The following is a 72,089-nucleotide window of genomic DNA, read 5'->3' as shown; positions in this document are numbered from 1 at the left end:
ACCTAGTGGTTCATTTATCTGCAGATTCTTAATGCATGAAGAATGACTGCTGATAATCAAATCAAGAGTATTCCTCCCTCTAGTTGCCTCCCGAACATGCCGATGTAGAAAACAATCATCCAATAAATCCACAAAAACCTTGCTAGTGTGTGGGTGACCAGCCCCCAAATTCCAGTCAATATCTGGGAAATTAAAATCTCCCATTATAACACTCTCTGATTTACTGGCCCACTCTATTTCCCTGTACAGTTTCTTATTGTACTCATCAGAGTCATTAGGCCTATAGCACATTCCTACTCTCAATTTTGATCTCCCAATGCTTATGTCACACCAAACTGACTCGACACTGCACTGTCCAGTGATGTCCACTGGCTTCACTTCCTTGGATTTTATGTATTTCTTAACTAATACAATAACCACTCCTCCCTTCCTTTCCAGTCTATCCTTTCTGTAGACGTTGTACTCCCCAAATTCCAGTTCTGCATTCCTTATATCTGTGTGACACCACGTCTCTGATATCCCAACAATATCTGCCTTTGATGTTTTGAGCAATACCTCAAATTCATCAAAGTTATTTACTAAATTCCTAGCATTGCTGTGCACGCAAGTGTACATGCACCTATTTCTATTCTTAGCTACCCTAACACAACCCATGTGTTTACTTGTACCGCAATGACTCCCAGCAGTCTCTGAAATATCCTGCATCTTGTTTTTCAGGCTTCTGCTCATTCCAATAGAAGCAGTGGAAGAATCTCTTTCACCTCTGTCAGTGACTACTGTTAATCTATTCGTCTTTGTCTCCCCCCAAGCTAGCAGTTTTCCGGCCCACCTAACACTGCCTCGATAGCATCAGCAAATATTCTTGCACCCTTTCTATTTAAGTGTATCCCATCCCTCTAGAAGCAATCTCTCCTGTTAACAAGTACAATCCAGGCTGAAAAAAATTCTACCCCTTGAGCCTTGCACAATCTTTCAAGGGCCGAATTGATCGACAAGGCTCTCATCATATACTCCCTCCTATCGTGGGTGGGCAGAATTGCAGGCACTTTCAAATTCAACCCTATTTCACGGCTTTTTTTTAACAGTGACCTGTACTTGTTAAGCAATTCTGCCCGTCTCCTACTCTTGATATTATTAGTGCCAAAGTGTACAACTATATCACCTTTTGTGCCCTTAAAAGATGATATCTGCTCTACAACGTCATCAACCTTTGCCCCTGGCAGACATACCCTGGTCCTGTTCCACCTATCCTTTTTAGCAGGTTTCCCGTTTCCCTGACAATAGAGTCACCAACAACTACTAGTTCCTTTGGGACCAGCGCATTCTGCCTCCGGGGTTGCCGCTGTTTTGCGCGATGACCAAGTGCAAGCTCTGGCGTTGATGTGGGCAGCTGAGAGCTTGATGGGCCCCTCAATTTAGTTCCTTTAAGGGCATCCACCCTGACCTTCAAGCTCTCATATAGGCCCATAAGAACGCTGAGTTGTTGCCTGATTTCGATACACTCCTTGCATCGCGCACACACAAAGACATCCCCCATGGCAATATCATGTCCCGTACCTGAATGCTCCACAAACATCATGCAAGCTGTGCATTTTAGAAGGCTGTGATTCAAAAGGCAACTGCCCCCCTCAGTTCTCCTCAGAGCCACAGCAATTCCATTAGCTTGAGCCTTTTGTTTTGCTGCTCTGGTCTGAGTCATGATTTCTTTTAATTTAAATAAAATTTCAATTTCAGTTTATAACCCTAACTTATCTCCCAACACAGTTATAACGGGATATATATTTTTTAGTATCAAGTATTAATTATCTCCGAGTTCCCTTTATATAACTTCCGTATCAGCTATGTATTAATTAATTATGCTACGTTTGTAATCTAAGTCGGTATATGTATTTAGTTAAAAGTACAGTTTAAATGCCAACGAAGTTCAACAAGTTTAATGTATTTTACCGATCACCGAAAATATTATAACCTATACTATACTAACGCTATCTAGGGTCGATATATAACGATCGTATGACAAGGACAAAGCCGGGAAGTTACGAACGGTAAACTATGGACACTTAAGTATTAATTAACTTTCAAATCTCGCTGTCTCAATTCAGAATAAACTAACGATCCTTACTAGGTCTATAAGCTACTTACAAAAATAATTTGATGTAAAAAATATTCAATAAGCCGCTAAATATGGCTAAAAAACTTCTCGTTCAGCGGAGTTGCGACTTGTAACACGTGGATACCCTTACCGATACTTTTATGCAATTGCAAGGCCGAGTAAAGAATAAATACACCAAATTAATCAGAAAATCACAAAATAATGCTATACTACTAAATTTAAATCAAAAGTTTTAGAAAAACAATAATTTCAAATCAATAAATAAGAAAAATCCACTTTGTTGCTTTGAACACGTCTGGCCCCTCCAATGAAAGGGTTACCACAGAATGTGCCAATGAAAAGATAAATGTAAAGGTATTTAGGGTCAAACGGCACCAGGGGTTCCCCCCATCTCCACGTAGTTTACATTGTGGGTGAACCAGTTGACTGGAAAAGCCAGAGATTTAAAGGTTTTCGGACTTTGTATATGTGTGATGCCTTGTGCCGTTGTTCATCCGGTCATTTAGCCGCTGGGCCCCTACTGAGGCCCAACGTTGCCCCACTTACGCCCCGTGGAGGCAGAACAGGAACCCAGTAGTCTGTTTCACTCTGCCATGTCCTGCCACTTAATTTCCTTAGATTTAGGCGGCTAGGACCTAAAAAAAAAAAAAAAAAAAGAAAAGAAAAGAAAGAAACGCGTCGACGTAGGGGTAGAATCGCTTAGTTTTGTTAGGCCTAGTTATGGGCATAAGGTAATTTAGACATGTTAAGTTTTTGGTATGTATGGCTTTTGCTAGCGTATAGATAGAGAGGGGGAGGCAGAAGGCTGGTGGGAGAAAGACAGAAATATGGGGCCAATAGAGTAGGTATCCCCAGTTTTCAGTAAGACATGCATATGTCCCACCAGAGTAGAAGATAGAGGGTGGAGAGGAGGGGAGGACGAAAATGTCCCCCCCCCAAGTAAGTAGGTATAAAGGTGAATGGGGCTAGAGTGCCCTCTTCAGATCGCCATATTGGCAGCTATTGCTGCATTTCTGTTTTCAAGTTTCTTTACTCATGGGGCAAGCTCCGTCCTTGTGCTTTTGTCCTTCATATTTAGTTGCAGCCTTTACATTGTGCTGGCTGGTGTCTCAATAGTGGTACTTGATGTCAGTCATTGTAGATGGTGATTAATGTCCTTTTCCTGACGAAGAGGTCTTGTGCGAACTGGGATAATGCTCTATATTCTTCCTCAGTATAAGATACCTACCAAAAGGATTCCAATCCTTTTGGTAGGTATCTTATTTTTGTTATAAGTACCCCTCTGAGGTCTTCATATTGTGGACACTCGTACAAGATGAGATTCCTGCTTTCTGTCTCCCCGCACGTAGAGTTGGGGTCCTCAGTGAGTCCGAATCCGTGCAGCTTCTCATTGTAGGGTCCGTGTCCTGTTATTAGAAATGCCAAATGTTACCCTGGGAAGTACCAGGTCGGCTGTTTTGGGTAGATTTTCTGGAGGTCTGGTAGATATCTCTGGTTATCTCGCCCTTGGTGGTCTCCATCCATCTTATCTGCCATAATTTTAACAGGTGGTACTGTAATCTAGTTTTTTCGGTTTTTAGGTTGTTCGCAGGGTTGTATAGTCCAGATGTGTGGCCGCCACTCCCCTGGATAGCAAGTATAGCAGACCTGTGCGAGCGACCTCCAGGTCCAAAGGAAGCGCTCCAGCGAATACCTGTAGTGCTGGAGTACTCACCGTACTGCACGCACGCGTCGTAGTTAAGAGTATGGTCCTTTGGATCATGTCCAGAATTCTTCTATTCACTGCCAATTCAGTTTTTGGGAACCAAATTGCTGAGGCGTAAGTAACTGCTGGGAGAAACGTTGTCTTGTAATATAGCGTCAAAGTTCTTTTTTTGAGTCCCCAATCTTTCCTAGTAACTCTGGCTACCAGTGCAGAACAGCTCCTGATTTTTTTTTCTTATGTACTTTAGGTGCAGCTGGAACAAGAGGTTGTTGTCCAGTTCCACGCCTAGGTACTTAAGTTGGTTTACAAACTTAATGGTGACATTGTCAATTTTTATTTGCGGCGGCCGTCGCAATTGCAGGGTTCCTTTATGCAGGATTGAAGAGGTCTTTATGGGTGAAATTGTGAGCTGGTGTTTTGCGGCCCATTGCTGGAGTTGCTGCAGCGCCCGGTCTGCTTGGGTTTCCAACTCGGCCCGGGAATCCGATTCCACGGTCAATATCAGGTCATCAGCGAATGCTTGTGTCCTGACGGGTCCCAGATCCATCACCAAGAACTCATCTAACACCATATTCCACAGGAGTGGTCCCAGCACCGACCCCTGCGAACAGCTTCTGTGCACTTCTCTTGTGACCTTCTGGTATTCTACATTGATCTCCACTCTTCTATGTGATAAATAGTTTGGCATGACCTTGAATAGGTTTGTTGGCACCCGTGCCTCCCTCACCTCGCCAAAACGCTTGGCCACCAAAGCGAGTCAAGCGCCCCAGCAAAGTCAACCGAGATGAGAAGCAGGTACCTGTTTCTACATTCTTGCACCGTCCTGAGTAGGTTTCCCAGTGCGTCCATTGTCGAGGTCCCTGGCTTGAAGTCATACTGATTCGCGGCATGGAGTCCAGCTTTTCCGTAGTGAGCAATTATTCTTCTGTTAAGTAGTCTTTCGAATACTTTACTTACCACTGAGAGCAGTGCGATGGGTCGATATGCATCTGGGCTTTCTGGGTGTTTTTTTTTTTGGGTTTTTTTGGAATTAGTTTTAAGTTGGCCGTTTTCCATGCCTTTGGAAAGTGGCCAGCTTCCTTGCATCTGTTGTATAGGGTGAGCAATAGGTACGGTGCGTATTCAACAGTTTTCTTTAAGATTTCAGGCTCAATCATGTCGAGAACTGGGCATTTCTTGCTTCCTACTCGACTAGCTGCCAGGCTGAGCTCGTCATTGTTAAAGGGGGCTCCATTGCTTGATTGGTGTAACTGGCATTGTTCTCGCATATTTCGCTCTTTGCTGGTAGTATTGGCATCGTTGGTTTCTGGTAGACTGTGTCCAGTATATTGTCCATCGACTGCTCCCAGGTCGTGGTAAGGTTTCCCTTCCGTGTCCTGGTGGTGGCATTCACCTCCCCTCTGGGCATTTTGTTGGTGGTTACCTTGTAGACTAGGCCCCAGGGGTCAGTGATTCCTTCTGTGGATACTAAGAGCACCCAAGAGCGTCTTTTGCTCTTCTTAATGACATCAGTATAGCGGTTTCTTATCTCCCTATATTGTTGTCTCAGGACTTCGACTTCGTTTGCAGGCCATGATTTGCGGGCCCTCTGAAAGTCCTTCCTTGATTTTATCGTTTGCCGTCGGAGCGTGGCAATTTCTCCAGTCCACCAGGGTACTGCCCCCAGTTGGGGGTGTTTTTTTCTTATTGCTTGGTTACTGATAGTTGTCATCAGTTCCGTAGTACCTTTCTGCAGGTCGTCCGGGCTGTTCAATGGGTTTAGGGTTAGTGGGTTACTGTTGATTGCTGTGGTCAGTAGTTCTTTGAATAGCGGCCAGTCCGCTTTGGCAACTGCATATCTATGGCATTGTTGGTTGATTGTTGTTGCTCTTGTCATTGTTCTTGTTATTGTGCAAGTTATAACTCGGTAATCCGAGGTGGTCCAGGCTTCCTCCACCTTCCAGTCGGCCACGTGGTTCGCCAGGTTCATGGTGGCTAAGGATATGTCGATTGTGGCCTCCCAGAGGGTGTTACAGAATGTCGGTAACTAGTGTGGCTGGTTTAGGACCGCTAACTGTGATCCTGTCAGGTAATTCACAAGCTGCTGTCCCTTTTCTATCATCTGTAGCGCTATACCATAGCGGCGAGCGGCAGTTTACATCCGCGCCTATTATGATTCTTTCGTTTGGCAGGATGCTCTGTAGGTAGCGTAGGTAGTTGATGGCGATCTCTATTTCTTGTCCCGGTCTACTGTATAGAGCCACCACATAGAGGGAGCCCAGTGCTGTGATGAGTTGGGCACAGGCTGCCCAAGCCGTGCATAGTTGCGTTATTCTTGTTGCGGTAATATTCTTGTTTCTGACCAATACCGCCCACGGGGTGTCTTCCTCTGTGTGGATCACTTTATATTGTAATGGGTAGCCCGCCACCCGCCTTGCCTGGACGTACGACTCCTGTAATATAATGACGTCTATTTTCTCTTCATCGGCCTTGACCCGAATCTGGTCAGCCACCGCTTTGGCTCGCTGGGCATTTGTTTGTATTATTTTGATCATGGTTGTGTTATATGTCTTAATTTTTGTACCCATAATCGATTCTGTTTTGGTAGGTGCTTTTGACTTTTATATAGATTGGGCAGTTAGGATCCCTGATTGAGTGTGCATATTCGAGTTTCATTGTTTTACAATTTGCGCATGTGGCTTCCTTGTGTGGGCATTCTTTATATTCGTGGCCCTTTTCCGTGCAAGGTCCGCATGTTGGGACTGTCTGGGAACACACGTGGCTGGAGTGGCCGAACGTGCAGCATCTAAAGCATTGCGACTCCCCCACCCCTCTACGATCCTGGCTAGAGGAACAGAGCATCTGGTAACCTGCCTGAAGAGCGCCAGCAAGGGAGTTTCGCCCATTCCCAAGTCACGTTTCGGCAATGCAGAGAATATCAAAGGTTTTAGACAGGAGAACTGTTTGACAGTGTCCAGCTTGTTACAAATACCCCCTGCATTTTGGTAGACAATTCGAATAGTAACTAGAGTTCGTACAGGTGGTAAGTCTCATTTTAAGGTTCGCAGTGGTCTACTGTGCAATTGTGATGTGTACAGGGATATCCTTCTGAAGCCCTGTGGACTGTCATTATAATCTGCTGAGAGTTGGATTGAATGATATGTGGACAGTTTGTTTCCTATGGTAAGTTTGTTCTCAGTGAAGTTATTTGATTTCTCATGCGTTTTGTTAGCTTGGGACCTTGGTAGCTTTAATTTCTATTGCGTTTGATGTTGATGTCGGATGTTTAATGCGGTTCTTGGCTTCTGATCTAGGAAGGGTTTGACGAGGGTTTCAGGGGGCCATAGACTTGGATCCAGTATGAAGCTCATCTTCTCTGGGTAAGGATGAAGGAGGTGTAGGTTGGGTAATTGGTTCTTCTTTATCTCACATCAGTATTCATCCCCTGTACTTCTGCAAACATGGCCTTAATTCTGTCTGCTTTAGTAGTCGGCTCCAGTCGAGATATAAAGATTTGACCAGGAGTCTGAACTGCTGTAATGTTGTACGAACTAGAACGAGTGCCCTTCGAGGAAAGTTCTGTGGCATCTCTATTGCCATGTTGTCTTCCATGTTCCATTTTCTGACATGTTGAGTATGTCATCCGGGTTTCATTTGAGTGAACATGTGAGAGATGCAGGGAATAGAGCCTGCCTATAAGCCCTGCTGGTGAGATCTTTTGGTTATTCTCACCATCTTTTTTGCCACATTTGCAGCATCTTCTGCAAATGTGGGTCTTGATTTATCCTTTCCAGTATGGATTGTCTCGTTTAACCTTTTAGGTTTAGTAATATTTTGGGTCGGTATTGTGGGGAAGGCCACCTGAGAGGTCTTTGAGTGGCTACCCCTGGTAAGAATTTACTGTAAACATATAATCAAATTTCTTTAATTACTTTAATATACATTAACTTTAGCAAAAAAACTGGAAGAATAACCGCTAGCCCGACAGACAGCAGTGAAAATTAATAATAGAAATAATGGAAATGAATCATGAATAATATACGTGAGTACCAACTCTTTATTCATGTGTTAAAAGGAAAGGCTTATGCCTAAAATTAAGGCGAATAGGAAGAGGAATAAGGAGTTTCTATTTTGCTTTTTTCTATTTCTCATATTCTTCTACATAACTTCATATATATATATATATATATATATATATATATATACTGTATATACTGCCACATTATTAGGTACACCTACCTATTAGGATTTTCAGCCTCCTTTAGTCTTCAAAACATTCAAAACAGCCGGAATTCGTCTAGGAATGGATTGCACAAAATGCTGAAAACGTTGTGTAGGAAGGGAGTACTATGCAAAAATGGGTGTGTCACGCAGTTCCTTGAGATTCGACGGAGATATAGGCCTGCAGCGAACAGCCCTTTCTAGCTTTATTGTACAAAGATGTACAATAGGATTGAGATCCGCAGACTGAGCGGGCCACTGCAGCAAAGAAAACTGATTTTCATGTTCCTGGAACCAATCCATAATGATTCGGGCTTCGTGCACCGGCGCATTATTCTGTTGGGACTACCATCTGACTGAGGATAAACTGTCAACGTGAACGGATGCACTTGGTCAGCAACGATATTTAGGCACGATGTGAATCTATGGATATCAATGGACCCAACGTGTGCCAAGAAAACATTACCCACACCATAACAATGTCCCCACCACCTTGCAGAGTAGTCGTCAGACATGACGGGTCCATGGATTCCTGTTGTTCTCGCTAAATTCTGAGCCCTCCATCAATATGATGTACCAGGAATTTCGACTCGTCAGACCAAGCAACTGTTTTCCAATTCTCGATAATCCAGTGCTGGTGTTGCTGTGCCCACAGGAGGCGTGCTCTTTTGTTCTTCATTGATAACAAAGGTACGCGATGTGGCCGTCGGCTGTTGTAGCCCATTCGCGACAAAGTGCGACTAGCGGTCCGTTGTGATATTTTGTTCCGCGCACCAAGGTTGTATTCTACCGTGATGTGCGTCATTGTGGCCCGTCTGCTTGCTTGAACAATTCTAGCCATCCTCCTCTGACCTCTCTCATCAACAAGCGACTTTCTTCCACAGGAGTGTCGGTGAGAGGATTTTTTCTGTTCGGTTCACCATTGTCGATACACCCTTGAAACTGGGTGCGTCAAAATTCCAGGAGAACCGTCGTTTCAGAGATGCTTTGTCCAACACGACTTGCACTACTACCATGTCTTGTTCGCAGTCCGTTAGATTATTTCTTTCCTCCATTCTTTCTGCGGTTTGTACGCTTAACTGATACCAGAAAGTTTGTTCTGCCGCATTTATATCCACAGCTGTGGTCATTTGACTTGTAACGTTGTGGCACAAACCATTTGTGTGCACAGCTGGGGTGTATATATTACACACAGTATGGGCTTTAAGCATCTTATTAAAGAATTAGGAGAGAGTAATTTTTCTTTATCCCGGAAATTCATGTGGTGTTTCGAAGAAATGAGTCATCCACACTTTCACTAAATTTCACCTGTTTCTGTTCACATATTAGGTAAAAGTGGTGCCTGAAGCAGTTTTTTTTTTTTTTTTTTTTTTGCTGTGCAATTAACCTTACAGTGTCTCTGAGTGTAGTGTGAAAAAGTGTAAGTTCTTAGTTCGGGGCGTAAAAAAAAAAAAAAAAAAAGGAAGAAATCGCTTTAAAATTTGATGTTCCTGCCAGTAGTGTGTTAACTGAAAAACGAGGTTTCGATTATGAAACTGTTTGAGGAAACTGAACCCATTGGAAACGTGCGAAATTATGCCTGTGTGAAGGTGTAGGTGAAACAGATTTTAAGTGTTGAAGTTGATTCCAGATCAAAACGTGCTGATATCAGCGCTATTAATGAAAGGAAAGGCTATGGGTTAGGCATCTTTTCTGGTCACAAAACGTTCCAAGCCAATTCTAGTTGGCTGGATAAATTTAAAGCACGCGATGAAAACCTTATTTCTGATAAAAGTGGAGTAGCTATCGAAGAAGACAATACCCATTGGAAAGAAACAGTTTTTAAAAAATTATGACATATTCAACGTTGATGAAACAGGTCTACTTTTTAAATGTTTGCCGAACAAGACATTGACTTTTAATGTTTAGGGGGTAAATGAAAAACTAAAGATTTTGGTAATAGGAAAAAGAAAACAACCTCGATGTTTCAACGAAGTAAAGTCATTATCATCGGACTACAACTATAACAAAAAAGCTTGGATGACAAGCGAAATTTTTGAACAATGGATGTTAAATTTCGATAGAAAGATGGCGAAGGAAAACAGAAAATTCGCGTTGATTGTCGACAACTACCCCTTCAACTTTCATTCAATAATTTCGAGATTTACAAGAGTGAAGCTTGTTTTCCTTCCCCGAATACATCGTCTAAGCTGCAGTAGCCAATGGACCAAGGCATTATCAAGAATTTCAAAATGCACTACCGAAGGCGCTTTACTGAAAAAAATTATACTGAGGATAGAAACCAGCCAACCAATAGATTCTGTTATAGAATCTATGGCAAAAGCTAAAACGATAATTAACAGCGATGAGAGGGATGAACTATTACAAAACATTGAGCAATCTTGGGAAAAATTCCAAGCGAGGTTTGATCAGTGGAGAAATTGTTCTTGACGAATTTTTAGGAGTTGATAATGATGTCATAGTAGCTGAATATCCGAGTGACACCGACATTATGGAGGGTATTTAATGAAATGGACGATATCGACGATGAGTTGGATGAAAATTAGGGCAATATTAAACCTTCCGAACAAGAAATGTTGCAGTATTTGAAACTTAGCGTCGGGACCTTCAGTGGGAAGAAAATGTAACAGAAAATATATCTGAGTGTTTAAACAAATGTGAACATTTTTATGAACGGTGTACAACAAAAAATAATGAAATATTTTAGGACATAATTCTTAAAAGTGTACTAATACATTGTGTGCATCATCATATAAGTAGTCATTGTTTATGTGTATATATTAACAAATTAATTCTTTTAAAATGTTAGAAAATTTATTCATTCAGACTTATTTTCGATTTTTTCCCATCTTTTACTATATTTCTGAATTTACAGTACTTTTCATTGCCTAAAAGGTCGTAGTATTTCTTTATAAAGAAATTTCTGTTTAACGAATTTTTCAAGGTATGATCTATTTCGTTATATAGAAGTCCGACTGTATATATAAATCTATCCCTCGCATTTTTCGCTCTACTTCTGCTTACCTAGACCAAGCTGTCCTGGCCAAACTTCCTCTGCCCATGGACAGATGCTGGAAGACTTAATCCATGGTGTGTCTCTCAGTAAATTACTGGCCTGATGAACAACAAAAACGACATAACAATTCACAATTCACAGCATCCAACATTACTACAACACCCAAGTGGTTTTGGCATAGTTTTACTTTTGAAAAGAGAGAAAATTAGCAACTTTATTGGCTGCCAGTGGAAACTGGCACCATATACAGTGACATAAAGAGTCCATGTGGATCGCGAAGTTAGGGGAACGACCAATGCCGTATAGCAGAAAACACTAAACACTAAGTCCAATTGGATTTTGGTCTTGCTATTTCTACGTTTAATTGGGTGGTTAGGTATACCACCGTGTTTCCTCGCGGCTGTGATACGGGGCTCAATGCCTTTGTACTTTATACTCATCCATGATTGGGCTTTGGGTCCCAATTCCAGTTTGCCGTTAATAACAATCTAAAATTAACTTTTCAGCTATTTTGTAATTACGATACATAAAACTAAATATGATAATGAAGTTAGGAAAACTTAACAGTTTTGACAGTTTTTTGGGACTACAGAAACGGGTATGCATGAGACATTCATTTATTATGATTATCTTTCCGGGCAAATACCCTGAAGACGTAGCGGAGAGATGGCCATGTGAATGAATGTAATTTTTCCAAATTTCCCTCCTATTTCTCTAATTTTATTCATTAATAATTTTTCTATTTCCTCTAACTTTTATATTCATTTTAAAAATTACTTTTTATATCCCTTTACTTTATTTCATTTTAATTTTTCGACGTAGACCAATAGACGAACCGACAACTGCTAGCACACCAGTTGCTTGACAGTCTGTCACTCCATGATTGAAATGCCTCCCACCCAAGAAAAAATAATAATAAATAAATAAAATAAATTCACCACAAACACAAACCCAATAATTAAAAATAATCGTTTTTTAATACTATTAATGTGCGTATAATGTTTAATTGATTATTCCTACAACAGCAATAGCGCCACATAACTACAACCACATTGCATCTGAAGTTATAGAGCAGGTGAATTGTTATATTAGATATTTATATTAGATAGTTACATTATAGAGCAGGTGAATTGTTATATTAGATATTTATATTAGATAGTTACATTATAGAGCAGGTGAATTGTTAAATATGATATATGACATCAATAAAACGGTATTAAAACTCTATTTCGGACTCATAGACCTTTACGCGCATGTGTGAATAGCGCGATTCTGTACATTGGTTAAGAAAAATAATGTTGTCGCGGTGCACTAATTTTAAATTATAAGAGAGTGGATATTGTTAAATTTGTCACTTTACTTCTTGTGAGCACGGTTCATAACCGAAATAACTTAGTCACCCATAAAGAAGTCTAGTCTAAAATATTTTTAATATTGTTTGGCAATTGTCTTCTGGTTCTAGTCTATCATGAGTTTAGTTTGGGGTAGACTGATGTACATCGACTACGCTTTGCTCTTGCTAGGTAGCAGTAAGTAGACATCGGGAATGGAATACAAGATTAGTTTTATTAAAACCGTACAAATTAACAATCTTTTAGTATGGCGTTACGAACTTAGATCTTTTATATTATATATTAATCGGAAAATTTGATGTGAGCGTAGTGTGAAGATATTTCCTACAAAAAGGTATGATAAGCTATCTTATATTTAAACATCATTATAGAGCATAAAACTTAAAATTCGCGATTAAGTATATATACAATGGAGTCATCGCTTTGTGGGCTCAAAAAGAAAAAAAAAAAAAAAACACATATTCAGATTTCCATAATAGTAAATCAAATATGATAACTATAATAGGTACCTAATTTACATTTTAATACGTCATTTTTGCTATCAAAGGGAAAAGTCTCATTCATCAGTGGCTTAAGCTAATAAATAATAAAGTGCATTCTTATAAAAAAAATTCATTGGCATCATCTTGATAAAGAAAAATATTTAAAATAAATATGTATCTAGTGAAGAACCTCCGAGTGGAGAAATTGTAATGGCGTCAGCCCCCCCCCCCCCCCGAAGGATCATGGCAGATGAAAAAGCGGACCCAGAATTCTGCATCAATGTCACAAATCTGGCATTGTCCGAATATTTCCGATTCTAATCACTACCCATGACTAAACTGGCCTGTGTTGAGAGTTCTGCCTAGTATGATGTTGCTTACATTCTGAATGTAAATGACTGTGTATTTACGCTGCTATGTACAGTAAATTGCACAGAACAGCTGAAGTAAAATTGGTTAAAAATCAAACAGGTGAAATTATGTTTAATTTAGAAGCAAATATAATTTACATGTTTATTTTACAAGTAAATATAATTTACATGATTAATTTACAAGTAAATATAATTAACATGTTTAATTTACAAGCAAATATGGATATATCCATCGTATGATAAGTGACACATCTCATCTTTACGTATTTTTTTTATTTTCTTATATCATCAGTTTGAAAAAAGTCAAAATTAAACTGGAGATATGCGACTGGATTTGAACCACTAAGAAACTGAACAAAACAGATATTCATCTAAAAATTTTTGTATGCAGTTCCGATTTTTTACTTAGTTAATAATTATTTTTTTCCCAGTCATAATCAATAATAAGTGTACATTCGGTTTCGATTCCCGTTATTAAAAAAGACCGGCATAGGAGTAGATCCTGCTAGCACTGTGTTCATTAGAATAGCCAATGCTTCATTCGTACAGAACACTCTATGCTTCATGAGGAACTTTACAAACTGCAAAGGAGTTAGATTTAAGAAATGTACACAAGGCAGAAATGGATTGATGACAGAGCGTAGTCCACCAAATAGTCTGTAACAAGCTTTCCTCTTTGCTTCCTCTTTAGCCCAACGCATTATGGCATCTAAAACAACTTCCTCAGATGGTAGATGTAAAGTGGTCATTTTTATTATTGTTTTAACTGTTGAGGAAAGGGCAACAATAAATGATGAGCTGGAAATCACAGAGAAGGTATCGCTACAAATCAGGAATAGGCAACGCTTTCTCAATTTTCTGATATGTAATGAACATGAAAATTCATAAAGCTGGCATACATTATCCGAGGCAACATTATCGTATAAATATTTAATACAACGTTTGCGTAGATCAAACACCATGTATCGGTCTGCAATTGTTGTGACAGCCATTGCTTGGTCGACGCTAAGAAGAACAAGGTCCTCGGTGTACACGTACCTACAGAAAAATAACTGATTAGGAAACAAATACAAAGCGCCATTTGAAGGCAGAAAAGAATACAATTAAACAAAAATATTTCACGTATTTATAACATAAATATGTAAGGAGAATGTTGATTCCTGTAAGGCTGCGGTTCCCAAACAGCGGGTCCGTAAACCAGTTCCAGGGAGTCCGCGAAACGATCCTCTGAGAAATGGTAAAATTATTTGTTCTACGTATAGCAAATTGGTGATAGATAAAGTTATTATTATATATTTATGTAAAAATTAGAATAAAGTTGAGTTGTTTTAAACATAAAACTTTGAATTTTTTTGAATTTTCATACATATATGCACACACGCAAAGAAACATATATATATATATATGTGATTCGCGAACTTCTTTTTCATTTTTGAAGGGGTCGGTTCATAGATCTGAGGAGTTTGGGAACCACTGCTCTAAGCGGCATTTTTTGTATCTCTCTGAAATCGTGTTTACACAAGTTTGCTTGAGAGGCGAGTCGCTGGAGCAAGCTACTAGCTTGATTTGTTAAGGATATTTTCAAATGATTTTATTTCGATCTATTTAAAATAAATAAGTTTTGTTTTTTCCTATAATCCGTTAGTATTTTATATGCTCGTTTAGTTATTTTATGTATTTTTATATTCAATGTATATATTAATTTATGCGTTATATATATTTTTTTTTCATGCATTTTATTTATTTATTTTTTCATGCGTTTTATTCATTTATTTTATTATTGGCTTAAGATAAACAAAATATTTTATGACAGAAAGCCTCAAGTTATGTAAAATTCAAATTGTGACATCCATTAATGCAATTTCATCATTACTCATTGTTAAAGAATGCAAAAATGGCTGCCTTCTTGGTAACACGTGCTGCAAATCGCTCCGTGAATATCGATAGTGTTCATCAGTCTAAAACAGTGTTTCTCAACATTTTTTTTTTAATTATCGCTACCCCTAAAGGACTTTTTTATACTTTCTCCTAATCGCTCCCCCCTTGAAATTTTAAACAAGAAAATATTTGTTTATAGAAAATGTATCAGATTCCCATAGTAAAGCATAGGGGTGATTTTTTCTGGAAAAAACACACTTAATTTCCGATTTTTCTTTCAATAATAAGTGTATATTCGGTTTCGATTCCCGTTATTAAAGAAGAGGGGCATAGGAGTAGATCCTGCTTCTTCAAGTTAAATAAATTGGTCAATTTACTTAACTAAACTTAACTAAAATTGACCAATTTACTTAACAAGTTAAGTAAATTGGTCAATTTACTTAACTCATGCACATATACTCGACAGCACTTAGTTTTTATTGAAATCTTTGAAATTAAAAAAGATATTCCCACGCTATCAGCTTCCCATAGAAAAGCATACAGGTGATTTTTTTCTGGAAAAAACTCACTTACTTTCCGTTAGTTCTTTACAAAGCTGGCAAATATACTTATTTAACATTGTTTTACTACCAGAGACTACAATTTTTATGTAACAATCTACCAGTCATAAAGATCTTGTAGAGTGTTTCATTCTCCCTTAATAAATCGCAGGATAGAATGGGAAATCAATTGCTTATTGAAAACTTGATGATAATATGTTAATATACCTATAAATAAGCTATATTAAATGTTTAATGAGTTTTATAATCGAGATCGTTGAGTATTACTTAAGATGCAATGTGTCAAAACTGGCAAAAATCAAAGATTTTCGTTCTAAAATGCAGAAAATTCTGCACTTTTTCGTAAGTTTCATAGAGAAGCATTGAAAATAATTCTTTCTTCAAGAACTCACTTAATTTCTATTATTTCTCTACAAAAATTGGCCAGTTAACGTATCTAACAATGATTTAAGAGCAAACACTTCGCTTTTAACGAAATCCTTGAAATTAAAAAAGTTATTCCACACAGTATCAGATTCCCATAGTAAAGCACAGTGGTGATTTTTTCTGGAAAAAATTCACTAAAATTAAGTTAGTTCTTTACAAAAGCTGGCAAATATACTTAATTAACATTGTTTTACTAACAGACACTCAATTTTTATGTAACAATCTACCAGTCATAAAGATCTTGTAGAGTGTGTCGTTCTCCCTTAATAAATCAGCTCGAGAGCCTAATCCCATTGTCAGTAAACGACTTAATGTTTTCAGTTAAGTTCTTTATGTGGGGGATAAAAGAAAATTTATCATCAATTTAAGAGACCAAGATTTTGAGAAACATAAGGAATTTGGACATTGTTGATATAAAGTTTAGGAGGTCTGTTGTAATCCAGTTTATTATTGAAGATCATCATTTTAATTTTCGCCTAAGAAATTTTTAATTTGCTTATTCTAGACCATTCCAGAAAATCATCCGGGATTTCTTTCCCATGTGTTTATAACAAAAGTCTTGACCTGCCTGGTATGCATAGCATTAAATCGTCGGCATATGCTATTTTATTGCAAATTTGACTTTCTTTTAGTAACCATTCGTCTAAAATATAATTCCAGAGGAGCGTCCTCATTCATTTGCAGAGGATGCCTTATGGGCATCCTCTGCAAATGAATTTTGAAAATACCAGATGTTGTGAGATTTCTTTTATCTGCCTATTTGAAAAATAAGGTCTAATAACCTTATATAATAAATCAGTACATTCTGCCTCTCTAAATGACTTGAGGGCGTTCTCTCACCAGAGTGTATCGAAAACACCCGCAGCGTCGGTAAAAACAACCACCATGTATTTCTTGTCTGTAGTTTTACCTAGATTCATCAAATTTCTGATGACATATTCAGTGGAGGAGCCTTTCTTAAAGCCGAATTGTGAATTAAAAATCATATTACTTGTAGCCAAAACCTTCTGCATCCTAGGCGCTAATAATCTCTCATAAAGCTTTCCAAGCTTTCGTAGAAGGGATATAGGGCCTTGGGATCCGTTGCCAAATTTTCAGGCTTCCTGAGCATATTTACTAACGCAATCTTCCAAAAATTTGGAAACGTCCCCTCTAATAGACATTTGTTGAATACATTCAACAATAAATGTTGAATGTATATATGAAAATTTTGGTGAAATCTTTTGATTGCCACATTTTCAACTAAGTCCAATCCAGAACATTTTGATAGATTGATTTTAGAAACTGCAAGTGCAAGTTCATCTAGACTAAATAGTTGCGTGTCATTTGACTACAATGATCTCCATCAGGGTCACATACATAAAATTGCTTCCAATGCATGGCTCACGAGCGGGACGCTCTTTCCCGAGACCGAAAGATTCATGCTCGCCATCCAAGGCCAGGAAATCAACCAGGAACTATAGAAAATACATCGCAAAGGAGTCCGGAGTGTTAGATGACATATGTCGACGATGCCACCTGGCCTCAGAAACGATCCAACACATCACCGCGGGATGCAAGGTGATCGCCCAGACTAAGTGCACTAATGGACACAAGCAGGTAGCCAGGATAATACATCAGAAGCTAGCAAGAAATACCAGTTGACTGAAGAAAGTGTACCGTACTACAAGTCCGAACGCCAGGCCGTACTAGAAACCCCAACCAACAAGCTGTACTGGGACCGCGCCATAATAACGGATAGGACAAACCCGCACAACAGACCGGACATAACCCTTGTGGACAAGAAGGAAAAGGCTACCTATCTGATTGACATAGCAGTACTGGCAACCTGCAGAAAATCCATGTGGAAAAAATCAGAAGTACATGCACCTAAGAGAGGAAATCAAAGAGATGTGGCGTATGCAACAAATAACGACCATCCCGATCGTCGTGTCAACCAGAAGTATGGTGCCAAAGACCTTACATAACAGCCTAGCAGCAATAGGTCTCCCAGCAAACACCTACAAGGAACTCCAGAAAGTCGCAAACCTGAACACCTGTAGGATTGTCAGAGAGTTCCTGGACCAACAGTAACATCAGACATAATAACAACCACCCTGTGCATTTGGTAGCAATACCCGTCACGAGGTGGAACCCCCAATCAGACAGAAATAATATAAGAGCAGCAGCAATAATAATAATAATAATAATAATAATAATAATAATACAATACAATATAATTTTATTTTATCAAGAGAATTTATTTACAATAATAATAATAATAATAATAATAATAATAATACAATACAATTTTATTTATCAAGAGAATTCGTTTACAATAAATGAACTTGTTAAGAAAAGTAAATTTCTTGACAACAAGTTGTAATTCTTCCTTTACAACAGTTTTGTAAGATAACGAATTTGTTATCTTACAGAAAAGACTATGAAGTCACTACACATAGTATATTCCACACTGTAAACAGAGGTAGTAGTTTATCTGCATATCAATTCTAATCTACTGTGTCATTGAATATCAAGAATTTTCTTATTAGGAATTTTAATTTGGAGATGGGGTAACTCCTCCTAAGCCTGAAATCAATGCTAGCCAACAAGTTGTTTATTATATTCATTATGTGGCTATCTCCAAATCTATTTAGTATCCTTGGGGGAGGCAAAGTAATTGCTTTTGGGTTCCCTAAATTTTGTGAGACATTTCTTTGCAGATTCGACTCTTCAAAAATAGTGTTAAGATTTTTTAAGAATAGATTTAACTTCAGTTTTTGAACTGTATACAGTATTTTATGTTTCAACAAAAATTGCCTTCTCTTGTTCAGGTCATTCCAAGAGTTTGTCCCCATTAAAAGTTTCAGAATCCTATTAATTAAGTTGTTTATTGCCCTTATTTCTGTTTTGTTTGCTCATGCCCATATAGTTACTAAATAATTGAGTTGGGAGTCCACTAATGCATAAAATAAGGTAACTTTTGTTCTAAGATTTAACTTATTCTTAATGTAGTAGAAAACGTACACATAAAATCTCATTTTTTTTGTACAAGTTTGTTATTTGCATTGCCCAAATTAGACTGTAGTCAATCCATAACCCAAGGTAACAATGATTTGAAACTTCTTCCGCAGCTGGACATTTGCAGTTCTTGAAATTCTGATCATGTAGGCAATCATGTTTGTGCAATTTGATAGAGAGTTGAATGTCCAAGGTTTGATGAGGAGGTCTTGTTACCAAAAATTTTGTTTTTTCAAAGCTGAGTGCTAATTTATTATCGTGCAACCAAGTTTGTAAATGTATTGCATCCTGTTGTAAATCATTCTCCATTTTTGTTAGGTTCTTTCCTATTTTATATAAGATTATATCATCTGCATAAATTTTTATAAAGGAGTTCTTAATTACTTCGAATATGTCATTTATATAGATGTTGAACATGATTGGCCCAGCATGTGTGCCCTGAGGTACTCCTCTCTTTACATTATAATATTTTCCCTTTGTATTTTCTACTTCTACTGTTGTTTTTCTCTTGGTTAAATAATTTGCTAGGAGTTGATCGAGTCTTCCCCTTATACCATATTTCAGTAATTTCTGTTTCAATATTGTGATATCAATTAGGTCATATGCTTTGGTCAAATCTATAAATAAAATCAATATGAAGTTATTGTTGTTTAAATGTAAGTTTATAGAGTCTACTAAGTTCTCTAATAATGTCTGTGTGCTCTTGCCCTTCTGATATGAGAATAGAGAGTTGTTTAATAGTCCATATTGATGGAAATATTTGCTTATATGGGAAAATATATAATTTTCTATTATCTCATTTAAAACTGACTGTATTGTTATCGGTCTGTAATTGCAAAAGTCATTAGGTGGCCCCTTTTTATATATAGGAATTACCTTAAATGAGAGTAAATTTGTAGGATAGCTTCCCGACTCTAAGATCCGTGCTATTAGCTCTACCAAGAGAACAGAGAACTGTTCTTTGTTTCTCTTTACCTCGGTTACAGTAATACAGTCCAGTCCGTAAGATTTCTTGTTCTTTAATTGTTCTATAATTTTAAGAATCTCAGTATAATGTGGAGCTAAGACTACACAAGAGTTCATTATATAATAATAATAATAATAATAATAATAATAATAATACAATACAATACAATTTTATTTATCAAGAGAATTCGTTTACAATAATAATAAAAATAAAGTAAGACGTAACAACAGAGCACCCTAGATAGAAGTAGAATGAAAGGAAACCAAGGACATACAAGAGATGTGAGAGTGGAAAATTCGAGAAGAAAAAGTAACACAGTCGATCAGGAACACCCACAACCGGCGAATCCCAGGAATCGATAACAACCACAACTACTGGTAAAAGAAGCTCACCTGCACACACAAGCACCTAGCAGAGCAGTTCATTCGAATGACAAGGCACCCGGAGACAATCCCGAATGTTTCTCACCGAACGAGTCACATGCCTGAAGCCTAAAGACGAAGATACAAGAAACCCGGTGAAATACAGACTAAACACCTGCCTGCCAACGATGTACAAGATCCTGACCAGCTGCATAACCAAGAAGATATCAGACCACTTAGACAGTCAGATCATAATGGCCGAACAGCAGAAAGGATGCAAGGAGCAATCAACCATAGATGCCGCAGTTATGGAGCAAGCCTGCAAGAAGCACCGCAACCTATACACGGCCTATATCGATTGCTGCAAGGCCTTCGACTCCGTGCCTCATAGCTGACTGATAGAGACCCTGGAGATCTACAGTGTTAAGCCGATAGTGACAAACTTCCTAGGAGTAACATGGCGAAATGGAGTACCACCATTAAGGTCGAGAACATCACAACCAGGCCATTCCCCATTAGAAGAGGAATCTTTCATGGAGATGCACTGAACCCACTGTGGTTCTGTCTAGCATTCAACCCGCTTTCCACCATGCTTAACGGCAGAAAGTATGGATATAACCTCAAAGAAGGAAGAAAGAATTTGTACACCCTCACCCCCCTGATGTACATGGATGACATCAAGTTCTACACGGCAACCAAGAAGTAACTCCAGCAACTACTCCGGATCATCGAAGAATTCAACAAGGACATCTGGATGGAATTTCGTCTAGACAAATGCAAGACCCATACACTGCACCAGGGAAATTTAGTTGGCCGAAACTACCAGCTGCCGACTAGTAAAGAGATCAAAGCTATGAGAGAACGAGAAAACTAAAAATACCTAGGGACGATGCAGGCTCAGCAGTTAGAGCACAAGGAAATCAAGAAGTGCGTGGCCGAAAAATATGATCAGAGACTCAGAAGCCTGCTGAAAGCAAAATTGAACGGAGGGAACACAGTTAAAGCCATAAACACCTATTCAGCTCCAGTACTAACATACAACTTCGGGGTCATAGATTGGACAAACACCGAGCTAGACTGTCCTTGTCTTTCATGCGAAAGACAAGGACAATGATGGACAACAGCTGCCAATTCCACCCGAAGTCAGCAGTGGAGAGACTAACAATAGCTCGGAAAGAGGGAGGAAGGGGCCTGATAGACCTGATGGAGCAACAGAAACAGTGATAGTTAACCTGAAGGATTACTTCGAGAAAAACACAGCAGCACTCCAACAGGCCATAAGGAAGATAGATAAGTGGTATACCCCACTCAACCTAAGCGAGGAACACCCACCCACCCAGACGGTACAAGAAACGAAGTTAGAAGGATGGGCAAAGAAGATACTCCATGGAAGACAATACAGTGACCGCCATCAAGATCATATCGATAACATTGCTTCCAATGCATAGCTCACAAGCGGGACGCTCTTCCCCGAGACTGAAGGATTCATGCTGTCCATCCAAAACCAGGTAATCAACACCAGAAACTATAGAAAATACATCGCAAAGGAGCCAAAATGTCAGATGACACATGTCGACGACGCCACCTGGCCTCAGAAACACTCCAACACATCACTGTGGGTTGCAAGGTGATCACCCAGACTGAGTAACTCATAGACACGACCAGGTAGCCAGGATAATACATCAGAAGCTAGAGAGGAAATACCAGTTGACCAAAGAAAGTGTGCCACACTACAAGTACGAACCCCAGGCAGTACTAGAGACCCGAAACCACAAGCTGTACTGGCACCGCGCCATAATAACGGATAAGACCATCCCGCACAACAGACCGGACATAATCCTTGTGGACAAGATATCAAAGTCTACTTTCCTGATTGGCATAGCGGTCCCCAACACTAGCAATGTCCAGAAAATACATGAGGACAAAATTAAGAAGTACACTAACTTGAGACATGAGGTCAAGGAGACGTGGCATATGCAAGAAGTATCGACCATCCCGATTATCGTGTCAACCACCGGTAAGGAACAAAGACTACATAGCAGCCTAGCAGCAATAGGTCTCCCAGAGAACACCTACAAGGAACTCCAGAAATTCGCAATCCTGAATACCTGTAGGACAGTCACAGATTTCCTCGACCAACACTAACAACAGACATTACAACAACCCTGTGTACTTGAAAGCAGTACCCGTCACGGAGTGTAATTCCCCAGTCAGGGAGAAATAATATAAGAGCAACAACAACAATAACAATAAAAATCATTAAATAATTGTTCCACAGTTTTGTCTGTCCATTCCTTCAAATTATCCCCCCATGATATTGTTCTTCCTCTCGTCGTGATATTGTTCTTCCTCTCGCCATTAATTCTTCCAGTCAAAATGATTTGTGACACTGCATATTCTCTTGATGTCTCATAATGTGACCAAAAAAAGTTTTTTGTTTCTTGATTTCCTTTCTCCAGTGACTAATCTCAAGACTTCCAGATTTGCAACTTTAGCAGTTCATGTAATACGTAATATTCTTCTATACATGTATCTCGAATGCCTCCAATTTCTTAATTGTTGCTTTATTTAATATCCAAGTCTCACAACCATAGAGTAATGTCGACCAGATGTAGCACTCCATTATTCTTAGTCGAAGATTTAGATCCCCTTGCATATTACATAATACACTTTTCATTTTGAAAAAGGCCGATCTTGCTTTTTCAACTCTTCTTTTAATTTCAGCTGAATGCCTCATATCACGAATCGAGATAGACTTTATCCAGTTGAACATTCCAACATTCTATTAGCTGTCGTGTCCGTTTATGTCCTTCATAGATAGCAAGTTTTAGTTACTTCTCCTTGACCATACAGCATGATTCAAGTACCATGTCGGAAATTTTACTCTGCAGCCTGTACTAAATGCAATATAAAGCGGTTCAACAAGCAGCGACGTCAAAAGTACATTTGTCTATTCTGCAAAGAACGTAAAGAACAAAAAAAATGACAAACGCAACGAAATGTGTAGATATCCAGGATGATTCTGAGGTAGAAAATAAGACAAACAAACGTCCAAACATCAAACTTTAGTCAGACTCACGCTGGAAGTCAAACTGATTCAATAGCGGATAACCTGGAGTGGGAAATGGACCGAGGGATCTGCAGTCAACAAACAATCACCACGACACATGAAAACCCTGTGGAATGCAGGAAAGAAAGCCAAGCGGAAAGTGCCTTCCTTAATGATGAGGTTCCTGAAACAGGCTCCTGAAAAACATTGATGGCATCTTTGCAGAACACATGAAATTCTTCTCCATGCAAACTGCACAATTTCTGGAAAACATAATGTGGAAATTCACATCAATCTCTGACAGTCTGCAGAATTTATCTGATGAGAACGGGCATCTTCGTGTAGAGAACAATGACACGAACCAAGAAATAGGTCTCCAAACCAAACAAGTGATCAAGTGCGTCAATTAGCTACCTTATTTATGCCCAATGAGAACAGTATAACCAGCAACCCTGTACTCAATGTGGCTCAGGGAACCTCAGAAAACAAGCCACAAGAAGTATGCAATGGCTCATATGCCTGTCGCCCATAATCCAATGATAGCTGTAATACAGGTATCTTCGTGTCAGACGGCACCTGGGATTTTTCCCATCTCCGCGACAGCTGTAATACATAAGGTATAAGGTATAAGGTATGTTCGTGTCGGACGGCACCTGGGATTTCTCCCATCTCCGCGTGTGTTTCACTGTATCGAGGACAATACACTGTCAAACCAGAGACTTGAAAGTGTGTGGGCCGTGTCTGTGCAGTGTGATATGTTGTGCCCATTGTTTATCCGGCTTATTGGCCGCCAGGCCCCTAGTGGGGCCCAACGTTGCCCATACCCTGCCACGTGGAGGCTAGCCGGGTGTATCCAGTATCACAACAAATTGCTCTGGCAGGTCGTGCCACCTAGTTTCCTGGGATTTCAGTGGCTAGGACCTATTAAAAAAAAAAAAATTGCGTTTGACATTAATGCTTAATGGGATTGCTGTTAGGAAATCACTTGTTGGGGTTGAACGCTAAATTTGATGTCGCAAATAGGTCGGGCAAAATTTTGATGTTATTAAATTTAGACATGTGAAGCTTTACGCTAGCTAATAGTGTTAGTTGTCTTAGAGATTTACACATTACCGGTAGAATTTAGACGTTCATTAGAATTTGGCGGCATTGTTAAGGGTTGATTTAGTTAGAGAGGGAGGGAGACTGAAGACTGGGGGGAAAACAGATAGAAGAATAGGGACGATAGAGTAGGCATCCCCAAAGAGGTCAGTGGAGACGAGCCCCACCAGGCGAAGGAGAGGAGACAGAGATCCGTCTCCTCCCTCCCCTGCCTGGGGATGGGGTTTTAAAGGGAACCAGGTTATAGTATCCAGTTCAGATCACCAATGGCGTGTTGGCAGCAAAGCCGCAGAATGTCTTCGTCGGTGTCATGTCCAAGGAGTGTCGAATCCGGTTTAGCTGCCCAGCCCGCTCCGGGGGTTTGATATGTTAGCTGGCAGTGGGGAACCCACCAGGCAAGGGGGTGGGAGAGACACACATTTACTTCATTCATAATTTGCATTCTCACTCTACTTGCATTCTTTTTTTTTTTTTTTTATTTATTTATTTATTATTTTTTTTTTTTAATTTTATTTATTTATATATATTTTTTTAAATACTTTTTTCTTATTTTATAATTTTTTTTCCAAGTTTTTTTTTTTTTTTTCACTCATTCATCTTTTTCTCACACACCAGGAGGGGATGCAATGATGTGTAGTGTAATTTAAAATTTAAATGCTAATTAAAACTAAGGTTAGTGTGTACTTAACTGTAGCATTTATGGTTTGTGTTCTTTTTCTCATATGCTTACACTTTTATTCATTCTTCTAGCTCTCATCTCATTTATTCGATTCTTAATTTCTGCACTGCACTCTCTGGGCACCTCAACTTACTGTTATTCTTCAGTTGTGGTGCAGGCCTAGCCACAAGTTGTTGTTTTTTTTTTTTTTTTTTTTTTTTTTGTAAGCCAGGGGAGAATGCAGTGATAGTGTTTATGTGGTTAGTAAATGTTTGTTAGTAAGTATATATAAAGTGATGTAAGTTATTTTTAACTTTGTATTCTTTCGGCCAGTTACATTTGCTCTTCCACTCATTCCCATTCACTCTCTCTTTCCCTCATGCTAGGTCACTCTTTCTTTCACCAAAACTGCCATTTGTTCCCTTTTACCATAATTCCTAGTTCACTCAGTTACCAGCCTATTCATTGTCTTTCATTCTCATTCATTCATACTACATTGCATCCCTTCGCTACTAGCCTACTGATATTTTTCAGCTAATCTGCTCCCTGTACATCTCCCTCCCCTACGTGGTTACTTATTTGGCATGGGGCCCCAGGTTCCTACACATGGCAGGGTAATCCTGGGGAGGTTTGTCATGTCAGGTTTCTGTCAAGGTGCAGAATACTGCTATCCTGACAGTTTTTAAGTCATCGTCTGGGCGTGGTGAGAAACGTGGGCAATTTTACTATTGATTATTGTTTAATTGCTGGGTGGCTGAATTGCCATTCTTTGCATTGCTCTGCGCATTTCGAATACTTTCTGTGTGAAAAATGTAAAAGCTTTATAATTTTGCTCCTCTATGATGAACAGATGTTCTTCTCCCCTGGGAAGGGGACCGGTCTGTGCTATTAGCTCTGTTCTGGGGATGTCATATATTATACATTCATATAGAATGTGTGCCCAGTCTTCACTTTCGCCACAGGTGCAGTTTGGGTCATCGGTCAGGCCTAAGGAGGTTAGTTTCGCCTTTAGGGAGCCGTGACCTGTCAATATAAATGTTGTAAAAAGTCCAGGGGCATACCACTCAGGTGGCTTTGGGCTAACCATTGACACCCGTGGCAGAAACCGTTTGGTACACAGACCTCTGGTTTCCTGCTCCCACTTTGTTTACCATAGCTCGTGGAGCTTTGTGGCTATTCTTTTTCTTTCATCATTCAAGGGGTTGGCTGTGTCAAGGGCTGTCCCCAGAAATTCTGTGGGTATGCCCTTTTAAAATCTATAATATAAGCCTCTCTTGGCTACTTCCAAGTAAAGTGGGAGAGTTCCGGCCAGCAACTGTTGTGCAGGTGTGCTTACTGTGCGACATGCTCTGCTAATAGTGAGTAGTATTGTCCTTTGTATCGATTCTAATTTATTCCTATTTCTTACTATGGCCGAGCGGACGAACCACGCACCGGCTCCATAGGTGATAACAGGTAGGAACATTGCACGGTATATGAATGCCAGGGTCTTTCTTTTGAGTCCCCAGTCTGCTCGACTGATCCTGGCAATCATACCTGCATAATTTCTCACTTTTTTCGCCAAGTAGATCAAATGGGGATAAAAAGTTAATTTTGAATAAAAGACCACTCCAAGATATTTTAGTTCTGTTACCATTTTTATAGTGGTTGTGTTAATTTTGATTTGTCGATGTCTTCTTATGTCCAAATTGCCTTTTAGAAGTATTTGTTTGGTTTTTTCAGGCGATATTTTGAGCATGTGCATTTGTGCCCACTCCTGCAGCTGCAAGAGGGCGGCATTTGATCTTTGCTCTACAACCACTCGTGAGTTACCTTTTACAAGGAAAATCATGTCATCTGCAAACTCCAGACTTTCCACGGGGCCCAGATCCAAAGCCAGAAATTCGTCCAGAACAATGTTCCAAAAGAAAGGGCCAAGGATTGAAACCTGCGGGCAGCCTTTATTCACAGGGCGTGTCAATTCCTGAAACCTTGTGCGTACTGAGACACTTGTGTCTGTAAGGTAGCTGTTTATTACCTTATAGAGGTTTTGTGGGGCATTTGCCTGGCGAAGTCTCCTAAGGACACTAGGCCACCAGAATGTGTCAAATGCCCCAGCAAAGTCAATGGAGATTGCCAGCATATATTTCTCCTCTGTGTTTTTAACTGTTGTCAGTAGGTGATGCATGGCATCCTCCGTAGAATTGCCCTGCTTAAAACCGTACTGATTGTTGGAATGCTGTAATACAACGAGATAAGAATCAGTTCAATAGCAGAGATGCAGGGTTCAATGACGGTAACTCTTCCAAATCTGCATCTAACAACTGGGGGTAGCCACTCAAAGACCTCTCAGTTGGCTGTCTCCAAAATACTAACCCAAAATAATACTAAACCTAAAAGGTTAAAGCAGACAATCCATACTGGAAAGTTTGCATCAAGACCCACATTTACAGAAGTAGTCAACGGCAAAAACTATGCTCAGAATAACCAAAGGATCCCACCAGCAAGGCTTATATGCAGCTTGTATCCTCCCTGCCCAAGGCATTTCCCACCGATCAACATGTTCACTCAAAAGAAACACGGATGATATATTCAACATATCAAAAAATGGAACATGGAAGACAACAGGGCAATACAGATGCCACAGAACGTTCCTTTAGGAGGACTCATTCTAATTCTTACAACATCACAGCGGATCGGACTCGTTGACAAATCTTTATATCCCAACTGGAACCGATTACTAAACCAGACAGCATTAAGGCCACGTTTGCAGAAGTAACTGGGATGAATATTAATGTGAGACAGAGAAGAATCAGGTATCCAACCTACGCCTCTTTCATCCTTACCTGCCACCCAGAGAAGATGAGCTTTGTGCTGGATCCAAGGCAGTGCCCCACCCCCCGGAACCCTCGTCAAACCCTTCCTAGATTAGAAGCCAAGAACCGCAATGAACCACCGACATCGACATCAAACGCAATAGAAATTAAAGCTACCAAGGTCCCAAGCCAACAAAACGCATGAGAAATCAGATAACTTCACTGAGAACAAACTTACCACTGGAAACAAACTGTCCACATATCATTCATTCGCACTCTCGGAAGAATATAATGACAATCCCCAGGATTCCACACCTGGGAAGGATATCGCTGTACACATCACAACGCACAGTTGACTAATGCGAACCTTAAAAAGAGACTTGCCACCTGTATGAACTCCAGTTACTATGACTACCACCATTAGAATTGTCTATCAGAATGCAAAGAGTATTTGTCGAACACTGTCTAGACACTGTCGAACAGCTTCACCTCTCTAAAACCTTTGATATTCTCTGCATTGCCGAAACGTGACTTAGGAATGGACGGGACTAATTGCCTGCGCTCCTCAGGCTGGGTACCAGATGCTCTGTTGCTCTAGAGAGGATCGTAGAGGGGGGAGGGAGTCGCAATATTTACGGGTGATGGGGCTTTCAATGCAAATCATACAGCATTGGGAATAGTGGAGGATCTGCGTTGTACTTGGGGGGAACAAGAAAGCTGGGTGCACATTATGTTTGAGTGTGCCCAATACGAAGATTTTAGATGCAGACTAGAATTGACTATCTATAAGGTATAAGGTATAAGGTATGTTCGTGTCAGACGGCACCTGGGATTTCTCCCATCTCCGCGTGTGTTTCACTGTATCGAGGACAGTACACTGTCAAGCCAGAGACTTGAAAGTGTGTGGGTCGTGTCTGTGCAGTGTGATATGTTGTGCCCATTGTTTATCCGGCTAATTGGCCGCCAGGCCCCTAGTGGGGCCCGACGTTGCCCATACCCTGCCACGTGGAGGCTAGCCGGGTGTATCCAGTATCACAACAATTTTCTCTGGCAGGTCCTGCCACCTAGTTTCCTGGGATTTCAGTGGCTAGGGCCTATTTAAAAAAAAAAAAAAAAAAAAAATTTTATGCATTTGACATTAATGCTTAATGGGATTGCTGTTAGGAAATCGCTGGTTAGGGTTGAACACTAAAGAGATGTGTTAAAGGCCAAATAGGTCGGGCAAAATTTTGATGTTATTAAATTTAGACATGTAACGCTAGATAAAAGCTGATAGTGTTAGATATCTTAGAGATTTGCACAAAACCGGTAGAATTTAGACGTTGGTTATAATTTGGCGGCATTGTTAAGGGGTGTACTAGGTCGATTTAGTGAAAGAGAGAGAGAGAGAGAGAGGGGGGGGGGAGATTGAAGACTGGGGAGGAAACAGATAGAAGAATAGGGACGGATAGAGTAGACATCCCCAAAGAGGTCAGTGGAGACGAGCCCCACCAGGCGAAATATGGGGGGTAGGCAGGGAGGAGAGGAGACAGAGATCCGTCTCCTCCATTCCCTGCCTGGGGATGGGGTTTTAAAGGGAACCAGGTTAGAGTACCCAGTTCGGATCACCAATGGCGTGTTGGCAGCAAAGCCGCAGAATGTCTTCGTCGGTGTCATGTCCAAGGAGTGTCGAATCCGGTATGAAGGTCCAGCTGCCCATCCCGCTCTGGGGGTGGGATATGTTAGCTGGCAGTGGGGAACCTACCAGGTGAAGGGGGGGGGGACACACATTTACTTCATTCGTAATGTGCATTCTCACTCTACTTGCATTCTTTTTTTTTTTTTTTTTTTATACTTTTTTCTTATTTTTTTATTTTTTTTTTATACTTTTTTCTTATTTTATAATTTTTTTTTTTATTTTTTTATTTATATTTTTTTTATACTTTTTTCTTATTTTATAATTTTTTTTTTATATATATATATATATATATATATTTTTTTTTTTTTTTTTATTTATTTATTTATTTATTTTTTTTTTTATTATTGCACTCAACTCATTCATCTTTTTCTCACACACCAGGAGGGGATGCAATGATGGGTAGCGTAAATTTAAATACTAATTAAAACCAGGGTTAGTGTGTACTTAACTTAGCATTTGTGGTTTGTGTTCTTTTCTCTCACGCTTGCACTTTTATTCATTCTTCTAGCTCTCATCTCATTTATTCGACTCTTTCTTTCTGCACTGCACTCTCTGGGCACCGCAACTTACTGTTATTCTTCAGTTGTGGTGCAGGCCTAGCTGCAAGGTTTTTTTTTTTTTTTGCAGGCCAGGGGAGAATGCAGTGATAGTGTTTATGTGGTTTGTAAATGTTTGTTGGTACAATATATATAAAGTAATGTAAGTTATTTTTAACTTTGTATTCTTTTGGCCAATTACATTTGCTCTTCTGCTCATTCCCATTCACTTTCTCTGCATGCATTCCCATCCCCCTCCCCTACACTGGTTTGGGGCCCCAGGTTCCTACACATGGCATGGTAGTCATGGGGAGTTTTGTTATGTCAAGTTTCTGTCAGGGTGCAGAATTCTGCTACCCTAACAGTTTTTAAGTCATCATCTGGGCGTGGTGGGAAACTTGGCCAATTTTACTATTGATTATTGTTTAATTGCTGGGGGGCTGAATTGCCATTCTTTGCATTGCTCTGCGCATTTCGAAAACTTTCTGTGTGAAAGATGTAAAAGCTTTATAATTTTGCTCTTCTATAATGAAGAGATGTTCTTCTCCCCTGGGAAGGGGACCAATCTGTGGTATTAGCTCTTTTCTGGGGATGTCATATATTATACATTCATAGAGAATGTGTGCCCAGTCTTCACTTTCGCCACAGGTGCAGTTTGGGTCATCGGTCAGGCCTAAGGAGGTTAGTTTCGCCTTTAGGGAGCCGTGCCCTGTCAATATAAATGATGTAAAAAGTCCAGGGGCATACCACTTAGGTGGCTTTGGGCTGACCATTGACACCAGTGGCAGAAACCGTTTGGTGACCAGACCTCTGGTTTCCTGCTCCCACTTTGTTTGCCATAGCTCGTGGAGCTTTGTGGCTATTCTTTTTCTTTCATCATTGAAGGTATTGGTTGTATCAAGGGCTATCCCCAGAAATTCTGTCGGTATGCCCTTTTTAAATCTATAATATAAGCCTCTTTTGGCTACTTCCAGGTAAAGTGGGAGAGTTCCGGCCAGCAACTGTAGTGCAGGTGTGCTTACTGTGCGACATGCTCTGGTAATAGTGAGTAGTATTGTCCTTTGTATCGATTCTAATTTATTCCTATTTCTTACTATGGCCGAGCGGATGAACCACGCACCGGCTCCATAGGTGATAACAGGTAGGAACATTGCACAGTATATGATTGCCAAGGTCTTTCTTTTGAGTCCCCAGTCTGCTCGACTGATCCTGGCAATCATACCTGCATAATTTCGCACTTTCTTCGCCAAGTAGATCAAATGGGGGTAAAAAGTTAATTTTGAATCAAAGACCACTCCAAGATATTTTAGTTCTGTTACCATTTTTATAGTGATTGTGTTAATTTTGATTTGTGGACGTCTTCTTATGTCCAAATTACCTTTTAGAAGTATTTGTTTGGTTTTTTCAGGCGATATTTTGAGCATGTGCATTTGTGCCCACTCCTGCAGCTGCAAGAGAGCGGCATTTGATCTTTGCTCTACAACCACTCGTGAGTTGCCTTTTACAAGGAAAATCATGTCATCTGCAAAAGGCCAGGCTTTCCACGGGGCCCAGATCCAAGGCCAGAAATTCATCCAGAACAATGTTCCAAAAGAAAGGGCCAAGGATTGATCCCTGCGGGCAGCCTTTATTCACAGGGCGTGTCAATTCCTGGAACCTTGTGCGTACTGAGACACTTCTGTCTGTAAGGTAGCTGTTTATTACCTTATAGAGGTTTTGTGGGGCATTTGCCTGGCGAAGTCTCCTAAGGACACTAGGCCACCACAGTGAGTCAAATGCCCCAGCAAAGTCAATGGAGATTGCCAGCATATATTTCTCCTCTGTGTTTTTAACTGCTGTCAGTAGGTGGTGCATGGCATCCTCCGTAGAATTGCCCTGCTTAAAACCATACTGATTGTTGGAATGCAAGCCTGCTTCTGTGTAATATTGAGCTAATCTGCTGTATCTTTCGTATATTTTCCCTAGTACAGGGAGTAGGGCTATTGGTCTATATGATTTGGGATCAGTAGGGAGTTTTTCAGGGTTTTTCAGGATTAACCTTAACACAGCTTGTTTCCATATTTTTGGGAATATACCTTCTGTCATACAGTTATTATATAGTGCTATTAATTTATCTGGTGCTATTTCTGCTAATTTCCTGATAATCTCAACCTCTAAGAGGTCAAAACCTGGGCATTTATTGTTTTTGGTTTTAGATAGTGCTATTTCTAAGTCTTGTATAGTGAACAGAGGTTCAATATTGGCATTGTCATATTCAGTGTTTTCTTTTATAATGTCGAGTTGGGTGGGGGAATGATTTCCAGTTTCAGTCTGAATGATACTGTCTAGGATGTTATTTACAGAATCCACCCAACACAGGGTTGGGGTTCCATCTGGTTTGACAGTAGTTTCTAAGACATCTCCTCTTGGCAGCTTGTTGGTCACTATTCTGTAGACAACTCCCCAAGGGTTATTGTTTCCAGTAGTTCCCACCAAGTGCTTCCAGCATTCCTTTTTCTTATCTCTTATGAGGGCTGTATACTGATTCCTGAGAGTTTTATAAGAATCTCTCAGTGCATCCACCTCATTTTGTGACCAAGATGTTCTGGCTCTTTGAAAATGTCTCCGTGCCTGGTGTACCCTACTTCTGAGTATAGTCAGTTCGGGACACCACCAGGGAACTGTCTGCTTCCTCGGTTTTTTCCGTGGGATAGACAGGGTTGCTGTTTTTGTTAAAATGTTTGTCATAGTCAGTGCTTGCTCGTCCGGGCTACAGTTACCTGATCTAGACCACTCATTTTCCTGTTTTTGCAGCTCAGCTGCTGTATGTTCTGCAAAAATCTGCCAGTTTGCCTTTTTAAGGTTATACCTTTTGATATCCAACAGAGAGTGTTGGGTTGTTTGTAATTGCCTGTTTAGTTTGAAGGAAATGGCTCTGTGATCTGATGTGGTCCAGGCTGGCTGGACACACCAGTCTGTGATTTTATAAGCTATTGAATTGGTGGCAAGAGTGATATCAATGTCACTCTCCCACATGGTACTGATAAAAGTTGGGAGGTTATTTGGTTGGTTTAGCACTTGAAAGGGTGAGGTGGCTATATAGTCTGAAAGTATCTGGCCGTTGTGTGTGCCTGCTCTGTCTTCTGTACGGCTATGCCATAAGGCTGACCGGCAGTTGACATCAGCACACACTATGATATTTGCAGTAGGTAGCAAGTTTGTGACTACTTGTAGGTATTCAATAGTTGGATTTATATCTTCACCTGGTCTGGAATATAGTGAAATAATGTAAAACTGTCCTACAGCACTGGTAATATGGGCACACACTCCCACTGGGGAGCAAAGGTGACCCACCTTTGTGACTGTAAGGTCAGTATTTTTAACTACTATTGCTGTGGAAGGGACACCTGAGGTGTATTCTATTATTTTATAGTCTCTTGGGTATCCCTGAACTCTACCCATATGTGTGTAGGGCTCCTGGAGTACCAAGATATCTATATTATTTTCTTCCAATTTGAGTTTGATCTGATCTACAACGGCTCTTGCTCTTTGAGCATTCAATTGGACAAGATTTAGAGCCCTAGTCACATTTATGTTTTCAATCTGGCCCATAGTTGGTCCTAGATTGTATAAGTTTTGCCATTTTTTTATAACTGGGGCATTTATCATCCCTGATACTATGTGTATAGTCAGTCAGCCGTGCTGCCTTGCAAGTAGCACATTTTGGCTGCTGAGACTTATTTTTGCAGTTTTTGTAATCGTGGCCAGTGACTGCACAGTGACCACAGACAGGTTCTTTCTGAGTGCAGTCTCTGGCAATGTGACCATATTTGTGACAGTTAAAGCAACTTTGGATAGGGAAATGTTCTCTAAATCTATGACTGGTCCAGCCAGCATAGATTCTCTGTTGTCCCTGCAATACCTTCCAAATTTTTGGTGTAATTTCTGCAATTATGTTGAGTTGTCCATTCCTTTTGTTTTTTGTTGCTCTTTTCAGCATTAATTCAGCAGAAAATTCATCTATTGTCATTTCATTGTTAAAGTTTTTGAAGTAGATATCCATCATGAATTCTTTTTCTATTACTGACACAGGTACATCAAAGATTAAAATATTAGGGTTTTTCCCTTTTGGTTTTTCAGGGAGCAAGCCCAGTTTTTCAATTTCAGGATGGTTTTCTTTTTTTCTTAGATCTTCTTTGCTTGCTACCTCGATCAGGACTCCATTATTCCTAATTTTCCGCATGTTGTTTATCTTTATTTCTCTCAGATGAGGCCTCAGCTTTGTTACCACTGTGTCCTTAACTGCCTCACTGGTTTTATGGGTAGAGTCACTTTTTGCTTTCAGAATAACAATGTTGCTTTCCTTGTTTATATTAGGTTGCTTAGTAGCTATTTGTTTTGCTTTAGTTATGTCCTGTTTGCTATTAACCTTTGCACATTGGGCATAGGTTAGTGTGTTCATTGTTTTATAGTTGTTCTTCTCCTCAGTTGTAACCTCTAATTTTGATTTTAACACTTGGTTCTCTGTGTTTAATTCAATCAGGCGCTGCTCAAGCAGTGACCAACAGTTCACTATCTGCAGCCTAATTGCAGAAGTAATCCTGTTGGTTTGCTTGTGCATATATTCTTCTAGATACACTCTGGTTTCCTTTGCCTGTTTGATAGGGTCAGTCAAATTTGTTAGGTAGTCTAGTTTTACTTCTTCTTCTGTCTTTTGTTGCATCTCTGGAATTTCTATAGTTTCTTGATTTTTTCCTTTCCTGCCCTTCTTAATACTGAGGGGGCCAGGAGGCCAGCTATCCAGTTCATTACCATTTTCCTCATTAACAGGGGCTTTCTCCCTGAGCACTCTAGCTTCATTTCCAGAGGAGTCTTCTAGGTCATTGTCCAGAATTTTGTCATTATTTGATTTTTCAGCCATAATTTCTGCGTTAAATTCACTTTTAGCAATTTTCTGACGTTTTAAGTAGTGGTTTGAGGTACTTATTTCCAGTGTAGGCCCACTAGAAATCAGAAATCGCGATTTTCAGGTTTTGGCGGGAAACGCCTGTAGACAAAGAAAACTATTTTATAAACTAAGTATAAGTTAATTCTGTCAGGAGTATTATATTTTCCATACAGAATAACCTTATCACGAGCCGTTTCAAGTATAATATATTCAAATTTCTCGACTTTTGAGACGTATTCAAATCAGTGGCTATGCCAGTGGGCTCGCTACCGCTGAAGCTGTAGCGATCGCGCTGGACAAAATCACTCTCAAAAGAGCAAAAATATGCAAATACAATCACAAAAACTATTCTTGCCCGACTTCATTTACTTACCTTCATCTGTGATACTCTTCAAACCTGAAAAATCCATGTTCTAATACTTGCCTAAATCGAAGATCGCGCAATATCGTCGTCCGCCGTTTACATCAAGTGGAGCTTCGTGCAGATGCGTCCGTACACTTCCGCGACCACAGCGACACCAATTGACTATCTACTGACTATCTACTGAGGGATTGACTATCTACTGAGGGATCTTGAGTCACATCTACTAGATACACAAGAAGAATATTTAGCCTTAACTGATTTTGTCCAGGGATTATTTACCAGGCACCAAATACTAACCGCCATATACAGAAGACCTTAACGGAATGAGACAAAACAAACCTGGAAATAGCAGCGAGACGACACAGAAGAGCCGACTATACAGACCTTGGACTGACTATAAAATGCACTGGGAAAACACAAGTGACAATATATTGTCTAACCACTAGAGTCATGATTGCAGCCAATGGAAGCGAAAAACACATTTAAAAAGTCTTGACATCAGAATAAAGGGACACTGCCCCAAGACCTTGCAGCATAGACCCACTACATAATGACAAAAGGTAGTGTGAGGACTAGCAAACATCACGGAAGGGATAAAACCCCATAATAACAGTGAGTAGACTTGATTATGACCCCAAGATAATGACCAGAAAATAGGACCCAGACCACATACAGTCTGGAAGAATGACATTCCAGATTTAACCCCCTATTAGTGTCCCACCTAGATGAGACTCAACGGCCAGCTTTTTAAGGCCTGCAAATTGATGGAGACGACATACGGTGGCACTCTCCCGCCGGGACAGCCTATTGACGACCCGAATCCGCACTCTCTTGAGCGGATCTTTCTTTCCAAACTCCTGGGGAGGAGAGGCTTGCCTCCCCAATTTTCTCACTCTCGTGGGGCACGGGCATGCCTCACTACCTACAAGGGCCATCTACTCTGTCGGCCCCTTATTTCCAATTTCTTCCCCCCAGTCTTCATCCTCCCCTCAAACTTTTGTCTTGCACAGCGTTTAGCCCTACATTTCAAAATCAAAAGAGAACATCAAAATTCTTGGCCGAACCTATTTGGTTTTTAAAACTCATTTTCACCGGACAGCCCTACATCGCATACTATTAATACTAACTTGTAAGTATCACTAATATCAACCTCAATTTTTTTTTCTGGTCCTAACCGCTGAAATCCCAGGAAAGTCAGTGGCAAGACCAGCCGGAGTACAAATATTGGTAACACCCAGCCGGCCTCCCTGTGGCGGGTATTGTGACGTCGGGTCTCACTAGTCGCCTGGCGGCTAACAGGCCGGACGAACAATGGGCACAACAACTACATAGTACATATCCAACACACTTTTAAATCTCTGGCTTCTCCGATACAGAGAACATACGCTGAGCTGGGAGAAATCCCAGGTGCCGTCAGACCCCGAACATACCTAATACCTAATACCTAATATCTTCTCATTGGGATACACAACGGACCCAACTCTGACTAGACCACAGGGAAAAAGACATCTTACAGACCACATGAGAACAGTGTGGCAGAATCGGTGGAATGACTCCATTAAAGGCCCCATAACTAGAAGTTTCATACCAGACATTGGACTTGTTTACTCTATTTCCCCGACCTGGTACTCTCCTGGACTTCATACCACTTACCTGCTGACAGAGCACGGCTCCTTCAGGAAGAAGCTACACGATTTTGGAATTTCGGACATTGCGCACTGTAGATGCGGACAAGGAGAAACTTATGAGCACCTGCTCTACGAATGTAATATATATGAAGACCTCCGTGGCCTGCTGTTTACAAAACTACGCTCCATCCTTAGAAATCAGGAGGACATAGTGCTGCAGGAGAAGAAAACTATAAGGCTCTCACGCTTTTCGCTCAAAATCTCTTCGCGAGGCAAAGAGCACTTCCACCACCCTGAAACAAACTTCCGACTTTGGACCACCGATGGATACAAAGAACACAACTGGCCATTGACGACCAGCTGAGTGACTACAGGATTTGAACAAAAGTGGTGCGGACAACCTACAGCAATTGAAAGACAACTGAGTCCTAACTGGATGCGACCAAACACTGGGACCTAGATGTAGCTGGCCTGTCACGTGCAGGTGACGCACTTGACCTCTGCCGAGTCTAAATCCACCAGCTTGAGAGTCAAAGTGAACGACTTAGATTGCAGCCTTGCTGCCAACTAGCCAAATGGTGACCCAGGTCCGACACCTTTCAGGGGCTTGCTTTATCTCCTTTTCCCGGCGGGTGGGGGGGACACCCCTGTCGCCTCCTCACCCTGCAAAACCCAATTTCCCTCTGCTATGGACATGCCCACTGAACATTTGGTGGCCACCTTCTCTATCGGTCCCTTTCTTCTTTTTCTGCCCTCCAGCCTTCCTTCTCCTCACCCAAGGTAGACAGATGGTAACACCTGGGTGTTACCATCTGTCTAGCTTCGCAGCACACAGACCCACATGTCAAAATTGTAACTACACCAAAATTGCTTGCCTGACCCTTTTCGGCCAAAAATAAAACTCATCCAGTGTACAAACCCTTCTCGCTCTTAAGGCAAATCTCTATGACCAAACAAAAGCACCAACAGCGATTAAAGCAGTCTTTTTTTTCTTTTCTTTTTTTTTATAGGTCCTAGCCACTGAAATTTGAGGAAAGTAGATAGCAGGACCTGCCAGAGTACTGATTCCTTTCTGGTAACACCTGGCTAGCCTCCGCGTGGCGCGGTATGGGCAACACGGGTCCCATCAGGGGCCCGATGGCCAAATAAGACAGCTGAACAATGGGCGCAACAGACTACACTATACATGATCCACACACTTTAAATCTCTGGCTTGACAGGGTACTGTCACTCGATACAGAGAACACCGCGGAGATGGGAGAAATTCTAGCAGCCGCCAGACCCTCAACATACCAAATACCAAATACCAAATATCTTCTCATTGAATTATCCTATATTCCGGTCGTATACCGTGTGTGTTTAGCGCTCTTTAATCAAAAGTAGCGTAAGTGAATTTAAGTCAAAAGTAACTTAAATGCTTAACCATTCAAGTGATCCAGTAACCATCGGTGAACGCCCGTCTACTCGTGCATGAAGATTCAGCTGCGCTGCTCCAGCAAAAATTAAGTATTTTGTATGTTTCTCTTTTTTGGCTTGGGACAGTGCACTTCTTCAAGATGGACACTAGCTTGTAGTTATTCTTGTATAGCATAATTTGAAGTTAATGGACACTAGCTTTCCTCACCAATAATATTTTCCCTTCGCTCTCTCTCCGTATCATGTCACCTCCCTGCCTGCAGCAATAAGCTACAGCAAGAGGTCACGTACACAACTGGAGAAAGCTTTATTTCGCTGCAGTGAGTAACAGGATTAAGTTTTGTGTGACCACCAAATACGTAGTCTTCACGTCCAATTGTTTTGTTAATTATGAAAGGGGCGACTCGTTTTAAAAATGCAGATATCTGCAGATTATGCAAAAAAGAAACCAACAAAGAAAACAAAGGTGCATACATTAAATGCTCCAAATGCAAATTCCAAATTTGCCAGAGCTGCTCAGGTTTTTCTTATATAAGAAAGACCTGAAAAAATTATCAAGAGTAACCGGCGCGAAATTCATTGCATGCCGCTGCCGAAAAAAGCCGGCGAATGGGCAAGGGAGCCCTTCCCACTCAGCCGTGGGTTCCCCCCCAAACTGCTGCTTGACTCCCACTTGACGCCGCCTTGTCGACTGCAGAGCCACTTTCTCCATAGAGTTAAAATAGCTACGTTTCGGGCTAAACTAAATTCCATACAACGCATCATGCTTCTTGATATTCTAAGAATGGGCAGAACAGTGTCCACTGCCGGGCTGCAGGTGTTGGCTGGAGCGCTACCCTTGGATCTACATTTGTTGTATCGTGGTTTTTTCCTACCGTATTAAGAGGGAAATTCCTACAGAACTTTTTGGTATAGAGATCAATATTCGCTATGACTGTAGAGGCGAAAAGAAAAGATGCATGAATGAAATAATCAATTTATGGCAGAGAAGATGGGATACCATACCTACTGGAAGAGTGACCAACTTGTTTATCCCGAATGTAATTTTTCTGATTGATAAAAAAGTTCGAAATTGGTTTACACCTAGTTTACAGTCGTCATTTTTGTTAACAGGGCACGGGTCAATGAATGAGAAATTATATGCATTAGGACTAAGACAGGCCTTTTTAAGAGACTCTAGTAAGTTTCAAATGCTCCAGGTATTTGCTAAAGAAGTGTTTGAACTAACGAAAAGTATGATTCCTGTGATACGAGGTTGATCAACTCCATCTGGATGGAGGCATGGAAGTCTTTTTATGCTGCCGTTCCTAATGGTTGCACAACTGGAAGATCTACTCTTCTTTTCTTTATCTCTCTCTCTCTCTGTCTCTTCCCCTCTTCGGTTTTTACCCCTTTCGCTTTTTGGTATATATATATATATATGTATGTATGATTGTATATATATGCTAAACACCAATATTTATATATTTATATACATAGTATATATATATTTATTTATTCATTTTTGTTATCTTAGTTAATTATTATTAGTATTTTCTTTCTCTTCCTTTCGTGTTTCCCCCCCCCCTCTGAGTGAGCCCCAGAGAAGGAATTTTTTTTTTTTTTTTTTTTGTTTTATACTCTGAGACCATATGTATCCCATCTATTGGAACTGGCCCACATTCCCGTGGTGCGGACGAGAACCCAGAATCATCTGTCCAGGTGACTGATGCTTCTGGGTATCCAAGTGGCCAGAACATAACAACAGAACACACACAGAATACGCACAAACCTCCGTCACACACACACACACATATCTGGCCCATTTGTAGTGATACTGTTATTCACAGAGATACGAGGCGGAGATAAACTGACGTTCTAGGAGCCGCCCCTTACATAAACACATGTCCACACTGCAGAGTAGTAGAAGGCGGCATGTCAGTGACAGCCAGGTGTATTCCACCCAGCTAGATAAACGAAACCATGCTAAAGCTGTTACTAATCTAGGAGAGCTTACTAATAATCCCTTGACAAGACAGAGAAACAGCAGCCCTTTTGCTACTTAACCCGACCAGTATATCACGGGTGAACTAGACTTTATCATGTCCATACCAGTGGCTGCATCCATCCTAGAGTCCCTTGCTAATACTCCACCAGCATCAACTACAGTTTTTCAGATCCCACCCGCTACACTAGCTCCCTCGGCTACTGCAGCTATCTTCTCTAGCTTAAACACTGCTACTCCAGTTCAGCGTGCGCCGTCTGCTGCAATATGGTTGCCTTACAGTACGGACGTTTCGTTTATCGATCTGCAATAATTTGTCTGAAATATGTGTTTTAAATGTAATACAGTTAAAAATTATTGGTTCTAGTTGACGATCAACCAACAGTGGACTCATAAGGTGAGACTTTTCTAACTTTCTAGGGAAATATAATCAGATCTTTAAGTTCTTTATCTATTTCTTTTGTTGTGAGAGAGGTCATCATGCTGCTCACAACGAGGTAATGGAGAGTGCTCCGATATAACGCGGTTGCCACGTTTAAATCTGATTCTTGACTTCGGAGGATTCGCCAATTAATGCCCTCTGGGCGGAAAAAGTACCCCACTATTTTGTGTTACTTCTATCTTTGCCGAACTAAATGTACCATGTGCTCAGTGTCCCCCCTCCATACACATTCCATGGAAGACTCTAATTAAATTGAGAAATCTCTTCTGAAAACGTTAACCACCCAAATAATGCGACATCAGCCACGGGAAATCCACTATGCCACTAGGTCAAGATCCATAGCTACAAATCTAGTCACCACCACTACCAAGCTCCTCGAGCCATTTGAGCACGTTTCCGAAATCACCGTTACTTATATCGATGCCCAGGCAGCATTTGATTCCGTATCCATTCAAGCGTTGGCAAGGCACGCCTCCACCAATGAGGTAATACGTGAGTATTACCTCATTGGTGGAGACGTGCTTTGGTTCATTCAGACAATGCTTGAGAACAGGACTATTATTGTTCGCGATGTCAATCCGCGCCACACCAGAACTATTACAGCTGGAGTCCCACAAGTTGGGGTTCTCTCTGGTATTTTGTTCTCAGCTGTTCTTCTGCCTTTCGTGACGGGCCGAACTGATATTGTCACTTTCGCTGATGATTTAAAGCTGTTCACTGCTATCAACCCCGGAGACACTGCTGACTACACAAATGCCTTAATCGTACAGAAAATCCAGAACCTCGAGGCCTTCCTCTTCGGTTTCAGCCTTCACATCAATCCTAAGAAGTCGAAACAGTTGACTTTCTCGCTCAAACGGAACCCAACAATGGTGAAACCCAATATAAGAGGATCTGGGATTTCTGCTGTTCAGCAACACACCGATCTGGGCGTTATTTTCGAACAGAAGCTCTCCTTTCTACCACACATAGACAACCATCCGACTCCGGTGGATGCTTAAGCAACAACTTATGCATGTCCATGACCAGGGCGTTAGGTGCAGATATATTAAGACATGTGTCTATCCGATCATACTTTACGGCGCAGACGTCTGGACCTCAACTGCCGCAACGCATCTGAGACGGATTTTTTCGGGAGATGTTTGGCTATTGAAGTGGGCCATATGGAACTTTCGGCTTCCCCCTTCCTCCTGGACCACCCTGATGGCCGCAACTCAAAATATCAGGCACCTTCCTGCGATTATCCATTAGAGAAGGCTCGTCTTTGCTGTAAAAATCATGGTTGGCATTATTTTGGACCCAGACTTCTGGGCTAATTGCGGTTGGAGGATCCCGGTCCCAAGCCGTCGGGCCAATCGAGTCCTTCAGGCCACCCCAAACCGGTTAAAGTTATCCGATCGGTTCTTCTCCGTGCAAATGCTGCAGTACATATACTCCCTGGATGGCGACCTCTACAAGTTCGCATTGCATAAAAAATATAGGCAGAACTTACTCCATCGATTTCCTTCTCAGGACCACGTCACAGGACATTAGAACCTTCTCCCAAGGACCTGTCCATCACTGCCGTGGATCCATCACTACAGTGTTCAACTTTCTCCGCCTGCTCACATGACTTCAGAAGTGTAAAAGGACTGCTCCCTTGAGAATAATTTCGCATGATAACATGCTGTTGTGTATATATGTTCATATGTAAATTTTTTATTTGTTTTCCAATGTTTTCCTACACTTGTATAATTAGCAATAATATCCTTTTTTCTCCTATATCATCCTCGTTTATTACATAGTACTAGTCTTTACTGTAATATTGTATTAGCCTTTCTAACATTGTATTAGCCTTTACTGTAAATCCCTGGCTTTTAGCCGTCAAGGGCATTGTGTACGCCGTGTGCGTTTTGTATGCAATAAAGAGTTCTGCTTATACTAGCGGGTACCTGGTCTGCCTCCACGGGCGAACGTGGGGAAACGTCGGGCCTTAGTAGACGTCTGGCGGCTAAACGACCAGATGATCAACGGTACAAAGCATGATACATATGCAAAGTCCATACACTTTTTAATCTCTGGCTTTTCCAGTCAACTGGTTCACCCACAATGTAAACTACGCGGAGATGGGGAAAACCCCTGGTGCCGTTTGACTCTAAACACACTTTACACTTTACTGACAGAAGTACTGTGTTGGATCACGTCTCAGTACTTTGAACCAAGCTGGAAAATATAATGAAAGAAAACAACAATAGGATCACTACGGCCTGTCGGAGGAGACATAGTAATCCTTTGGAACAAACTAGAAACCATCGTAATGAACGAACACCATCAACAAGAAAAGACGAAAGCTAAGCTTGAAGCGTTCATGGAAGGGAGAGAAAAGCAAGTGCCACAGCGTGCTGTCTCTTACTCTGCTGAACTGAGGACATCCGCCGCTTCCTCTGCCTTGGCAGTTGTAGCACAAACAAGAAAGAAATCACCTATCCTGCGGCCAAATTTGGTCTTCGAAGGACACCAAAGGAGAGTGAACCAGAAACCACCACCAGTGAGGAAATTAAAACTAAAATAATGGAACCAATGAAAGACAACTTTAAGACAACACCAATTAAGTCAATAAGGAAGATAAGAAGTACGCAAATAGCGATAGAAACTGAGACGAGAGAAGAAATACAAGGAATAATTGGGAATCTTAAAATCGCGACTTCAGGCTTAATTGCAGAGCTGCCAAATTGACGGGCACCAACCGCAATTATTTTTGACGTTGGAAAGGATATTACCCCACAACAACTAACAGAAAAGATCCATACAAGGAACCTTCGGGATCTGCTCCCAGACCAAAATCCGCAAAAGTCAGTAATTCCAAAATATGTGACCAAGCCTAAAGACAGAAACGCCAATAACTGGATTGTGGAGTTCTCCCCGGAAAATGCTGCAGGTTCGGCCACACTTCCCACACCTGTGTTTAAACAACAACAACAACAACATGCGGCCAGTGCTCCGAAAAAAGGCACAATTTCAATAGCTGCCCAAACAAGTGCAAAGAATCCGTCTGTGCGAAGTGCAAAAAGCATCGAAAATGAATAGCAATCATTCAATAACAGATCTTAAGTACCCGTCGTATAGAAAAGCCAAAGGTACGTACCAGAGTAGGACCGGTTATGGGAACTAGGCCCAAACACTTCAATACCACGGAAATCAAAATCTTTCAGTACAACGCACAGCAGGCAAAAGCAGTGGCTGACCAGCTTAGAGTGAAGGCTGACGAGGAAAATGCCGATATAATTATTATCCAAGAGCCATATTCCAACGAAAAACAGGTAAAGGGGTACTCTTTGGCTTACAAGACCATTCTGTATGATGAAGACACTCCGTGGGCGGCGGTGCTCATCAGGAATCCTAATATAACAGCCACCAAAGTGATGCAGTTATGCACGACCTGGGCGGCTTGCGCCCACGCAATCACACCCATAGGATCCTTCTATGTGATCTCCGTATATTGTAGACCGAGGGTAGAAATCACTTTTGCCATAAACTACCTTCAATACCTCTTGGACGTCCTTCCAAACCGGAAAATCATCGTCGGAGCAGATGTCAATTGCTGCTCGCCTGCCTAGCCTAGTTCAACCGAAGACAGGAGAGAAACAAATAATCGCCAGCTCTTGGAAAACTTCCTTGCGGGGTCACCCCTATCCATACTCAACTAGCCGCACCAACTCCCCACCTTTTGCAATACGCTGTGGGAGACAACGATTAGCATCTCACTTGCATCCATGAACACGGCCGCCCACGTCTCCGACTGGAGGGTGGAAAACTCCTGGACAACGTCCTATCACCGTGTCATCACGCTGAAAATCTCTAAGAGACTAACCAGAACTCCGATCCCAAGACAACTGGACAACCGATATGCAATAAACAAGGTAGACTGGAACCTATTTGCTGAGAAGCTCCTCACAGCAGTAAATGCTGGACAGCAGGACCTGGTGATGGAGAAGGATCCGAACCTCCTCTAACGAAAGATTATGGAACTCATCCACAAAGATAGCAATTAAGAAGAAAATTCCATGCCTTGGTGGAATCGGGATATGCTGTCACTGCGGAAGGAGGTAATCATGCGCAGGAAAAAATTACAAGGAGCCCGGCGCTCTTGGCCGGAAACAGAAGAAGAAGCCATGAGACAGCGTTATAAAGCTGCCAGAAACCTGTATACGGACTCGATCAGAAGAAGTAAACGAAACTCCTGGGTTCAACACGTCTCCAACATGGGAAACACAGAACGCTGGGGATGATAAATAAAATTACCACCAACATACTTCCCAGTGGGAAGTCTTTATTACTACCAGAATACCGCAGGGACTGCTTACAGCATCGTGGGAGCAGTCGATTGAAAACATCGTCAACTCTATCCTCAAGGAACAGGTTTACCCGCAGTCCCAAGCACAACGCAGGCTTTGTAAAGAAAACGATGACTACGCCGCTGACAGGCAGGAACGGCCGTTCACCCAGGAAGAGCTTCAGATCTCTGCTGCGCAGAAAAAAACTAGGAAATCCCCGGGAAAGGATATGCTTGAACCGGGAATCATAAAGTGTGTTGTGGATTTCACACCAGAACTCCTACTTCGACTCTATATCTGTTGTCTGAAACAGGGGTACTTGCTCAAGGAATGGAAAATTGCCAATACTAAATTAATCCTAAAAAATCCTAACAGGAACCCAACTCTTCCGACCTCCTATCGGTCCATTGCTTTGCTGTCGGTCTTGAGCAAGCTCTATGAAACACTTTTGTACAAACGGATTTCAACAGTAGTACTCCACAGCAAACCTCGAAGCAGCAAACCAATATGGCTTCATGCCGGGACTGTTAACAATCGAAACCATCAGGAACCTTATAAATACTGCAAATGTATGCCAAAGTAAATACTTTCTGGTGATTGCTGTGGATTTTGCTGGGGCGTTCGATCCCTCTGGTGACGAGCGTCCTTGGCAGACTCCATAAAGTGCATGCTCTCATAAACCTTTACAATACTATCAAAGCATGCATGTCCCAAAGAAGAATTGAAGTCATAGCGCCGTTCCAAAGAATAACAAGAAATATCCATAGAGGATGCCCGCAGGGGTCCGTTCTTGGCCCCTTGCTTTGGAATATAGTTTGTTGTTGTTATTATTGTTTGTTATTTGGTTTTTAGGAGCATTAGCAACTAAGGCCATATTGCTGGGTAATATGCGGAGGTCATTCCCTGACCTTTCCTCATCCTCCGTATTTAGTGGTCACGGGCTCGAACCACGGTCTAATCAAGAAGCGTGTGCTATGCACTGCTGCTCCTGCCCACCTGGCTACGGAGGCGCTTGAAATATAGTCCTTGACGACTTCCTTGACACCAACTTGGGGGAAGTAAAGTGTCAAGCCAACGCAGATGACCTTGCACTGATTGTGGCAGGCAGACTCAAGGGCCTAACTGGAGATTCATGCAAACCATGCCCTAGAGATCCTACAACAATGGGCGGAAGAAAACTTCCTACAAAGTGAATCGACAAAAACAACGTCGATCCTACTCAAAGTATCAATAAATATCAGAAGACCTCCGCAAATTAAAATAAAAGGGAAAACAATAAAGATTACCACCCAAATGAAATATCTAGGTATCGTCCATGACAACAATCTCGCCTTCCAACCTAACCTCAAGTAACTAAGAATAAAAATTAGAAACTATTCTGCACTGGTCGTCCGTGTTGCAAGGCGCCACTGGAGCCGAAAAAGCGAACACTCTCTCTCTACTATAAGGCTACATTTATACCAGCAATTTCATATGCTGCTCCAATCTGTTTCACCAAGACAGACGTGGCGGTAAATATAAGAATTCTTGATTCAATCCAGAGATCAATCCTTATAACAATAACCCACGCATATAGGACTGTCAGTACGCAGGCGCTCCAAGTGCTGGCGGGGGTTCTCCCGCTGGACCTGGAGATTCTCGGGTGTGGCCTGTCATACTACCTATCTAAAGGGATGCCCATCACATTCATGGGGGTACAACATCGAACCTACAAATGATGAAAAGCCCGAAAAGACTCGATTATTGGGGCATCTGAAGCAAGAATGGCAAACCTGCTGGTCAAACAGTACCAAAGGAGAAGTGACAAGGAAATTTCTTCCGGACATACACAAAATGTACCCTAAATCACCGCCTTGGCTCCACCCAGGACTGCACTCCATTTACCTCCTGACGGGTCACGGATCATTGAATGAAAAACTTGCAGCCGTGGCTCGTGCAGGAGCCACACTGTCCATGTGGGGAACGCGAAAGCTGGAAAATTTGATGCACGAATGCCCGCTGTACGACGACCTATGTGGAAACCTAATCACCAGATTAACTTACTTACCTCACGACCGGGAACACCATCTCCTGGACACATTCGATGAGTATAGTGCGCTCACCAAATTTGTACAAGACTTATTTGCAAGAAGGAGAACACAAATTGAAATCAATGATGCAAGCCCAGGACTCCCTGCACACGAGCATCCAAACTGAATCAGAATATGATCGTTATGGTGGGACCTCACTTTCTCTTCCAGGATTGAACATCCATCGCAAAGGATAGACAATCCGTCAACATCTATGCCGACTCTACTAGACAGTGATCGCTCTGTACGGGACTCTTTCTTCCATGTGCGACGCAACGACTGGACATGACCAGAGCAGCACTGCTGCAGCACGCCGCCTGTCGTTCTGAACTGGGCACCCTTGCCCAGTTCACTTTTAAAACCCATCCCTAGGCAGGGAGGGGGAAGAGATGGGCCTCTATTTCATCCTTTCCCCTGCCTACCTTCTTCGCTGGTGGGGCTTGCTTCACTGACACTCCTGTAATCGCCTTCTCTTTCGTTCCCATACTTCTACCAGTCCCCACCTTCAATCTTCAGTCTTTCCCCCCACTCTACCTTTACCGACCGTGAATGTCCCAATTGCAAGCTGCTGAATTTCAATGAGAAAAATTAGCCTAACTTTCATTTAAAACCAATCTCGGCCTGCTCTAAACCTCTAGCGTCTACCCATTTTTTTTTTCTTTTTTTTTTTTTTTAACATAGGCCCTAGCCACTGACATCTCAGGAAATTATGTGGAATGGCCTGCCAGAGTAAATAACTGTAATACTGGTGTACCTGGTCTTCCTCCACGCGGCCAAGTGTGCACAACGTTGGACCTCAGTAGGGATCCAGCGGCTAAATAACCAGATGAACTACGGTACACGACAGTACACATGTACAATATCCATACACTTTTAAATCCCTGGCCTCAACAGTGTTCTTTTTTACATGACAATGTGTATTATGCAGAGATGTGGGAAACACCTTGTGCTATCTTCTCTTTTATCTTCTAAAACTATTTTCTCTTTGGCACATTCTGTGGTAACCCAATCCCTTGCATTTGAAGCTGCTATCGTGTCCCTCAAGCTCAAGGCCAACCTGATTGACATAGCAACAGTATACATTCCACTAGGCCCAAACAGTGACATCATTGAAGATGTGATCCACTGGCTGGTAAATCACCTCCACACCTCTGCTAAGCACATTATTTGTGGAAATTTCAATCTTCCACTACTCTCACACATCTTAGTAGGAAACTCATTAGTAGTATGGATTCATTGGGTATCAGCCTACTTAACTGTCAGCCTACGAAAGGATCTAATCTCTTGGATTCGAAATTCTCTTCAGCATCATTTGACCTCGAAGACAATCCTCACAATCTATTTCAATCCGATCACGAACCAATTGCCATTCTCCTGCACTTAGCCGCATTGAACTTCGATATCCAAAGTCCAAAAAAGAAAAAAAAGACATGACAGCACCCAAATTCATTGATCCACCAAGATGTCTCAAAGCCGCATCCTCGATACTTTGGGATGCTCTCAATAATTGTGATCTCGAGCTAGCTATGGAACTCATGACAAAATGGATTCGAACCATTGCAAGTTATGGTGCTACATAGACTGTCTGCATCACTCCCCGTTCGAGAGCTTGGTTCTGTCTGCATTACTCCCCGGTGAAGATCGACCACCATTGAACAACAGCTTTCAAGAAAAACAAAATCTGCATAAGAGATGGAAAGAATCAGGCGCTATACAAGATCGTATTGCCTCTTCCAAAGCCCGGGCAGTGTTCAACCGCCAGAAATCATTTGCAATTAAAATGCATTTAAATGAAACTCTACGAAAAGGCAAATCGTTCTATGACTCTCAGCACACAAGAATTCCTAAAACATTGGACCTTCAACTGTGGATGGACCACATTGCACGGTTCTCAAACACTGTGGCCCCGATGTACCTAGGCAACTTACCCATCAAGAATGTTTCTACTGATATGCTCGCCACTGTTCGCATCACCCGGAAGCGGCTTATAACTGCTATAAATGGATTGCCACCCACTGCAACTGTAGGCCCCGATTTTATTCCACAATTCATAATTAGTTCGTTCATCATCGACGAGCTAAGACAACTCATGTCCTAGATCGTTCATCATCGATCCTCTACTATCAATTTTTAACCGTGTCTTAACACAGCACTACTTTCCCCATCTCTGGAACAGATATGCCATGAGGCCACACCCTAAATTACAATCTGCACCCCTCATTAAACAGTTTAGGCCAATTTCTTATTGTTCCAGCCTCTTGAAGCTCATGGAGAAGACATTACTTTCAACTCTCACCAAACAAATCATGCCGCACAAATCCCCACAGATTCACTATGCCATTCCAGGAAGATCCACAGTCACCAATTTAATAATCACAACCAACACCATTTTCAGTGCGTATATAGAAGATAAAGCCGGCTTGCTTTTACATATGTCGACTTCGAAGCTGCCTTCGACTCAATCAGCATTCCCTCGCTCGTTCAACTCCTAGAATATTGCTTCCATATAAAAGGTGACATGTTGTTGTTCATCAAAATCCTATTCTCTGACAGAACCATTCTTCTTAAAGCGGATCAACACACCGTGTGGAGAAAGATCACTGCGGGAGTTCCCCAAGGCGGAATCCTCTCCGGAGCATTCACTGCAGTTATTATTCCATTTATGCAACAGAGAGCAGGCATTCTGTGCTATGTCGATGATGTTAAGATATATACTCAGATTAACCCCCGGCGTACATCTCTCAAACATCAGTCTCAATTTGTCCTCTTGATTAACCCTGCCAAATCGTCTGCGTCGATAGCACAGTGGTATCGTCACAATCCTCCTCACACTGTGTGGAAAAGGCCCGGGTTTGAATCCTGTCGTGATGTGAGGAACTTTAAGGGGCGTTGTTCACTCAGTGGATGAGTTACTTAGTCTCAGGCGTAGGAAGCAAGGTTTTTCCTCAGAAACTGGGGTTTTTCGTCCAGCAAAACAGACAAATCGAGCACAGAACACGTGCAATTTACAGACATAACACATAAACGGGTATATGTAATCATTTACGGGAGTCCCTAATATAATAATTTGATTTGAACCCTGCCAAATCTGCCCAAACTGTCTTTTCTCTGAAGCGCCAACCCACTGAAATCCAAGCTTCTCTAGACGGCATTCCCTTCCCAGTGGTAAAGATGCATACGGACTTGGGAGTCGTCTTCGACTATAAACTGAGCTTCAACTCCCACATTGACAAGTTCATAGCAAAATTCTGTCAAATGCGCTGGACCACAAAACAACAACTGCTCCACATTAGAGATCTGGATGTGACTCGTCGGTAAGTATACACCTCCATCGTATTATATGCCTTGGAAATTTGGGGATCACAGCCCTACCAACAGCGCGTGTACTCCGCCAAATACTGCCTGCCTCGTTGGATCACGCATAAACATCGTCGTCCACCCCAGCAAAGGACAACTGCGAATGCGATCTCACTAAATTTTGTCCGACTTTCAATCTTGTGTTGGAAAAACGCCTTGTTCTCAGTGCCAAAATGGCAACCGGATGGTCTCGGAGCCCAGCATCTGGAAACTGTGAGAGAGGAGAAGCCCTTTACCCGTCAGCTCCGACGCTCACAGCCCACTACAACAGACTGGCCCTTAGTGACTGCTTTCTACCCAGGGAGATGTTCCCAACAATCCAATCAATTGACGGCAACCTCTGTAGGTTTCCTAAGAATCGGACGTACCGAAGACATATCATTAAGAGGGATCTGTCTTCGTTATCTGGCAACCTTGGTCAGGCAAACTGCACATTGATATGGCAGCATAATACTGCTCAATATATTGTAAATAATGTTCGAAGTACGATGTCTTTTTGAATGTGTTGTAAATAAAGTCAAGAATATCTTTATGAATACAAATATGAATATCTTTATTAACACATTAGAAATAGTGTCAAAAGCATAATATTCTGTAAATAATCCGACACTGATTCTATCGTTGGCTCTGTGGGATGAGCTCGAACTTCGATGTGTGCCCAGTCCCCTCCCCCCAAGGCAAAGTCCACCAGCCAATTTAAAACCCCTAGAATTACTGCTGTGAAGGGTGTATTGTAAATACCACTTTTGTATACAATAAAAATTATATATATATATATACAGGGTGTCTCAAAAATATTGGTACAAACGTTTAGTGAGGTAGGTAACATCTAAAGGAATGTGAATCGCATAGGAACCCATAACCGAAAACGTCACCGTAAGTCAGTAGAAGGCACTGTTCACCAGTTCGCGAGAGGGAGATTTTCTGGTTTACTCATTCAAGCAGTAGTCGCCGCACGAAGAGCATACATCGATATACGAACTGTGAGCTGGCAGACATGCACCTAGTGTATAGATTAGCAGAGGGCAATGGACGAGGCGCTCAACAAATTTATGGAGAACGCTTCCGAGACAGACATATACCGGACCACCGTTTGTTTGCGCGTGTACATCAAAATTTGTGCGATTATGGGTCATTTAGAGGTAACAAGAATAGTGCGGGCAGACCACATTCTACGCGAACTCCCGCCATGGAAGAAAGTGTGTTGATTGCCGTCCAGAATAATCCTACTACCAGCACACGTGCCGTTACCTCTGCCTTAGGAGTGTCTCCTTGCAGTGTACAGCGTGTCTGACACGACGATTCCTTACACCCCTTTCATCTCCAAAGAGTTCATTTACTGCTCCACCAAGATCATTCTACACGTGTGGCTTTTGCGCAGCGGTTTCTCCAAGAAAGTATTCGAGACTTGAATTTTCCAGCCTATGTTTTGTTCATAGATGAGGCTTATTTCACTCGGGAAGGCTTACTCAATCATCACAATGCTCATGTGTGTGCTCACGACAACCCACACGGTGCGCGCCCCCATGCGGCAGAACATCGCTTCGCAATAAATGTGTGGGCAAGTATGGTCAGTGACTGCTTAGTCGGCCCATACCTGTTACCATCCCGCACGAACTCTGCTAACTATCGGATCTTTCTTGAACAAGTTCTACCAGGGTTACTTGATGATGTTCCAGCAAATGTGAGACGCAACATTTGGTTTCAACATGACGGGGCGCCTGCCCATTATGGAAGGTGTGTTCGTGACAATTTGAACAGGCGTTTTGGGCGTCGTCGATGGATTGGCCGTGGTGGACCCGTTGCCTGGCCCCCGCGCTTACCTGATTTATCGAGCCTTGATTTCTTTCTGTGGGGTGCCCTTAAATCTATCGTGTATGAATTGCTTGTGGAGACGGAAATGGATCTCATGGAGAGACTCGTCTGCGCTGCTGCTACTATCAAAGAAACTCCATGTGTGTTCGACCGTGTCCCCCAATCCATGCTGCGTCGGTGTCACGCATGCATCGCGTATCATGGAGGACCCTTCGAGCATCTGTTGTAACATCATGGAATGCATTCATCTCGTACTCCCTTGTTAATATTATGTCAAATAAATGTTTGTCACTAACTACTGTCTTGTGTCATTTTTGCTTCTTGTGCCTCTGCTACTACTTTCTCGTGACGTTTCCGGTTATGGGTTCCTATGCGATTCACATTCCTTTAGATGTTACCAACCTTCCCTAAACGTTTGTACAAATATTTTTGAGACAGCCTGTATGTAAAGGGTGTCTCAAAAATATACGGCATAATTTCAGGAATGAAGTCCTCATATGTAGACAATAAAAATATTTCATATCAACATAGTTCCGAAAATGCTTGGCTCCCGATTTAATAACCGGAATGCCTTATCTCCTGCAGGTGATTTCCTTCATCACAAGGTACTGACAGAATCTGATGGTTTTCCATTCCGACCATGTACTCAAATCAGGAGCAAGCGGATATGCACTTTATGTACGGTTTGGCGGACTACAATGCTCTTGAGGCTCGTCGTTTGTACCACGAAAGGTTAACAGAACGAAGATGTCCAGGCAGGAAAACGTTAGAAGGTATCCATCGCCGCCTTTTTGAACATGGGACCTTTACACCTCGTACTGCCCATAGAGGACGACCAAGATCTACGACTCCTGAAGCAGAGGAGGAGATTTTGGATGTTGTGCATGCCACTCCTGGAATCACAGAAGAATAGCAATGCAACTGGCTGTTCAACGTTTGACTATATGGAGAGTGTTATGAGAACACCAACTGTATCCTTACCATCTGCACCTTGTAAGGCCTCGTCACCAGCAGATTACCCTGTGCGAGTAATCTTCTGCCAGTGGTTCTTGCAGCAGTGTGGTACAACTCCTCACTTTCCTGCTTTAATGATATTCACAGATGAAGCACAGTTCACACGAGACTGAATCCAAAACTTTCCCAATCAGCATGTATGGGCTGAGTAAAACCCACACGCAATTCTTCCATCACATCACCAACAGTGGTTCAGCCTCAACATCTGGGCGGGTGGTTTTGGTTATTTGGGCTCCATGTACTTCCAAACAAACTCACAGGGCAGGCGTACAGAAACTTTTTGGAAAACAACATGCCTGATTTCTTGGACGTGCACGCCACTGATCCGTCAACAAGCACACTTGATGCACGATGGCGCTCCCGTACATTTCAGCCACCTATTCCGCAATTACCTGAATCGTAGGTTTCCTGGTCGGTGGATAGGTAGAGGTGGACCAACTGCCTGGCCTCCACGCTCACTGATTTAAACCCACTAGATTTCTTCTTGTGGTGCCATTTAAAGTCATTGGTGTATCCGTCTCCGGTAGCTGATGTGGAAACTCTCCGCAATCGAATTGTGGTAAGTTGTAGGACAATGCGAAACATGCCAGGAATTTGGCATCGTCTTCGCGAGTCCATGAGAAGTCAATGTGAGGCCTGTATTCAGGCAGAAGGTGAACATTTTGAACAATTACTATAAGGTGATGTGAACAGATAAGTGTCATAGACAGACCTTCAAAACTCGGAAACCAAGCATTTCCGGAACTATGTTGATATAAAATATTTTTATTGTCCACACATGAGGAACTCATTCCTGAAGTTATGCCGTGTATTTTTGAGACGCCCTGTACATACATTGACCAATGTCAAACTGTGCGCCGCGGCAGGATATTTTAAATTTTCGAGGTAAACACAGCGATACTCGACATCTGTCGGACACGGCGCGAACTATTGGTTCACTGTAGTTCAGTTCACAGTTTCCATATTATCATAGTTTCACATTACTTATTAAGTCTTTGGACCTAACTACTTAATAAATGAACTGTTAAGTATTTCCTTTGGCCTAGAGGCACCGTGAAAAAATTACTGAGACACTAAGGGCGCCGTGAACCGAGAAAGTTTGGGAACCTTTGAATTATATTATACCTACTAAATTAAAATTTTTGAACCTTTGAATTATACCTACTAAGTTAAAAATAAGTTGTCTTGTGGGGGGAAAATACAACCCAGTGACAGAAATTAAATATTAAGGAATAAGATGTCGTCGAGCAGGGTTGAAATTTGAAGAGCCAGAAATCATTGTAATACCCATAATTTTTCCCTCCCCAAAAACCAACTTTCGCCTCCTTGGGGCGATATCGCTCCGTTCAGAACCCCTTGTCTAAAATAGTGCCAGCTTTTGGATTTCTGCCATACAAGGAAGAGAAACTCAGTGGTAAGATCAGTTTATTGTTTTTCTGGGCATTTTAGTGCATTTAAACTCGTTCAAATCCAACGTTAGTAACGATGTGTCTGCCCACCTAGCCAGAATCCACTACACCAATGGAATTCCCAATCAATCCGATTTCAACAGACCCCTTAAATTCAACTCACCAAATATCAACTGATTGATGCAATAAATAGTTTAGCACCTACGGCCGCATCCGGCGCCGACGGGATTCTTCAGTTTATGTTGAAATGCCTCAGTACATTTATTGTTGATCCCATTCTGTCGTTATTCAACAAAATCCTTCATCAAAAATTCTTCCCTCCTATGTGGCATGTCTATCTAGTAAGACCGCTGCCAAAAATACGCTCTGCTTCTCAGCCCAGTCACTTCCGTCCTATTACTTCTGCATCATGCCTATTAAAATTATTTCAGAAATCTCTTCTGAAAACGTTACCCACCCAAATAATTCCACATCCGCCACCGCAGATGCTCTATGCCATCCGGTCAAGATCCACCGCTACATATCTAGTCACCACCACTACTAAGATCCTCGAGACATTTGAGCACCGTTCGGAAATCACTGTTATTTATATCGATGTCCAGGCAGCATTTGATTCCGTATCCGTTCACGAGTCGGTAAGGCTATTACGTGAGTATTACTTCATTGGCGGAGACGTGCTCTGGTTCATTCAGACAATGCCTGAGAACAGGACTATTATTGTTCGCGACGCCAATCGGTGCTATACCAGAACTATTACAGCTGGAGTCCCACATGGTGGGATCCCCACTGGAATTTCGTTCTCAGCTGTTCTTCTGTCTTTTGTGACGGGTCGAGCTGATATTGTCACTTTCGCTGATAATATGAAGCTTTTCACTGCTATCAACGCCGGAGACACTGCTGACTACACAAATGTTACAGATTTATCTTACAGAAAACACTTAATCTTACAGAAAATCCAGAACCTCGAGGGCCTTCCTCTCCGGCTTAGGCCTTCATATCAATCCTGAGAAGTCGAAACAGTTGACTTTTTCGCTCAAACGGAACTCAACAATAGTGCAACCGAACATAAGTGGATCCGCGATTTCTGCTGTTGTTCAGCAACACACCGATCTGGGCGTTATTTTTGACCAGAAGCTCTCCTTTCTACCACATATAAACCACCTGCAAAAAAAAAAAAAAAAAAAAAATTCTGTCGACTCTGGTGGATGCTTAAGCAACAAGTTATGCATGTCCATGACCAGGCCGTCGGGTGCATGTATATTAAGACATGTGTCTATCCGGTCATTCTTTAGGGAGCAGACGTTTTGACCTCAACTGCCGCAACGCATCTCAGACGGATTTTTGCAGGCGAATTTTGTCTATTGAAGTGGGCCATAAGGAAATTTCGGCTTCCCCCTGCACCAAGGACCACCCAGATGGTAGCAGCTCTAAACATTAGACATCTTCCTGCCATTTTCCATGAGAGAAGACTCGTCTTTGCTGTAAAAATGATGATTGGCATTGTTTCGGACCCAGACTTCTGGGCTAACTGCGGTTGGAGGATCCCAGTCCCAAACCTTCGGGCCAATCCAGTCCTTCAGGCCACCCCCATACCGGTTAAAGTTATCCGATCGGTTCTTACCCCGGCAAATGCTGCAGTACATACACTCCTTGGATGGCGACGTCTACAAGTTCGCATTGGATAAAAAATACAGCCAGAACTTACTCCATCCACTTCCTTCTCAGGACCACATCACAGGACAGTAGAACCTGCTCCCAAAGACCTGTCCATAACTCCCATGGATCACTCACTACAGTGTTCCAACTTTCGACTCCTGCTTAGATGACTCCAGCGTTGTAAGAGGACTGCTCCCTGGAGAACAATTTAACATGATAACATGCTGTTGTATATATATGTTCATATGTAAATTTTTCATTTTCTTTCCTACATTTGTATAATTAGTAATAATATTATTTTTTCTCCTATCTCATCCTTATTTATTACATTGTATTAGCCTTTGAAACCTTGTATTACACTTTGTAACCTTGTATTAGTCTTTACTGTAAACTCCTGGCTTGTAGCCGTGAAGGGTATTGTGTACGGCATGTGCGTTTTGTATGCAATAAAGCGTTCTTCTTCTACTTCTTTCACAGGGGGAACAGAGGCCTTTTTTGGCCACAACCACAGGTCACGTGACCTCCTGGGCCCTTGGTCATTGGTTGATTCCAGTCAGCACCTCATGTTTGAATTTATAAATTGCACCATTGAGTTCATAATTATGACACAGCTTGTGATTAGTATCTATTGTTTATAAGAGGGTAATTAGTATGCAATTATTAAATATGACACGTTCAATTTCCATATCAAACGTTTAATGGGAACTATTTTTTTATTGGGCATTGATTTACTTGAATACTGCCGCTTGGGTGACGTCGGCACTTAATATTGCCCAAGAATATATTTTGCAAATTTCCACTCTCCAGTGGCCTCTGGTGACAAAAGGTAAAATCATCTTTTTCCTGGTAACTATTTTATTTCTTCAGAAGACGTTTCTGGAGATCAGCATAAAATTCAGTAGAATTCTACTGCTTAATTTGTGAACGGGAGTTTTGTCATCCCAACGAGGTAGGATGGATAAAAATGCTGAAAGTTCTGATAACTCCTGGTCATCCATGGGAGATTACACAGAGACATCTAATAACCTGCCTCCCAAATCTCATGGTAAATCATCTTCAAATGAAAAGAAGTCCAAGGGGTGGCCAAAAGTGCGTTCTCTCTGCTCTTCTTGCTCAACTCATTCTTCGCCAGTGAACAACAACTATACTTTGCCATCAGTGGACCACAATTACTCAGCCTCAGTCCTGGACCAAAGCATCGATACACCGATAGCTGCCTCTATCATTGAATAGATTTCAAATTCTACTGCACCTGTCACTCCAGCGACTCCAGTCTCTGCGGCCTTAAATTTGCGAGAAGGCACAGATTCTCAATGGTCTCCTGCTGCTCCACCAACTCATCGCACTTCAGCAGGCCCCTTGGTGATCCAACCACCTTCTGCCCTGGACCAAGTTGTCTCAGCTGGGAATCCAACATACAGTAAGCTGGCGATACCGGCACCCCTAGTTCCAGCAATGCCCCTCAATGTGGAGACACCAGCTCCCTGCATCAGATCATTTCAGTCCTACACAAGAATCTAATGGCATTCGTTAGCCATGAATCCAACAGGTTTACCAAGGCTGCTGGCAGCTACGTCCAGGAACTCTGGGCAAACATTGAAACTATTTACAACTTCATTGACTGGCCTTGTCTCGTCATTGAGAATGAAATGATAAGGTCAGTCAATGAAGAGATAGAAAAGAAATCCTAAATTCTGGAGAAGGTCTTAGACACCCTCTTTAAGCTCCACCTGACGATGAGGCCCTGGATCAAACTACAGCACCAATACTTCCTTCAGCCCGCTATAATGCTGGAGCTGTGAAAATAAATCTCCTAGCCACTCCTATGATAACCTCTACCCAGGAGCAACTACCATCAGCCAGCCGACAGAACCCTCAGTATATTCTTCTACTGAGGGCTTCAGAAGAGTCTGAACTGAAGACAAGCGCTCAAGTCAGAGAACTCGTCCAGAGCACCCTCAAGAACAACTACAAAACGGTAAAGGTGAAATCCCTAAACCATCCATAATCGTTGGGTTATTTTGGAGACAACCAACAAGAATTACCTTGACAACATCTCCGATGCTGGATGACTGCAGTCTGCTGGAGTACTCTCAAGCTCTTCAAAGTTTGCCAAACTCTCCATCCTTATTTATGACTTCCCTAGTGGGCTCTCCAATAACGAAATCCTCGAGGACCTCTACCATAAGAATTTAATGGATTTTGGCCTCTCCTTTGAAGAAATAAAGAGTAATATCAAAATCAGATTCGCCACAAAGCAAATTCAAGTACTACTACACAGTAGGTGATCACTCTCTCACCAGCACTCTATAGAAACATGATGTCTCTCAGCAGAATTTTTATAGGCTACAGCTCACACAAATTTAGATCATTTACTGTGGTCACCAGATGCTTTCTCTTTTTGGGGTATGGACACACCTCAATCCACTGTACTCATACCTCTCCCACCTGTGGACACTGTACTCATACGTCTACCACCTGTGGACACTGTACTCATACCTCTCCCACCTGCGGACACTGTCATTCTTGTTTGGACACTCCACGTAAACGCGGAGTGTCCAAACAAGGATGAACTTCCTAGCTGCTCCCAATGTAGCTTGCTCTGAATACCAACTTGCCCTGGAACTAGTAAGAACAAGCACCGCTGATGGCTGATCCCCACATATTGACTCCCCAGTCTACCTTGAATCCTGCCCAAGTCGCTAACGCACCAACTCACCAATCCTACTAAGAACAGCAATAAATTGAAAATCATGTAGATCAACGGTCAACATTCACGAGCCTTTGCAGGCGAGTTTAGAATGGCTGCCGAGAATCAATCTGTTAACATCATCTGCATCCAATAACCTTATGCCTTCAGAATTCCCACGGGCGAAGGCCACAAAATTATGGAGTACTCAATACATACCAGAGTGATACAACCTGTCAAGGTGGATCCAAAATCCTGTATTGTAGTGTTGAACGATGAACTAGACATATTGGTCATCCACACAGTTTGCCACATGTATTCAACTCCGCTCCTCCTCTTTTTCTTTTTAACTAATATCATTATACTGCCCTCCGTCCAGGGACTTTGCTGACTCACTCAACTACTTGGAGTATGCACTTAAATTTCTGAGTGCCAGGAATACAATTATTACAGCAGATGTCAAAGAAAAATCCACTTTCTGGCACTGCCCAGCTACTGATCACCGTGGCCTGCTGCTGGTGGATCTGATACTAACCAGAAACTTAACACTTCATAACCAGCCTAATCAGCTAACCACATATTGTAGCTCAACTGGACAAACCAACATTGATATCACGACTTCAACTAATGATTTACGAACGAAGTTCAGTAACTGGACAACGATTCCAGACCGGACACTGTGCGATCATAGGGTATTCCCTTTTACCCTGCTCTCAACGCCCTCCTGCTCTTCCCTGTGTTAGACCGACTGACTTTGTGCAATTCTCAACTAACACGATCGACTGGAAAGCCTTTGAGGAAGTAATCAGACACACATCCCGAACACAGATCACTCCTGCTTTGAGTTAACAATCCCAGAAGGGATGGTCGAAATAATCAAAACTTCCCTCAAGAAAGCCGCTTACTGTTCCACCATCAAAAAGAAGACGCCCGAAGCTATTCCCTTGGTGGACACCGGAATTGTCTTGCCTTAGAAAAGAAGCACATCAAGTAAGAAAATGATATCAAATCACAGGAACTGGCCAGCCCAAGAGATTAAAAGACTACATAGAGAATATTTAAGAATAAAAAATCAGCACACCATGGCAATATCAAAGAGAAAAAAAGAAACTTCAATCTCTTTTGTGAACGAATCAGGCAATGCAATTAATTAATACAATTTTGGGCAAACTCCCCATGACGATCGCTCAGAAGACGTGCTAGAACATGAGTCCACTAGGCGACAGAATGCTGCATACAACCCACCAGACAATGTTGACCCATTTAAGATAATTGAATTAGAGACAATTCTCAAAAAGATAAATAATAAAAAATGTCCGCGAACTGACTGTATCGAATATGTCTTCATCCAACGATTCTTTAAATTAAAACCTGACCTCCTTCTACTTCTGTTTAACAAATGCCTCTCCTTCTCTCAGTTTCCTAACGCTTGGAAGGTGGCCCTTCTTCTTCTTATCACCAAGCCCAACAAACCACTGACTGAACCCAGATCCTTCAGGCCCATTGCCCTGCTGGCCAATCTTGGGAAAATTTTTGAGAGACTGATGTCCTACAGTGTTACACACCTCCTACTGTCAAAGGACTTTATATACCCTTCACAGTATGGCTTCACCCCGGGTCGATCCAATGAGGAAAGCCTTTCTGACCTAGATCCTCCTTCATCTGGAGACTTCCCAGTCTAAATATGAGCTGGCCATGTTGGTCGACTTTGAGGGAACCTTCGACAAAATACTCTGTCGAAGGGCACTCTCCCACTGTACGGTGGGAGAGTGCCCTTCAATGCCTCCATCAAGCAGATTGTCCCGCCAATCTATACAATCTTTTTATAAATTACTTTACTGAACGCATCATTATTGTCAAATCCAAGCATCAACAGGTCTTCAGGCCTGTTCACAGGGGATGTCTGCAGCATTCGGTCTTGGCCCTTCTAATTTGGATCATGGTCCTTCAAAGTTGGCTCAGCAATGCTTTTGAAAACACAAAAATAATAGCTTTCGCAGATGATCCTACGATCACTTTTTCAGGTCGGTCTCACTCAGTAATTGAGATGAATGCTCAGCGTGTCCTCGATCATCTATCTTCCTGGGCCAGCCTGCACAAATTCCATATTAATCCAGCAAAATCTAATATGATCATCATTGATCCTGACCCCTCAGGTCAGGATCAATGGCGCTCAGTTAGCACTTGTCCTGTAAACTAGTCCTAGGAGTATTTATAGACCACAAGTTGTCATTGCTTCCCCACCTCTAGCACTTGAGTGCAAAAGTCAAGAAACGACTTTTGACGTCCCTAGCTGCCTTCGGACGAGAGCCTTGAAGCGACCATCCTGTTGATGACTACTCTCAGGTAGCCAAGAGGCCAATACACAACACAGTATGAGAAGAAACACAAACAGTATTTATTTTCTTTCCAGTCCTTCTGTGCGGGATGAACTTTTTTTTCTTATTCTTTTTCTTTCCTCTCTCTCTCTTTCTCTCCCTTTAACTATCCTTTTCCTGCCTGTGCAGGAAATATATCCCTTGTGAATTTTATTTTTATTTTTATTTTTATTTTTTTACACTGCTCACACTGGCCTGACCTTCACAGTCTGTTAAAAAAGTCAAAATTATCTAGACGGAGTTGAACTTATGTTCTAGGAGCAGCACACACATATAATACATACACACATACTCCTGTGTGAGCTATCTGAAAACTAACACACTCCTGTGTAGGTACAAATCATAGTTGAAGGTCACTTGCTGCTAAACCCTTTAGCGAGCGCTACTTGGACACACTCTACACCTTTGGCAGTAATTGCCCTTCCGTACCACCTGCTTCTCACAGCATTCATCATCCCTTCAAGCAGTGATCAGTCGATCTAGAGAAGGGCCCCCGACCAGGCGATGTGCTGTGGCGGTCGCAGGAACTTGACTTACTTTGGAGTGATATGAACAGGAAAATACGTACCTTCCAAAGAGCCAGACGGTCCTGGCCTCCTCCTGAGGTTGAATCCCTCAGACAACAATACAAGAAGGCCAGAAATAACTACACCGCGATGACCAGGCAGCGGAAGAAACTGTCCTGGGAGCATCTGGTTTCCACAGTCGGCAATACAGACCCTTGGAGCATCATATATAGAATAACCACAAATAAGTTACCAAGGGGAGAGATCACACCCTCCACATTTACCCCACAAGGCACCATGACCAACAACTGGACCAACAACTGGCATGACACGGTCAACAATATTCTCAATGCCACCTTAAAACCCATCGAAGAGGACAACATACCTCAACAGCAACAGCTGTGCCATGCCAACAAAACCTGCCAATCGGTCCGAGTGGAACAATCATCCATTCTGCAAGACTTCCAAACTGCCGTACAAAAAATAAAAAACAAAAGAACCCCGGGACTAGACAAGCTTGAACCAGAACTGCTAAAAAAGGTGGCTGAGTATGCCCCGATCTTGCTGTTAGACTTATACAGGGTGTTTCAGTTAAACGTTTCAGAACTTCTAAGAGGGGTAGGGTACATCCTGACAACTCGAAATCATATACCAATGGGCAGAATCGAAAATTCCGAGCTTTAGTGCAGGGAATCTTAATTTCGCACAAGAACGCCAAGTTAGTAGGATGGATGATTACACGAACGCAGAGTTAGCCGATATGCATTTGGCCTACGGGGCTGAAAATTGTAGTGGGCCAGCCGCACAGCGTTTGTACGCGGAACGATATCCGACGAGGCGTATTCCCAGTCATAATTTCTTTGCAAGACTGCACCAGAGGTTAGCTGAGAGAGGTTCATTTGAAAGAGATGACAGGGAAGGGTAAGAACAGCACGGACTCCAGCAGTCGAACAGAATGTGCTGCAGCATGTACAGGGGAATCCAAGAACGAGTACACGAAGTCTAGCAAACGCAGTCGGGGTTTCCCATTGCAGCGTCTGGAGGATTCTCCGAGAACAAGACATGCATGCGTTTCACGTGCAGCGTGTCAAGACACAGCAACCGGAATATTATGCACCTCGTATTGCTTTCGCACAGTGGTACCTTGGAAAATGTGCTACAAATACCCTTTTTCCTGCTGAAGTGTTGTTTTCCGATGAGGCATCCTTCACAAGGGAAGGAATTTTCAACACGCATAACGACCATATCTGGGCGGTCGAGAACCCGCATGCAATACGACGTCGTGCAGCACAAATTCGATTTTCGGTCAATGTATGGGCCGGTATTATGGGTGATCACCTCATCGGACCTTACCTGTTACCGTGTCGTCTAACCGGACCTATCTACTTGATCTTTCTGCAGCAAGTATTGCCACAACCTTTGAGAGATGAACAGATTTCTGCATCGACGCAACAGACAATGTGGTTCCAACACGATGGAACCCCTGCCCATTATAGCGGAGATGTTCGTAACTACCTGGATGTCACATTTGGTCAACAGTGGATCGGACGTGGTGGTCCCGTGCGTTGGCCTGCTCAGTCACCCGACCTATCATGTCTTGATTTTTATTTCTGGGGTCATATGAAATCGCTAGTTTATGACACCCCTGTTGACAATGCTGAGGAGCTGGTTGCAAGAATCGCAGTAGCTGCCGAAGAAATTCGAAATTCGCCTGGAGTATTCCAGATGACCTGAGAAACTTCTTTTCTTCTTTTCCTTCGTCGGATTACTGTTTCAAAACGTCTGTTGCCAACATTTGTTCAGATTGTGTCAGTGAAATTATTCTTGCAGGAATGGAATCCTTTATCACACACTCCACTTTAAAATCTCGTCCTTTATCTAAACCTTGGTTTTCCATTAAATGTCCTAAGGCTGATCAAGAGAGAATGTTGCATATCGTACTCGTCTTGTTTCTAATTCTCCAGTTTCATTTTCTGCCTACACCAAAGCTCGCAACAATTGTTAGCAGTTATTAATCAGTCCAAACTAGAGTTTGAACAGGCTAAGAGTAGAAAACTTGCTTCTTGCCCTAATGGTAGCCGAACATTCTGGTCTCTTGCCAAAGCTATTGGCCGCAACGTTTGCCCATCTCTGCTTCCACCTCTGTCCAAACCAAATGGTTCTGTTGTCACTTCAGCCAAAGATAAAGCTGACCTGCTAGCATCCCATTTTTCTTCCAACTTACGTATTAATGATCTTGGTAAAACACCTTCCACCATTCCCAACACGCTCCATTCAGTGCCTCCTGTGGTCTTCCGCCAAAAGGATGTCAGACGGATTTTGACGAATCTTGATGCTAAGAAAGTTCCAGGTCCCGATGGTATTTCTCCACTTGTTCTCAAAACCTGTGCTCCTGAACTTACTCCTATTCTTTGCCGCTTTTTTTCACTTTCTTATTCCAAAGGTGTTTTCCCTTCTGCTTGGAAATTTTCTCATATCCAGCCAGTTCCTAAAAAGGGTGACAAATCCCTCCCATCCAATTATCGTCCCATTGCAATTACTTCTACTCTTTCTAAAGTAATGGAGAAATCAATTAACCGCCAACTGTTAAACTACAAAAAATCTTCCGTCTGATCAACGATCGCCAGTATGGATTCCGTCAGTGTCGATCCATGGTGATATTCTCGCTTATGTTACATATTTATGGACTAATTCAATGGAAAGGTTCGGTGAAACACAAGCAGTTGCTCTTGACACCTCAAAGGCTTTCCATCGTATTTGGCATAAAGGTCTTCTAAATAAACTTCCATCTCATGGTTTGCCAACTGGTTTTAGTAATTGGTCATCCAGTTTTCTCTCTGATTGCTCACCGAGGACGATAGTAAATGGCTCTCTGTCTTCTAATTTCTCCACTAATGCCGGTGCCCCCCAAAGTTCAGTTCTTTCCCCCACTCTTTTTCTGTTGTATATTAATGACCTTCTTCCATTGACTGGAAATCCTATCCAAAGTTTTGCCGATGACAGCACATTGCATTCCACTTTCCATTTTGAGAAACCTTGTCCTGCTGAATCAGCTTCAACTTCTCGAAAATCTGCTACCAATTCCTTAAATGCCGATCATCAGGCAATTCGCCAGTGGATCAAGACAAATTAATTGATTTCAACCCTTCTAAAACTCATTCTTGTCTTATATCTCACAAAAAGGATTCTTCTGCCCCTATGCTTACCTTTAGTGACACTCCGATTTCTAGGCAAAATGATATATTTCTTTTTGGGATTACCCTGACTTCTAATCTCTCTTGGCACAAACACGTTACAAATATTGCTTCCTCTGCATCTAAAACACTTGGTTTTCTCTTTCGCTCACGGCGTTACTTTTCTTCCAAACAGCTGCTGACTCTGTATAAATCGGAAATCCGCCCTGCCATGTAATATTGTTCTGGGGTGGTGCTCCGAAAACCTCAGGGCAGTTAGTTTAATTACTGATTTATTTCTAACAGAGTCTCTCCACTCGCAGTCTCATAGACGTACTGTTTCTGCTGCATGCCTCTTCTACAGATACTTCCATGGGCACTGTTCTTGTGAATTGGCTTCTATAATTCCCGCTCTGTCTTTCAAAACAGTCAGAACACGTGCCGCCACCAGCCAACATTCATTTACTGTCCAACTTCAAACTCATAGAACCAACTTTTCTTCTTCTTCGTTTAGTCATTCAACTGCCGTTTTCTAGAACAACCTTCCTTCATACGTATTTCTTGAAAATTACAATCTACAGAAGTTCAAGTCCAATGTCAACAAATATCTTCTTTCGTCTTCTGAACCTCCAACCCAAGCATGGTACCAAGTACTATAGGTTCTAACACCTGTCGTGTTTGGGGTTTACAAACAAAAAAAAAAAAAAAAAAAGGTGTCGCAACAGCACATCTGACCTTTGTCTCTTAGTGCCTTCCTTGATAAATTGTTACAATGATAACATTGTTTTTCGTCTACTGAATAATGCCTGTGCAAATTTGCTGAGGGCAGCAAATTCCTCCTTGGAGTCAAGTAGGCGGTATTCTTGGTTTGTGGGAATGTATCTAATTCTCGTGATGAGTTCTCCTCTTAGGTCTTCATATAATTCTCTCGAGGTGGCGAGGTGGAGAGGAAAGAGGAGGACCGTCTAATCCCCCCCCCCTGCTAGGGAAAGGAAAGGAAAGGTGGGCCAGGCAAGGGCGCCAGCTCAGACCGCCAACTTCGCTTGTGTCATCAGTCGGTGGAAGGTCACTCATGGGACAGTATCACGACCAAAGTATCCAAAGGTCCAATTTATTTAGAAGTCATTCATGGGACGAGTTCCGTCCACATCGTCTTCATTTCTTGCTTCTTATACTCACTACAGTTGAAGCTGTCCGTGGTGTAGTGTATTTGCGCACAGTTTATGCCGTTGGGGTAATGTAGCTATCAGGTTTGTGGGTTGCCATAGATTATGCCGGGTTGACTCTTTACAGCTGCAGTTTTGGATGTGGGAACATCCTTCTTCTTGTAAGATATCTTGTGCGAACTGAGTGAAAGCATTGTAGGTGTCTACTTCAGTTAGTAGGAGGTGCTTCTGGTCTTGTTATATTATTTGGGTGTTGGTTATGAGTCGGGAGCGGAGGTCTTCGTACAGTACAGGAGGTCTTTTCGTGGCAGTCGTACATTAGGTGTCTCCATGTTTCCCGTTGGCCACAATGCCATAAGATGGTGTCGCTAAGTCCGAATCCTTGGAGTCTGTCTCTTATATCGCCGTGTCCAGTTAGCAGATAGGTAACAAGGAGTCCGGGAGAGAGCCAAGGTGGATAATTTGGGAATACTAGTTGTATATTGGGTATACATTTTCTAGTAATTTCAGCCTTGCTTGATGCTTGCCACGGTTTTGCAAAACCTGTTGAAGGTATATGGAGAGACGTTTACGTTCTAATTTGGAGTCATTTGCAGGGTCCACAATGAAGTCCAAGTGGGTAGCTCCTCGTCCTTTGGAGAGTTGGGAAGAGCCCAACTCTTTCGAGGGGAGAGCCCCCGTTATGTCCTGGAGCACAAGTGTGCTTACGGTGTTGCAAGCTCTTGAGATTGTGAGTTGAATGTACTGCTGCGTGGTTTCAATTTTCTTCTGTTAACGGCGGTGTTGACCTTCGGTACCACACGCCGGCAACGTACATAATGCAGGCAGGAAGATAGTTTTGCAGAATAATTTGAGGGTTCATCTTCGCAGGCCCCAATCCATGCGGACGACCCTCGCAAGTATGGCAGAGTATCCTCTAATCCTTCTTTGAATGAAGATCAGGTGGGGCGTAAATGAAAGGTTCTTGTCCAATATGACACCAGGGTGTTTTAGTTCCTTTTTGAGCTTTATGGTGGTTCCATGAATGCTGATTTAAGGAGCTCTCCTTATATCTAGGGTTCCTTTGAGTAGTATTGATATGGGTTTGGTAGAGGATATGTGAAATTTATTATTGTCGGCCCACTCCTGTATGAAACTAATGGCATGGGTGCATGAAGCTTCCAGCATGGCTCTGGAATCCTCCCACAGTACCAGGACCAGGTCATCCATACACGCCTGGGATGTGATGCGGCCAAGATCCAGGTTCAGAAAGCCGTCGTGGACCATATTCCAGAGGAGCGATCCCAAGACTGAGCCCTGAGAGCAGCCTCTGAAAATCTGTCTAGTATTTTTTGTTTTTTTTGTGTGTGTTTATTATGTTGTATAATTCTTTTATGTAAACCCCTCGCTTGTAGCTGTGAACGAAATTGTATACAGCAATATGCCTTCTGTACATAATAAAGAGTTCTAATGGAGCAGTATGGGGCCTCAACGGCGACCGATCTGTTAGTGAGGTACGTTCTTATGCATTGGAAGAGGTTTGCTGGGATGTTGGCCTTCCAGAGTCGGGTGAGGACGCTTGGCCACCGCAAGGTGCCAAATGCCCCGGCACAACTATTGCTATTACCAGAAGGTATTTTTGGTTAGTTGTCTCTGCAATTCTAATAAAATTTTCCAGAGCATCCATGTTGGTGCAAACCCGCCTGAAACCAAACTGATTTTGTGACTGCAGACCTGAAGCCGTGTAGTGAGTTTCAATTGTGTCTCTGAGAAGGTGTTCAAAGAAGCTTACTTAATCCAGAGAGAAGCACTATTGGTCGGTATGTCTCTGGGAAGTCCTTATTCTTATTATTATTCTTATTATTATTAGCCGTATGGTGCAAGGAAGCCTGAGGCTTATGCTGCACCAGCCAAAAAAAAAAAAAAATACTGTGTTACAATGAGAGAGAGAGAGAGAGAGAAGTCAGAAGTAAAAGGGAATCACCAAGAAAGCAAGAAAAGAAAGAGAAGGATGATGATATCCAGTTCAGGACCCTGAGTTTGCCAAGCCCATACTCACCAGATGTGAGCCCCTGAGGATATTACCAAGCCCCCACCATTTTAGATGGGTGGGGGAAAGAGTTGGTTGGCCTGAGAGTTTGTTATGGTTGTTAAGAAGAGAGATTTGAAAACCTTGCTGGAAGGTGCGGAAGAAACCCAGAATTAGTAGTTTTGCCTGTGAACTGGACTGTTAGCCCTTGTCTAAATAACCACCACCCAAGGCTTTTTTGTTGTTTATACCCAGGATAGCTGAGGCCAGAAGTTTACAACTTCATTGTAACTGTGTTACTTCATCTGATTTTCAATGCAACAGCTACAATAACGGAGTTGTTGCATTAATAAAGTTGACAAGCAATCTTTCACATTTTTTTTTTATTTAACGAAAACCTGTAACACTTAGTACCGTGCATGGGATGAAGGTCGAAAAGGTGAAAGACGATAATTGTTGACATTAGACCTGAACCCCTGCGAACTGCAACCTTCAGGAAACACATATGAGAGGAGGCTGCTCAAAAAACAGAAATTTAAGGAACAAATCAGAAAGAAAAGTTGGTTCTGTGAGTCTGAAGTTGGACAGCAAACTCTTCCAAACCCGTCTGAACTTGTGCTGCCTTGCTGTAGCACATGTTCAGACGGGTTTGGAAGAGCAAACTGTACTGGTAGCAACAATTCAGAAGAGAGCAGTGCCCCCAGAAGCATCCACAGAAAAGGCATGCAACAGAAACAGAACGTCCAATAGACAGAGGGCGGAGAGACCCTGCCAGAGACGAGCCACCAACCAATCCAACTGCCCTCTTCTAAATGAAGTCAAGAAAACTCAGAGTTGCTTCTTGACTCCATTCTGGTCTGTGTTCTATATTCCCTTGTCACAGGAAATACAGACACTGCATCCTTGAATTGTACTTCCCTGTCCCTGATCCTTCTCCTCGAAAAGTTAGTATGCCATCTGATATAAGATGGCATACTAACTTTTCAGTACGACAGTAAGTAATGATGAACTAACTACTTTTGTTCAATGCAGAGAACGTTGCCTGTTTTATATTACTATATGAAATAATTTGTTTCCACCAATACCTTCTTTGTATATTGTAATGTAAATAACTGTATTGTACTTTTGAGTTTTGAGCTGTACTTCCTCATATGTATTTTCTCATGTTCAATATATCAATGTTCTCTATTATTATTTTTTATTATTATTACTGTTAATCACTAGCCTGATGGCCATGAAGGGCAAAATTGTATGTATTGATTTGAATTATTATTATCGCAATAAATGTTTTTAAGGTTTTGAGGACACTTCTCCAGGTGTGGGAACAATATTCCATGGTAGGGAAGATTTGTGATTTGTACAAAGTGAGCAGCTGTTTGGAAGAAAAGTGATGCAAAGAGTGAATGAGAAAAGTTTTTTAGATGCAGAAGAAGCAATATTTGTGATATGCTAATGCCAAGGGAGGTTAGAAGTCCATATAATCCCCAAAATCAACCACGCCATCCCCGCCTCACTGGAGAATTACTTGGAGATCAGTATTTAAAGAATTGATAGTAGACATTCGAAGTTGAAGAGGGATTATACCGACTTCTAATCTCCCTAGTGATCTTGTCTAGAAATCTGAACATTAACGAAGATAAGCATAGGAAAAGAAGAATCCCTTTCGCAAGACACAAGTAGGAATGAATTTCGGAAGGACCAAAATCAACCACGCCATCCCCGCCTCACTGGAGAATTACTTGGAGATCAGTATTTAAAGAATTGATAGTAGACATTCGAAGTTGAAGATGTTTGTGCTGGGCAAAGTCTTTCAAACTGGAAGGTGGAATGCAATGTGTTATCACCAGTTTGTTGTTGGTGGTGGTATTGAGTTAAACGAAACAAGGGCTACTAAGACCAAATTGTGTCTGTTCATAATTATTTACTTGAAGCATACCATTGTCATCATTAGCAAAAATATGGATAGAATTTCTGTGCAATGGAAGAACTTCACCAACATACAAGAGTAAAAGAGAAAGGAACTGAACCATAGGAAACAACAGCATGGAGTAATTAGAAGATTTTCCTCATATCCATCCTGCAATTATTTTGGTTATTTTGGGATTGGGCTAACATTAGGTCCCCTCACCCAAGGTTTGAAACTGGGACCACTGTTGTTTCTGATTATCTTAAATGACATCAATGAAAGCGTAGAGGGCAAAATGTTGAAATTTACAAATGGTATCAAGTTTGGGAGAGGTAACGATCAGTGCTAAGCAGCACTTCTTGACAATTTGGACAGACTTCAACAACGTCAGAAAACTGGAAATTGGTCGGATTAAATTCAAAATGGTAGAGGAAGAAAACGATTTGAGGGTTACAGATAGGTCCTGTTACTTGTTTGGATTTTTGAGAATAAGGCGCAGCCTGGTAGCTCTCCAGGATTGCGGAAAGTATCCCTCATTCAAGCAGTGGTTAAATAGGTAAAGTATCACCTCTGGAATGGTCTCGACGGCTTTCTTAACAATCTCGGGCTCGAAGAAGGCGGCACCCGGTGATTTCTTGTTTCATACCTTCCAAGCCGCAATATCAAGTTAAGTTCTGGTGAGTGGCTTTTCCATGTTGGTGACGGAATAGGTGTCATTATCCTGGCATAATGATATTTCTTCCGGAGTAGATGGGGGTGAGGTGTCCGCGGAACATGCTGTCCAAAATATTGTTTATGGTCCCCTGCCACGCTTGGTTTAAGTCCCTTGTGGCGTCCTGGTTGCGGGAATGACTTCTCCCCTCGGGAGTTTATTTGTTGTAACTTTGTACACAACTCCCCCAGGGGTTGTCATTACCCACTGTAGAGACTAGCTGCTCCCAACAATGCTGCTTCCGTCGACGGATCAGGGCAATATACTGGTTTCTTGCTTCGCGATATTGCTCTCGGAGCTGGTCTACTTCTGCTGCAGGCCAGGAAGGTGGTGCTCCCGGGAACACCATTCTCCTTCTGTTAGCTTCATGTTTAAGCAGCTGTAGATGCGCACACCACCAGGGTGCAGCCCAGGCAGTAGGATGTTTCCTTTTAATGCAGCGGTTTGATCCATGGTGATCAGGATCACTACAGCCGCTTGATGTTGGTCAGGGTTTAGTTTCTCCGTTTGAAGAGTTTGGGCTGTTTCACTTAGCGTCGTCTCGAATAATGGCCAGTTCGCTTTCTGTGTGGCATATCTGTTTTGGGTTTGTAGAACAGGTTTTTATCTGGCTATGGTACGGTGGAGCTCGAAAGTTATGACCCTATGGTCCGACGTGGTCCAGCATTCCCTGACCATCCTCGCAGAGTGGTGGCCGGCCCGAGACATTGAGGCCAATGTAATGTCGATTGTGGATTCCCATATCGTACTGAAAAAGGTGGTATGGTTGTTTGGCTGGTTGAGAATGGTAAAAAAAAACTGTTTGCCAGGAAGTCCTCCAGGCGTTGCCCATTTGTGGCATCTCGCCTCTCTGGTTTCGCTAAACCACGCCAGTGATCGACAGTTGACGTCAGCACCCACGACGATCC

At 42.0% G+C, this 72,089-nt stretch overlaps 1 protein-coding gene across 1 annotated transcript; it reads right to left on the bottom strand.

Moving 5' to 3' along the window:
• Window positions 1-13,676: 13,676 nt before the first annotated feature.
• On the bottom strand, window positions 13,677-58,768 carry LOC150084477 (BTB/POZ domain-containing protein 6-like). The gene is made up of 2 exons (XM_090376256.1): window positions 58,689-58,768; window positions 13,677-14,277 (listed from the first exon to the last, which is right to left on the bottom strand). The coding sequence occupies exons 1-2, from the start codon at window positions 58,766-58,768 to the stop codon at window positions 13,677-13,679; spliced, it is 681 nt and encodes a 226-aa protein (XP_090232382.1).
• Window positions 58,769-72,089: the final 13,321 nt, after the last annotated feature.

This window comes from Mastigoproctus giganteus, chromosome 6 (genome assembly GCF_048544385.1).
Source record: "Mastigoproctus giganteus isolate SK-2022 chromosome 6, ASM4854438v1, whole genome shotgun sequence".
Taxonomy (NCBI): domain Eukaryota; kingdom Metazoa; phylum Arthropoda; class Arachnida; order Uropygi; family Thelyphonidae; genus Mastigoproctus; species Mastigoproctus giganteus.
The sequence above is the reverse complement of the archived record's forward strand: the minus strand, read 5'-3'. Positions and strand labels throughout refer to the sequence as shown.

Excerpts from the sequence above, each read along its gene's own strand:
- LOC150084477 (XM_090376256.1), bottom strand. The coding sequence starts at position 58,768 with ATGGAGAGTTTGGCAAACTTTGAAGAGCTTGAGAGTACTCCAGCAGAC. Across the intron at positions 14,278-58,688 it reads GCATCGGAGATGTTGTCAAG|GTACGTGTACACCGAGGACC; the intron begins GTAATTCTTGTT and ends ATTTTTCTGTAG.